The following is a 72,089-nucleotide window of genomic DNA, read 5'->3' on the forward strand; positions in this document are numbered from 1 at the left end:
TATAATAATGTATTCTAAGACATTTTTTGCTGAGCTTTGCTGGTTTTGTGAAGCATTTTCTTTTTAAGTTAAGCGTCATTTTCCATGTCAAATGATGCATTTATATCTGAATGATTAACGCCACTGCATCTGTACTGTTTTGACTCAGTTATGCGTATATAGCAGTGGCTGCACCCACACACAGTGATATAGGTTAATATTATACTTTATAGTGCAGCAAAGGCATTTAGGATCCATGGATTCATGCGGTTCATACCGAACTCTGAGTCGAGCACCATCTGCAGCCTCAGCAGAAATCCATATCCATCAGATCGGGCTGCATCCTTCCAGTTCTGTCCAAATACACAAGTCTCAGATTCCTCTTTCTTAGTGTATGTTGGGCCTCCTGCTGCTGAAGTCCATTCACATCAAGGTTTCAAATCAAATCAGAGCGCGTGGCTACACATTTAAACTTCTGCATGGCATAGATTTCCATACTTAAAGGTGCATTATGTAATAAATGTAAAGTAACTGGCCATAAAATCCTCCTTATATGTCACAGAGACTCAGGAATAATGTTCATATAACAAACTGAACTCACCAACAACAACAGTACAGACAAAATATTTGCATTAAAAATATATATTTTGCAGACTGCAAATCATGTTTATGTTTTGAAATCATGATTGAAATTATGTTATGGAAATCATGCTAGGTGGCGCCACATGCCAAAGTGGCGCCACCTAGCGCCGTCTACCAATCATTGCAGTCAGTAGAGTCTCAGCTGCCGAGCAACCACGGGTTGCCAGTTACGCCTGAAAACCAAACCTAAAAGACCTCGGTATTTTGAATTTGAATGTAGTAACCGTTTTTGGCCACATTCTTACATATGGCACCTTTAATGTTAAAAGGTCTGTATATGTTGGCTGTGACCTCAGAAAGAAAACGTACAAAACATGAGCCATCTTCCTTCCTCTGGCCGTAATGCCAGTCCCAGCCTGTAGGGCAACAACAAAGGCTCTCCGGCTCCTTCTGTATTGAGCTAATCTCCGAATGCTGTCCCATGTGTGCTTGGTGCTTTCCAGCTCTTTCCGCCACTGTTCTGCACCAGGTGATGTAGGACCTCCACCTTCTCTGTCAGTTGCTTCCCTTGGGCTTTGACCACTGGCGTTCATCCTGGTATCAGGTGATACCCTTGGACGCCCAACACGTCCAGTTCTTGTTGATGCCTTTGCTGCTGTTTCCGTGACAGGATGTTTTTTTTACGGGACCGGGTAGTCGACCCTGTGCCCAACCCCGAACCTGAAGGACCATCCATCCCATCCATTATCTACCGCTTTATCCTCCACCAGAGGGTCGCGGGGGGGTGCTGTGCCTATCTCAGCAGACATTGGGCGATAGGCGGGGTACTCCCTGGACAGTTCGCCAGTCCATCACAGGGTCACATATAGAGACAAACAACCATTCACTCACACTCTACCTGAAGGACCAGGTACAGCCTTTTGTCTGACCCCTTACCCATAACCTGCCCGTCATGGTTGGACCTGCCGGGGGCTTAAAAGCCTACGATAGGGTTCACCAACCTTTTTGAGACCGAGAGCTACCCGAAGTGTAAAGAATACATACATATACAAACATTTTATGCACCTTTTTTTTTATACCATTTAAAAATGATTCATATTATGCATTCAACTGCATACACATTCATTTCAGTGCTTACTCCTTATCAGGTTTTATAAACAATATCCAGTTACCAGGTGCCCGCGGGCACCACGTTGGTGACCCCTGGCCTACGGGATCCTCGAGGACCACAAGCCTCCCCACCACGACATGGTAGCAGCACGAGGGGAGGAAAAAAAAAACATGAGCTAACAATCATTTAACACATTTTCTTTTGGAAATATTATTTTATTGATATAACATATTAACCAACATTCTTTCCAGCCCATTCTTTGACAAAACCACTTAGCAGTGAAATCCTCTTTCTTATTTGATTTGAAATAAATGCAAATACGTGATTAAACCAGAAAATTAAAAAAAGAAAAAAACTAGATGCTATTGTGTGTGTGTGTGTGTTATCATGAAGTGTTGAATGTTAATGCATAAAATACAGAGTGGCTTTGTCACAAAGTCTTCGTGCATTTTATCGTACGATTTCACTCTTTCTACTTACTTTCAAATCTACTTTCTCTTTCTGTTATTTACATGGCGATGAACAAGCTCAAGGCTCGTCACGCCTCGACCAGTGTGTCATTGTAGCAGCCAAGAAAAACAAAGAAAAGAAAAGGGTTTTTTAGAGGGTTTTAACTTTCAAACAGCAAGCCATACATTCTTCCCCGCCTGCTGCTATCAGTGTGTTCAAACACGCCGTCAAAACATCAGCATCACTCAGCATCTTCATCATGAGGCCGAAGCCTCAGTCATCACAAAATATACAGTGGTGTCGTTTTCGGGCAGTAAATATATCATTATAAATGAGATTAGCAGCAGGTTGAAACCTTCAAACTGTAACCATGGGCCAGTTGTTCAAAGGTAATCTTCAAAGGTAATCGGATTTTTTTTCCAAATCTGGAAAATGGGTTGTTCAAAAGGGAAAGGATTCTGAAATTGGATCAGATCATGTAATCCAATCCTAGTTTGGAAATGGATCAAACCTTCAGTTCAGGATTACACTGATCCCAACGAGGGGTAGGATTTCAAGGTGGATTTCAGGAAGAAAATCGTATAAACTTTAAAATTGGTCAAATAATACATTTGTATCATTTACTGTATATACATTTATTCATATTTTGCACTTGACTTGTTTAACCGTTAAATAAAAATGACCATGTCCCCATGAAATAAACCCCCCAAACAGATTTCAATAACTTTTTGATTTGGAAACTGTCAAAAATAACGTACTCAGGTGCATCATGAAAGGGTCATAAAATAAATTAAAATGGAAGTGGATGTTTATGATTTGTGTTTCGTCTCAAAATAAACACTTAAAGTGACCCAATGTTGGCTCTTCTACTTGCTCTTTACATAGCTGGTAATCCGGATGTTCCAATCCAATGTTGCTTTGAAAAACCGACTTAAAAGTAAGACGGATTACCTGATCCTGGATAGCAAAAAAAAATCCGGATCCGGATTACATTTTTTGAACAACTGGCCCCAAATGATCACAGGTTTGATCTCCAGCCTCCAACAATCTCTGGGTAAAAGCACCAAAAGAAGAAAGCTCACACTTTTCCTTCAAGAAAAAAACAAAATATCAAGTCAAAAAATATATATATATATAATTTCTACTCCTGACTTTGGTGAATATGAAAATAAGTACATATTAAATGGAAAGGCTGCTACTCTAAAAGCATATTAAAAACTATATGTGTATTTACATCAATATTTGTCTGGCTTGTACTGTGGAGGAGGTTTAATATGAGTTATTTTCACCTCGCCATAAAATCATGGTCAAATCCACGACGCTGTAAATGAATCTTTCCAGCATATTATTTCGACATCACACAAACGACAATAAATAATGTCGACATTCAGAATCAAACTCTTAAAAACAAACACAATCTGATAAATATGAAGGTCTAAACTAGACACAGTAACAAAAACATTTAAAAGGAAAGAGGGAAGTACACATGACGCGTTTGCGATGATTGTGATGATATCGCTGGTCAATGATGTACCATTGCTGCTCATCATGTTCATACTTTAACTTACAGAGGCTTAGCTTACAAAAACACTGCAACCTCACCACAGGAAAACAAAGACGACACAACAGACATTATTACAGCATCCTCAGTATTTAGGCTCCGACACCTGCCGAGTTGTTGTTGTTGTGGTCGTCGAAGACTCCCCTGACCGTGTTTCTGTGGTAACCATGTGCTTGGTGATTCGGGTGGTCTTGGTCATAGCGGTGACGCTTCCCACCTCCGTAGCGGACTCCTCCGACGTCGCCAGCGCGGTGTAGTCGAGCCCCGAGCCGTGGAAGCAGAAGGATCCCGCGACATCGTCCACGCCCCCCACCTCCCCCACCCGCTGGGCCTGAGGAGAAGCCTCTGGGGTTATCTGGAGGAAGCCTGGGCGCAAAAGAAGAGGCAACAAGGACGGGCCAGTAAAGAAAAGGAAACACGAGAAGACAGGTGGAGGACTCGAGAGGAAAGAGTAAAAGTGAAGGAAAAGAAACTCAGTCTTGAGGAGCAGAGATAAAACAAGAGATGGTCTATTAATAATGTATGGATAAAACAATAAACATCATATTCATTGATACTTTCATTCATTTCATGGCAAAGCTTTCATAGAACTTAAAGGGATAGTTTGGAATTTTGGACATAAGACCTGAGATTTTCCAACTCAGCCGGTGTGATGGAGACGTCTGAGACGTTTCCAAGAAATTTAATTCAGCTCTTCTAGTTGCCGAGTTTGCTGGTGCTATGGCTAGCGCAAGTCAATGGTACAAGTTAGCGTGGCATTAAGCCCAATTTATACTCCTGCGTAAAGTGCTCTGCGTAGGTTACGCAGAGTCCTCTGCGTCGACGCAGAACCTGTTGTAGAGTCTCTGCGTCGTCTCCGGCTGCACAGAATATTTTTTAAGTGTCCGTCACTCCGTCAAGGGACAACCGAGACGGCAAGAGCTGCGATTGGTCCTCAGGACACGCCGAGCGAAGCTGCTCTGTGCCGGCTCACAGTGAGCACCGAGCGTCCACAGAGGGCAGAGCTGAACACCGCCGACTTCGTCGCTGCCAAACTATAAATACGTCATATCTTAACACACACAGCACATGTTTAGACTCTAAATGGCCAATTTCTCGCCTCAAATTATCATAAAACTGCGTTCCGGGACACAGAAAAGTGACAAACGGCCACTGTTTCAACAACAACAGTCTTTCTCCCTCGGACGCCATTGCTCACTGTAGCCAAAAGCACAACAACCTTGCGCAGCGACCCCTACTGATCTGGCGGGAAATTGCAGCGCCTATCCGTCACCACGACGCAGAAGTGTAAAGGCTCGAGTGGTCTACGTGGTGACGCAGACGGATAACGCATTACGCAGTCCGAGAAGTATAATGTGGCCTTTAGAAACACTCATACTGACTCCCGAGGCAAATCAAATGTAACGGCAGACTATCGATGTACATATCTGTGTTGATAGAATGTTTGAAATAACACCAACCTTGCAATTTGAAGGATTTATGTCTCAGCAGCAGCATAGAGAGAAAGTAGTCCCTCAAACATTAATGCGATGCAAGGTTAGTTTTGTTTCAAATATTATTCTATCAACACAGATATGTACATCGATAGTCTGCCGCTACAATTGATTTGCCTCGGGTGCACTGTGGAGTCAGTATGAATGTTTCTAATGCCATGCTAGCTTGTACGGGACCGTACCTATGTTCCCCGGGTCCTATGTTCCCCGCTTTGTATGTGACCGGGGAACATAGGACCCTTTCTCTAACCTTAATCCTAACCCTACCCTTTTTCAAAAAAAGGGTCCTATGTTCCCCTGTCACATACAAAGTGGACCTTTTTTGGGAAACACGGGGAACATAGGACCCAGGGAACATAGGTACGACCCTGCTTGTACCATTGACTTGCGGTAGCCATAGCACCAGCGAACTTGGCAACTAGAAGAACTGAATGAAATTTCTTGACATCACACCGGCTGAGTTGGAAAATAGGTCTTATGTCCAAAATTCCAAACTATCTCTTTAAAGCTAGTTTTATTACCGTGTCCCTTGAGTTAAAGGGGAATTTAAGCGTATTGTGACGTCCCAGTGAGTGCGAAAGTCAACATCACGTGTTTTATCTCCTGTACTTAGACTGAGGAGGACCACAAAAACAAACTTTTTTCACACTTTTCCGACTGACAGGGCCTCTAGAGTCCCAAATATAAGGATTTAAATGATTAAAAAGTTGATTTTGCATAATATGTCCCCTTTAAGATAGTTTACTCCATATAATGATAGTTACATAATGTCTAGTTAATGTCTAACATCCTATTAGTTATTAGAGAATGTTGTTTATGCGTACCTGTGGAGTGTGGCTTAAGGGTGAACTTTGGGGCCTTGAACCAGGAAGAAAACTCTCTACCTTCAGACTCGGTGGTCTCCATCTCACTCCAAACCCGGAAATCGGTTGACCTGAACTCCGTGGCAGAACCTTCAGGAGATTCAGAACTGTCCCTATCCAACATCTCTGTTCTGGCATGAGATGACACCACGACCTTCGAGGACTCGTTGGTTGAACCAGCAAAAGGTGTCTTGCCTGATTTTAATTGAAGCTCTTTTGCATCTCCTCCTGCTGTTGATGAACCCTTTTCTAGTTTTACTGTCATTTCAGTTTCCTCCTCCTCTTCAGCCATCTTGCCGTATGGACTGGTGAACGCCACCTTTGGGAGTTTCATTTTACCACTGAATGTCCCTTTATTGTCCCATGAGTCCTTGTGAGGAATTGCTTCTTTAAGTCTTGAATCTTCTCCCTTGAGACTGACATCAAGTGGCTTAGATTTGTCAGAATAAAATGACAACTTGGACATTTTTATGTTCCCTCCCTCCTTTCCTCCCCACTCTATCTCTGTGCTCACACCAGCTGACTTATCTTTAGCCTTCCCAAAGTCTGGCTTCATTTTTATTTTGGGCAACTTCGCTTTGACATCCTCTGAATCACAGCCAGCTGTTGTCTCCTCGTCTAAAAACCTTGTGTATGGAGAAGGTTCATCTGATTGTGACGGATTAACCAAGACAAAAACTGCTTTCTTTACTTTTGGCATTTTGGGACCCTCATACTGAACCTCTGGCCCAAACATTCTTCCTTCAGGTGAGGTAATGGAAGGTAATGGCACACCAAACTTGGGAATTTTGATTTTGTTGCCTTTTTCCGTTTTTCCATATTCTTCATCTTGTGATGGACCAATATCAAAGTCTATGTCTGGAATCCTGGGGACTTGGATATCAACACGAGGTGATGAGAAGTCAACTTCTCCTTCTGTTTCTAGGTGAGCTGACCTTTGTTTGGTTTTAACACTAACATGTGGTAACGTAACCTCTGGCACTACAATGTCAACATCTTTGTCCTCTTTCTGTCCATTGTGAGTTTTTACCTTGCATTCGTGTTTGACTTGACCTCCTAATTCCTCATTGCTCATTTTGGCTTCTGCTGATAGAGCTTTGCCCGTTTTCATTTTCGGCATTCCGATGTTGAATTTTGTTCCTTTGACTTTAGGCCCTTTCACTTTGCTATATGCTCCTGTTGTGTTGAGCGGCAGGTCGGGGAGTTCAACTTTTTTCTTGTCCTTTTTGTCATCACCCCTATAAAGTCCTAAATCAAGCTCAAAGTCTCCTCCTGGACCTTTGATATCTATTAATGGCATTTTAAATTTCAAACCTTTGTGCTCTCCCTTAACATGTAAATTAGCTTCCCTGTGAATGTCTAGTTCTTGTTCAGGCAAAGAGACATCAACATCTGATGTTTTCATATGAGGCATTTTGAATTTTCCTCCAGTGCCTCCTTCCATTTCAGCATCTGGACCTTCAATCTTCCCCTTTCCTTTTGGAATAGAAATACCAACAGAGGGCATGCTGAGATGGGGCATCTTAAATTTTCCACCCTCCCCTTTAAGCTCCACCTCTGGACCTTCAATCTTTCCTTTAGGCAGAGTGATATCCACATCGGGAGTTTTTATGTGAGGCATGTCAAATTCTGGACCTTCAATTTTCCCTTTGGGCAAAGAGAAGTCAACATTTGGCATTTTCATGTGAGGCATTTTGAATTTTCCTCCAGTACCTCCTTTCAGTTCAACTTCTGGACCTTCAATCTTTCCTTTAGGCAGAGTGATATCAACATCAGGAGTTTTTAAGTCAAATTCTGGACCCTTAATCTTTCCTTTGGGCAGAGATACATCAATATCTGGCATTTTCATGTGAGGCATTTTGAATTTTCCTCCAGTGCCTCCTTCCAGATCAACATCTGGACCTTCAATCTTTCCTTTGGGCAAAGAGATGTCAACATTTGGCATTTTCATGTGAGGCATTTTGAATTTTCCTCCAGTACCTCCTTCCAGATCAACATCTGGACCTTCAATCTTTCCTTTGGGCAAAGAGATGTCAACATTTGGCATTTTCATTTGAGGCATTTTAAATTTTCCTCCAGTACCTCCTTTCAGTTCAACATCTGGACCTTCAATCTTTCCTTTGGGCAGAGAGATGTCAACATCAGGAGTTTTTATGTCAAATTCTGGACCCTTAATCTTTCCTTTGGGCAGAGAGACATCAATATCTGGCATTTTCATGTGAGGCATTTTGAATTTCCCTCCAGTGCCTCCTTCCAGTTCTACTTCTGGACCTTCAATCTTTCCTTTTCCCTTTGGAAGAGAAATATCTACAGAGGGCATGCTGAGATGTGGCATCTTAAATTTTCCACCCTCCCCTTTAAGCCCCATCTCTGGTCCTTCAATCTTTCCTTTAGGCAGAGCGATGTCAACTTCAGGAGTTTTCACGTCAAATTCTGGACCCTCAAGTTTCCCTTTGGGCAAAGAGATGTCAACATTTGGCATTTTCATTTGTGGCATTTTGAATTTTCCTCCAGTGCCTCCTTTCAGTTCAAATTCTGGACCTTCAATCTTTCCTTTAGGCAGAGAGATGTCAACTTCAGGAGTTTTCACGTCAAATTCTGGACCCTCAAGTTTCCCTTTGGGCAAAGAGATGTCAATATTTGGCATTTTGACGTGAGGCATTTGGAATTTTCCTCCAGTACCTCCTCTCAGTTCAACATCTGGACCTTCAATCTTTCCTTTGGGCAGAGAGACATCAATATCTGGCATTTTCATGTGAGGCATTTTGAATTTCCCTCCAGTGCCTCCTTCCAGATCAACATCTGGACCTTCAATCTTTCCTTTTCCCTTTGGAAGAGAAATATCAACAGAGGGCATGCTGAGATTGGGCATCTTAAATTTTCCACCCTGCCCTTTAAGCCCCATCTCTGGACCTTCTATCTTTCCTTTAGGCAGAGAGATGTCAACATCAGGAGTTTTCACGTCAAATTCTGGACCCCTAATCTTTCCTTTGGGCAGAGATACATCAATATCTGGCATTTTCATGTGAGGCATTTTGAATTTTCCTCCAGTACCTCCTTCCAGATCAACATCTGGACCTTCAATCTTTCCTTTGGGCAAAGAGATGTCAACATTTGGCATTTTCATTTGAGGCATTTTAAATTTTCCTCCAGTACCTCCTTTCAGTTCAACATCTGGACCTTCAATCTTTCCTTTGGGCAGAGAGATGTCAACATCAGGAGTTTTTATGTCAAATTCTGGACCCTTAATCTTTCCTTTGGGCAGAGAGACATCAATATCTGGCATTTTCATGTGAGGCATTTTGAATTTCCCTCCAGTGCCTCCTTCCAGATCAATATCTGGACCTTCAATCTTTCCTTTTCCCTTTGGAAGAGAAATATCAACAGAGGGCATGCTGAGATGTGGCATCTTAAATTTTCCACCCTGCCCTTTAAGCCCCATCTCTGGACCTTCTATCTTTGCTTTAGGCAGAGATATGTCAACATCAGGAGTTTTCATGTCAAATTCTGGACCCTCAAGTTTCCCTTTGGGCAAAGATATGTCAATATTTGGCATTTTGATATGAGGCATTTTGAATTTTCCTCCAGTACCTCCTTCCAGATCAACATCTGGACCTTCAATCTTTCCTTTGGGCAAAGAGATGTCAACATTTGGCATTTTCATTTGAGGCATTTTAAATTTTCCTCCAGTACCTCCTTTCAGTTCAACATCTGGACCTTCAATCTTTCCTTTGGGCAGAGAGAGATCAACATCAGGAGTTTTTATGTCAAATTCTGGACCCTTAATCTTTCCTTTGGGCAGAGAGACATCAATATCTGGCATTTTCATGTGAGGCATTTTGAATTTCCCTCCAGTACCTCCTTCCAGATCAATATCTGGACCTTCAATCTTTCCTTTTCCCTTTGGAAGAGAAATATCAACAGAGGGCATGCTGAGATTGGGCATCTTAAATTTTCCACCCTGCCCTTTAAGCCCCACCTCTGGACCTTCTATATTTGCTTTAGGCAGAGATATGTCAACATCAGGAGTTTTCACGTCAAATTCTGGACCTTCAAGTTTCCCTTTGGGCAAAGAGATGTCAATATTTGGCATTTTGACATGAGGCATTTTGAATTTTCCTCCTGTACCTCCTTCCAGTTCAACATCTGGACCTTCAATCATTCCTTTAGGCAGAGAGATGTCAACATCAGGAGTTTTCATGTGCGGCATTTTGAATTTTCCTCCAGTTCCTCCTTCGAGATCAACATCTGGACCTTCAATCTTTCCTTTTCCCTTTGGAAGAGAAATATCAACAGAGGGCATGCTGAAATGAGGCATCTTAAATTTTCCACCCTCCCCTTTTAGCCCCATCTCTGGTCCTTCAATCTTTCCTTTAGGCAGAGAGATGTCAACATCAGGAGTTTTCATGTCAAATTCTGGACCCTCAAGTTTCCCTTTGGGCAAAGAGATGTCAATATCTGGCATTTTGATATGAGGCATTTTGAATTTTCCTCCAGTACCTCCTTCCATTTCAACTTCTGGACCTTCAATCTTTCCTTTTCCCTTTGGAAGAGAAATATCAACAGAGGGCATGCTGAAATGAGGCATCTTAAATTTTCCACCCTCCCCTTTAAGCCCCATCTCTGGAACATCTATCTTTCCTTTAGGCAGAGCAATGTCAACTTCAGGAGTTTTCACGTCAAATTCTGGACCCTTAATCTTTCCTTTGGGCAAAGAGACATCAATATCTGGCATTTTCATGTGAGGCATTTTGAATTTTCCTCCTGTGCCTCCTTCCAGATCAACATCTGGACCTTCAATCTTTCCTTTGGGCAAAGAGAAGTCAACATTTGGCATTTTCATGTGAGGCATTTTGAATTTTCCTCCAGTACCTCCTTTCAGTTCGACATCTGGACCTTCAATCTTTCCTTTAGGCAGAGAGATGTCAACATCAGGAGTTTTTATGTCAAATTCTGGACCCTTAATCTTTCCTTTGGGCAGAGAGACATCAATATCTGGCATTTTCATATGAGGCATTTTGAATTTTCCTCCAGTGCCTCCTTCCAGATCAACATCAGGACCTTCAATCTTTCCTTTTCCCTTTGGAAGAGAAATATCAACAGAGGGCATGCTGAGATGGGGCATCTTAAATTTTCCACCCTGTCCTTTAAGCTCCATCTCTGGACCTTCTATCTTTCCTTTAGGCAGAGTGATATCAACATCAGGAGTTTTCATGTCAAATTCTGGACCCTTAATCTTTCCTTTGGGCAGAGAGACATCAATATCTGGCATTTTCATGTGAGGCATTTTGAATTTTCCTCCAGTGCCTCCTTCCAGTTCAACTTCTGAACCTTCAATCTTTCCTTTTCCCTTTGGAAGAGAAATATCAACAGAGGGCATGCTGAGATGGGGCATCTTAAATTTTCCACCCTCGCCTTTTAGCCCCATCTCTGGACCTTCAATCTTCCCTTTGGGCAAAGACAAGTCAACATTTGGCATTTTGATATGAGGCATTTTGACTTTTCCTCCAGTACCTCCTTCCAGTTCAACATCTGGACCTTCAATCTTTCCTTTGGGCAAAGAGAAGTCAACATTTGGCATTTTCATGTGAGGCATTTTAAATTTTCCTCCAGTACCTCCTTCTAGTTCAACACCTGGACCTTCAATCTTTCCTTTAGGCAGAGATATATCAACATCAGGAGTTTTCACTTCAAATTCTGGACCTTCAAGTTTCCCTTTGGGCAGAGAGACATCAACTTTTGGCATTTTCATGTGTGGCATTTTGAATTTTCCTCCAGTGCCTCCTTCCAGATCAACTTCTGGACCTTCAATCTTTCCTTTTCCCTTTGGAAGAGAAATATCAACAGAGGGCATGCTGAGATGAGGCATCTTAAATTTTCCACCCTCCCCTTTGAGCCCCATCTCTGGACCTTCAATCTTTCCTTTAGGCAGAGTGATGTCAACATCAGGAGTTTTAATGTCAAATTCTGGACCCTTCATCTTTCCTTTGGGCAGAGAGACATCAATATCTGGCATTTTGATATGAGGCATTTTGAATTTTCCTCCAGTGCCTCCTTCCAGTTCAACTTCTGGACCTTCAATCTTTCCTTTTCCCTTTGGAAGAGACATATCAACAGAGGGCATGGTGAGATGGGGCATTTTAAATTTTCCACCCTCGCCTTTTAGCCCCATCTCTGGACCTTCAATCTTCCCTTTGGGCAAAGAGATGTCAAAATCTGGCATTTTCATGTGAGGCATTTTGAATTTTCCTCCAGTACCTCCTTCTAGTTCAACACCTGGACCTTCAATCTTTCCTTTAGGCAGAGAGATGTCAACATCAGGAGTTTTCACGTCAAATTCTGGACCTTCAAGTTTCCCTTTGAGCAAAGAGATGTCAATATTTGGCATTTTGACATGAGGCATTTTGAATTTTCCTCCAGCACCTCCTTCCAGTTCAACATCTGGACCTTCAATATTTCCTTTTCCCTTTGGAAGAGAAATATCAACAGAGGGCATGCTGAGATGGGGCATCTTAAATTTTCCACCCTCCCCTTTGAGCTCCATCTCTGGACCTTCTATCTTTCCTTTAGGCAGAGCGATGTCAACATCAGGAGTTTTCATGTCAAATTCTGGACCCTTAATCTTTCCTTTGGGCAGAGAGACATCAATATTTGGCATTTTGATATGAGGCATTTTGAATTTTCCTCCAGTACCTCCTTCCATATCAACATCTGGACCTTCAATCTTTCCTTTTCCCTTTGGAAGAGACATATCAACAGAGGGCATGCTGAGATGGGGCATCTTTAATTTTCCACCCTCGCCTTTTAGCCTGATCTCTGGACCTTCAATCTTCCCTTTGGGCAGAGACAAGTCAACATTTGGCATTTTGAATTTTCCTCCAGTACCTCCTTCCAGTTCAACATCTGGACCTTCAATCTTTCCTTTGGGCAAAGAGAAGTCAACATTTGGCATTTTCATGTGAGGCATTTTGAATGTTCCTCCAGTGCCTCCTTCTAGTTCAACACCTGGACCTTCTATCTTTCCTTTAGGCAGAGTGATGTCAACATCAGGAGTTTTCATGTCAAATTCTGGACCCTTAATCTTTCCTTTGGGCAGAGAGACATCAATATTTGGCATTTTGATATGAGGCATTTTGAATTTTCCTCCAGTACCTCCTTCCATATCAACATCTGGACCTTCAATCTTTCCTTTTCCCTTTGGAAGAGACATATCAACAGAGGGCATGCTGAGATGGGGCATCTTTAATTTTCCACCCTCGCCTTTTAGCCTGATCTCTGGACCTTCAATCTTCCCTTTGGGCAGAGACAAGTCAACATTTGGCATTTTGAATTTTCCTCCAGTACCTCCTTCCAGTTCAACATCTGGACCTTCAATCTTTCCTTTGGGCAAAGAGAAGTCAACATTTGGCATTTTCATGTGAGGCATTTTGAATGTTCCTCCAGTGCCTCCTTCTAGTTCAACACCTGGACCTTCAATCTTTCCTTTAGGTAGAGAGATGTCAACATCAGGAGTTTTAATGTCAAATTCTGGACCCTTAATCTTTCCTTTGGGCAAAGAGACATCAATATCTGGCATTTTGATATGAGGCATTTTGAATTTTCCTCCAGTACCTCCTTCTAGTTCAACACCTGGACCTTCAATCTTTCCTTTAGGCAGAGTGATATCAACATCAGGAGTTTTCATGTCAAATTCTGGACCCTTAATCTTTCCTTTGGGCAGAGAGACATCAATATCTGGCATTTTCATGTGAGGCATTTTGAATTTTCCTCCAGTGCCTCCTTCCAGTTCAACTTCTGAACCTTCAATCTTTCCTTTTCCCTTTGGAAGAGAAATATCAACAGAGGGCATGCTGAGATGGGGCATCTTAAATTTTCCACCCTCGCCTTTTAGCCCCATCTCTGGACCTTCAATCTTCCCTTTGGGCAAAGACAAGTCAACATTTGGCATTTTGATATGAGGCATTTTGACTTTTCCTCCAGTACCTCCTTCCAGTTCAACATCTGGACCTTCAATCTTTCCTTTGGGCAAAGAGAAGTCAACATTTGGCATTTTCATGTGAGGCATTTTAAATTTTCCTCCAGTACCTCCTTCTAGTTCAACACCTGGACCTTCAATCTTTCCTTTAGGCAGAGATATATCAACATCAGGAGTTTTCCCTTCAAATTCTGGACCTTCAAGTTTCCCTTTGGGCAGAGAGACATCAACTTTTGGCATTTTCATGTGTGGCATTTTGAATTTTCCTCCAGTGCCTCCTTCCAGATCAACTTCTGGACCTTCAATCTTTCCTTTTCCCTTTGGAAGAGAAATATCAACAGAGGGCATGCTGAGATGAGGCATCTTAAATTTTCCACCCTCCCCTTTGAGCCCCATCTCTGGACCTTCAATCTTTCCTTTAGGCAGAGTGATGTCAACATCAGGAGTTTTAATGTCAAATTCTGGACCCTTCATCTTTCCTTTGGGCAGAGAGACATCAATATCTGGCATTTTGATATGAGGCATTTTGAATTTTCCTCCAGTGCCTCCTTCCAGTTCAACTTCTGGACCTTCAATCTTTCCTTTTCCCTTTGGAAGAGACATATCAACAGAGGGCATGGTGAGATGGGGCATCTTAAATTTTCCACCCTCGCCTTTTAGCCCCATCTCTGGACCTTCAATCTTCCCTTTGGGCAAAGAGATGTCAATATCTGGCATTTTCATGTGAGGCATTTTGAATTTTCCTCCAGTACCTCCTTCTAGTTCAACACCTGGACCTTCAATCTTTCCTTTAGGCAGAGAGATGTCAACATCAGGAGTTTTCACGTCAAATTCTGGACCTTCAAGTTTCCCTTTGAGCAAAGAGATGTCAATATTTGGCATTTTGACATGAGGCATTTTGAATTTTCCTCCAGCACCTCCTTCCAGTTCAACATCTGGACCTTCAATATTTCCTTTTCCCTTTGGAAGAGAAATATCAACAGAGGGCATGCTGAGATGGGGCATCTTAAATTTTCCACCCTCCCCTTTGAGCTCCATCTCTGGACCTTCTATCTTTCCTTTAGGCAGAGTGATGTCAACATCAGGAGTTTTCATGTCAAATTCTGGACCCTTAATCTTTCCTTTGGGCAGAGAGACATCAATATTTGGCATTTTGATATGAGGCATTTTGAATTTTCCTCCAGTACCTCCTTCCATATCAACATCTGGACCTTCAATCTTTCCTTTTCCCTTTGGAAGAGACATATCAACAGAGGGCATGCTGAGATGGGGCATCTTTAATTTTCCACCCTCGCCTTTTAGCCCGATCTCTGGACCTTCAATCTTCCCTTTGGGCAGAGACAAGTCAACATTTGGCATTTTGAATTTTCCTCCAGTACCTCCTTCCAGTTCAACATCTGGACCTTCAATCTTTCCTTTGGGCAAAGAGAAGTCAACATTTGGCATTTTCATGTGAGGCATTTTGAATGTTCCTCCAGTGCCTCCTTCTAGTTCAACACCTGGACCTTCAATCTTTCCTTTAGGTAGAGAGATGTCAACATCAGGAGTTTTAATGTCAAATTCTGGACCCTTAATCTTTCCTTTGGGCAAAGAGACATCAATATCTGGCATTTTGATATGAGGCATTTTGAATTTTCCTCCAGTACCTCCTTCTAGTTCAACACCTGGACCTTCAATCTTTACTTTAGGCAGAGAGATATCAACATCAGGAGTTTTCACGTCAAATTCTGGACCTTCAAGTTCCCCTTTGGGCAGAGATACATCAATATTTGGCATTTTCATGTGTGGCATTTTGAATTTTCCTCCAGTGCCTCCTTCCAGATCAACTTCTGGACCTTCAATCTTTCCTTTTCCCTTTGGAAGAGAAAAATCAACAGAGGGCATGCTGAGATGGGGCATCTTAAATTTTCCACCCTCCCCTTTAAGCCCCATCTCTGGACCTTCTATCTTTCCTTTAGGCAGAGAGATATCAACATCAGGAGTTTTCATGTCAAATTCTGGACCCTTAATCTTTCCTTTGGGCAGAGAGACATCAATATCTGGCATTTTGATATGAGGCATTTTGAATTTTCCCCCAGTACCTCCTTCCAGTTCAACATCTGGACCTTCAATCTTTCCTTTGGGCAAAGAGAAGTCAACATTTGGCATTTTCATGTGAGGCATTTTGAATTTTCCTCCAGTACCTCCTTCCAGTTCAACATCTGGACCTTCAATCTTTCCTTTGGGCAAAGAGAAGTCAACATTTGGCATTTTCATGTGAGGCATTTTGAATTTTCCTCCAGTGCCTCCTTCTAGTTCAACACCTGGACCTTCAATCTTTCCTTTAGGTAGAGAGATGTCAACATCAGGAGTTTTAATGTCAAATTCTGGACCCTTCATCTTTCCTTTGGGCAGAGAGACATCAATATCTGGCATTTTGATATGAGGCATTTTGAATTTTCCTCCAGTACCTCCTTCCAGTTCAACATCTGGACCTTCAATCTTTCCTTTGGGCAAAGACAAGTCAACATTTGGCATTTTCATGTGAGGCATTTTGAATTTTCCTCCAGTGCCTCCTTCCAGATCAATATCTGGACCTTCAATCTTTCCTTTTCCCTTTGGAAGAGACATATCAACAGAGGGCATGGTGAGATGGGGCATCTTAAATTTTCCACCCTCGCCTTTTAGCCCCATCTCTGGACCTTCAATCTTCCCTTTGGGCAAAGAGATGTCAATATCTGGCATTTTCATGTGAGGCATTTTGAATTTTCCTCCAGTACCTCCTTCGAGTTCAACACCTGGACCTTCAATCTTTCCCTTAGGCAGAGAGATGTCAACATCAGGAGTTTTCATGTCAAATTCTGGACCTTCAAGTTTCCCTTTGGGCAAAGAGATGTCAATATTTGGCATTTTGACGTGAGGCATTTTGAATTTTCCTCCAGTGCCTCCTTCCAGTTCAACATCTGGACCTTCAATATTTCCTTTTCCCTTTGGAAGAGAAAAATCAACAGAGGGCATGCTGAGATGGGGCATCTTAAATTTTCCACCCTCCCCTTTGAGCTCCATCTCTGGACCTTCTATCTTTCCTTTAGGTAGAGAGATGTCAACATCTGGAGTTTTAATGTCAAATTCTGGACCCTTAATCTTTCCTTTGGGCAAAGAGACATCAATATCTGGCATTTTGATATGAGGCATTTTGAATTTTCCTCCAGTACCTCCTTCTAGTTCAACACCTGGACCTTCAATCTTTCCTTTAGGCAGAGAGATGTCAACATCAGGAGTTTTCACGTCAAATTCTGGACCTTCAAGTTTCCCTTTGGGCAGAGATACATCAATATTTGGCATTTTCATGTGTGGCATTTTGAATTTTCCTCCAGTGCCTCCTTCCAGATCAATATCTGGACCTTCAATCTTTCCTTTTCCCTTTGGAAGAGAAAAATCAACAGAGGGCATGCTGAGATGGGGCATCTTAAATTTTCCACCCTCCCCTTTAAGCCCCATCTCTGGACCTTCAATCTTTCCTTTAGGCAGAGAGATGTCAACTTCAGGAGTTTTCATGTCAAATTCTGGACCCTTAATCTTTCCTTTGGGCAGAGAGACATCAATATCTGGCATTTTGATATGAGGCATTTTGAATTTTCCTCCAGTGCCTCCTTCTAGTTCAACACCTGAACCTTCAATCTTTCCTTTAGGTAGAGAGATGTCAACATCAGGAGTTTTTGTGTCAAATTCTGGGCCTTTAATTTTCCCTTTGGGCAGCGAGACATCAATATCTGGCATTTTCATGTGAGGCATTTTGAATTTTCCTCCAGTGCCTCCTTCCAGATCAACTTCTGGACCTTCAATCTTTCCTTTTCCCTTTGGAAGAGAAAAATCAACAGAGGGCATGCTGAGATGGGGCATCTTAAATTTTCCACCCTGCCCTTTAAGCTCCATCTCTGGACCTTCTATCTTTCCTTTAGGCAGAGTGATATCAACATCAGGAGTTTTCATGTCAAATTCTGGACCCTTAATCTTTCCTTTGGGCAGAGAGACATCAATATCTGGCATTTTGATATGAGGCATTTTGAATTTTCCTCCAGTGCCTCCTTCCAGATCAACATCTGGAACTTCAATCTTTCCTTTTCCCTTTGGAAGAGACATATCAACAGAGGGCATGCTGAGATGGGGCATCTTAAATTTTCCACCCTCGCCTTTTAGCACGATCTCTGGACCTTCAATCTTCCCTTTGGGCAGAGACAAGTCAACATTTGGCATTTTGAATTTTCCTCCAGTACCTCCTTCCAGTTCAACATCTGGACCTTCAATCTTTCCTTTGGGCAAAGAGAAGTCAACATTTGGCATTTTCATGTGAGGCATTTTAAATTTTCCTCCAGTACCTCCTTCTAGTTCAACACCTGGACCTTCAATCTTTCCTTTAGGCAGAGAGATGTCAACATCAGGAGTTTTAATGTCAAATTCTGGACCTTCAAGTTTCCCTTTGGGCAGAGAGACATCAATATTTGGCATTTTCATGTGTGGCATTTTGAATTTTCCTCCAGTGCCTCCTTCTAGTTCAACACCTGGACCTTCAATCTTTCCTTTAGGTAGGGAGATGTCAACATCAGGAGTTTTTGTGTCAAATTCTGGGCCTTTAATTTTCCCTTTGGGCAGCGAGACATCAATATCTGGCATTTTCATGTGAGGCATTTTGAATTTTCCTCCAGTACCTCCTTCCAGATCAACATCTGGACCTTCAATCTTTCCTTTTCCCTTTGATAGAGAAATATCAACAGAGGGCATGCTGAGATGGGGCATCTTAAATTTTCCACCCTCCCCTTTGAGCTCCATCTCTGGACCTTCAATCTTTCCTTTAGGTAGAGAGATGTCAACATCAGGAGTTTTTATGTCAAATTCTGGGCCTTTAATCTTTCCTTTGGGCAGAGAGACATCAATATCTGGCATTTTCACGTGAGGCATTTTTAATTTTCCTCCAGTACCTCCTTCCAGTTCGACTTCTGGACCTTCGATCCTTCCTTTAGGTAGAGTGATATCAACATTGGGAGTTTTTATGTGAGGCATGTCAAATTCTGGACCTTCAACCTTGCCTTTGGGCAAAGAAACATCAATTTCCGGCATTTTCACCTGAGGCATTTTAAATTTTCCTCCAGTACCTCCTTTCAGTTCAACTTCTGGACCTTCAATCTTTCCTTTTCCCTTTGGATGGGAAATATCAACAGAAGGCATGCTGAGATGGGGCATCTCAAATTTTCCACCCTCCCCCTTGAGCTCCACCTCTGGGCCTTCAATCTTTCCTTTTGGAAGAGATCTTATTCCAAAAGAGGGCATTTTGATTTTTGTCTTGTTCACTTTGACCTTTTTGCCCCCGTCTAACTCTACGGATGGAGCGCTTACCTCTCCTTCTACATGTGGATGGCTGAGGGAAACGTGTCCTTTGGGGCACTGTCCTGATAACTTCAAGTCACCAGTCTTGGACTTTCCACCAATTCTGGGAAAAGTAAAACTGGGCATTTTCAGAGAGACGTCCGGTAAATCAAAGCTGCCTATGGAAGAAGGCCTGCCTCCCCCTGCTTTGAGAAGTCCAACCTCCACATCATCGCCTTTAGGTTTTGTGAGTCCTAATTCTAAATCCACCTTTGGAGCTGTGATGTCAACTGTCTGTAGTTTAATGGAGGGAAGTTTAAGGGATGCATCTGAAGCTCCAACATCTTTCTCAATGTCTGCACCTTTAACTTTTAACTTGGTGGATGGTGGTGAAATATCAATGTCTGGCATCTCAATCTTCTTTGCTTTGATTTCTGAGCCTTTCATTATAATATCACCCTCTGGCAAACTTACTTTTGGTAATGAGACATCAAATGATGGCATTTTAAATTTGCCCCCTTTTACCTCAGAACCTTCAACATGTATGTCACCCTTAACATTTCCCTCTGGCAGTGAAATGTCACCTTTTAGTTCAGGTCCTCCAATATCAAAATCAATTTTTCCTCCTGCTTTACTTTTGGGGAGTGAAATATCAATGTCTGGCATCTCAATCTTCTTTCCCTTGATTTCAGGGCCTTTAATTTTGATGTCCCCCTCTGGGAGACTCATTTTTGGCAATGAAGCATCGAATTTTGGCATTTTAATTTTCCCCCCTTTTACCTCAGGGTCCTTGATATCAAGGTCAACCTTTAATTTTCCTCTGGGTAGTGTAATGTCACCTTTAAGTTCAGGTCCTTCAATATCAACAATGCCTGCCCTTGTTTTCATTGTGGGGAGAGAGATATCACTGTCTGGCATCGCAATTGTTTTGCTTTTGATCTCCGGACCTTTAAAATTTAAATCACCCTCAGGAAAATTCACCTTTGGCATTGAAATATCAAATTGTGGCATTTTTATCTTGCCCCCTATGCCTTCAGAACCTTCAAAATGTACATCACCCTTGAATTTGCCCCCCTTTCCTTCAGATGTCGCCACCTTTGGTAGTTGGACATCTAGTGAGGGCATTTTCAAATTCCCTCCTTTTACAGATGGACCCTCAATGTCAATGTCACTCTCCATCTTCACTTTTGGCAAAGATAAATCCACAGACGGCATCTGGATCTCACCGCCACCCTCATACATGGGGCCCTCTATTTTTACATGACCCTCTGGTTGTTTCAGCTTGGGTAAAGAAACATCAAACGTCTGCATTTTGAATTTGCCTCCTTTCCCAGCATGCCCTTCTACTTCGAATCCTCCCTCAAATTGGCCTTTGGGCAGAGAAATGTCGGATGTGACCATTTCAAATTTGTGTCCTTTCACATCAGGACCCACAATGTTGACATCCATCTCCCCTGTTTTTGGGACAGATATGTCAAATGATGGTAACTTAAATTTTCCTTCCCCCTTAGTATCAGTTGTCCCTGCCTTGCCTTCTGGAAGGGTTAAATTAACTTTGGGCAACTTGATGCCTCCCTTCATCTCTTCTATTGTTATGGCTGTTTCTGCTGGCTTCATCTTTGGGATAGATATGTCGAAATTTGGCATTTTGAACTTCCCGTCACCACCAATATAATAATCCATGTCCACATCGCCACCCTCTGCTTTCACCTGTGGGAGTGAGATGTCAACAGGTAAACTGAACTTCCCTCCACCCTTTGGACATTCAATAGCCACATCCGATGATCCCATCTTGGGTAACGAGACGTCAACCTTTGGCATGGGAATTGTTGGCCCTTTGAGAGTGCCTTCCACCTCATCAGGCAGCCTTTGCCCAGTGTCCATTTTCAAATTAACTTCAGCCATTGAGATGTCAATTGTAGGCTTTTGGATGGTGGCCTTTCCAGCTCCTTTATACTCTGGGAGTGAGATGTCAGACTTTCCTTTCACTGAAGGTATTTCAAAAGATGCAGCATGCGCTGAGAGATTACCCTCCACTTTTGGTTTTTGTGATATTAGCTTCTTCCCTCCTTTGATTTCTACTTTTGGAGGTGTTACATCAACACTGGGCATTTTAACTCCTTCAGCTTTTGCCTTGATGTTAGCATCTATTTCGTCAGAATGATGTGAGCGTCTAACCTTGGGTAATTTCAATTTTGGCATTCTGAGCTTTGCATCTCCTTTGCCCATGTCTATATCTGCTTTTCCTGCACCTACCTCGCCTCCTCCTTTGATGTCAATTTTAGGAGCTTTAATTTGTGCCTTTCCCTTTCCAACAGCCATAGACGCCTCAGCTGAAGGTAACTGCAAATCAGGGGCATTTAACTTAATCCCCGCTTCCTCCACATCGATGCCTTTATTACCAGACAAACTAAACTCTGCTGATGGTGGCTGAATGTTCACACCGGGTGACTTCAGCTCCATAGATCCAGTTTCCAAAGCTGAGCCGGACTTTGTGTGTTTTGTCTTAGGATAGGTGATTCCAAACTTGTGTCCCTTTTCTTTAGTTTTCACTTTTGCTCCATTTATCTCAGTTGGAGAAATATTAATCTGTCCCTCAAGTTGTCCTGTTTCCACTTTTCCTCCTTTTGCTTTAATTTGGGGAAACCTGAAAGAATAGTTAGAGAAAATGACTAAAAGCCAGAAGAGGTCAAACGTGTTGAGTGCAATGTAAACAATTAGTGTACATATATATAGTTGAATATATAGTTGAAATACACCCATTATTTAGTGAATTTGAATCTGTAACAGTATTAAATGGTTTGTATTTATATATAGACAATTTAGAAGTTGATGATCATAATCCAAGCCAACCTGATCTTCCCCTTTGCCTTCCCCATGGCTGCTTCTCCTCCCTCTCCTTCTGCGTCAACCTTTACATTCCTCCTCTGTTTGAATTTGGGGAGAGCGAACTCCAAATCCACGTCGCTCTTCTCCAGCCTGGGAGGAGTTCCCTCTATCACCACCTCCTCCTTCTGCTTCTCTTTCAGCCTCTTCAGACCAAAACGTCCACCTCTTTTCTTCTTGGCTTTGAATGGCTTGGTTCCCTTTACACTCTATGACGCACACAACCACAGTAATGGAATTCAATAATGTTACCGTTTAATGTATGCATGTAAGCAAACTACAAATATATTTAATTCCATCCATCCATCCATTATCTACCGCTTCATCCTCCACCAGAGGGTCGCGGGGGGTGCTGTGCCTATCTCAGCAGACATTGGGCGATAGGCGGGGTACACCCTGGACAGTTCGCCAGTCCATCGCAGGGCCACATATAGAGACAAACAACCATTCACTCACACTCTCACACCTAAGGTCAATTTAGAGTGACCAATTCACCTAATCCCCATATCGCATGTTTTTGGACTGTGGGAGGAAGCCGGAGAACCCGGAGAAAACCCACGCACACACACGGGGAGAACATGCAAACTCCTTGCAGAAAGGCCCTTGTTCCGAAGTTGTTCCAAACGGGGCTCGAACCCAGGAACCCGGGTCTTCTTGCTGCAAAGGCAAGAGTGCTTTGCCTATATTTAAGTATATACAGTATTTAATTACCATTTTGGCCACCTTGGCTTTGGGACCTTTGACCTCCACACTGGGAACTCGAGGCCGCACGTTGACCTCTGAATTGGGGATGGTCCTCTTCACTAGGAAGCTGACTTTGTATGGCTCCGCACACTGCAGGATCTTCAGAGCGTCTTCATACCTCACATTGTCGAAGTAGACCTTCGCACTCAGCAGCTGGTCGCCTTCACACCACAAGAAACAACCAACATTAAGAATTACTAAGTCCAGCATTAGAACCTGTCAAAGTGTTGGTCTTTATGTTTGGTATCACAGTGCAATTTACACTGAATCTAAGAATATTTGTTTCAGGTGCATTTGATGATTTGTTCTTGAATATATCATATGTGATTGCAGGTACCTTGCTGGAGACTGAGATGTTTGGCAGCAGGAGAATCTTTGAGGACATCTTTAACAAAGATCCCTCTCTCTCCTCCACCAGTCACACTGTAGCCGCTGGCTCCAGCCTCTGCCTCCGTCTCCACCGTGATTTCCATGGACTTGTTGGCATCATCTGCACTCTGCAACACACACAGGCACCTTATCACCAGGGGATTTTAAAAAAATGAATTTCTGTGTTGATTTTGCATGTCCAATAAATGAGGTTAGTTAGGTCTTAAGGCCACATTATACTTCTCCGACTGCGTAATGCGTTATCCGTCTGCGTCACCACGGAGATGCCTCGAGCCTTTATACTTCTGCGTCGTGGTGACGAATACGCGCTGCAATTTTCCGCCCGATCAGTAGGGGTCGATGCGCAAGGTTGTTGTGCTTCTGGCTACAGTGAGCAATGGTGTCCGAGAGAGAAAGACTGTTGTTGTTGAAACAGTGGCCGTTTCTCACTTTTCTGTGTGACGGAACGCAGTTTTAAGATCATTTGAGGCGAGAAATTGGCCATTTAGAGTCTAAACATGTGCTGTGTGTGTTAAGATATGACGTATTTATAGTTTGGCAGCGGCGTTATCGGCGGGGATCAGCTCCGCCTCTGTGGACGCTCGGTGCTCACTGTGAGCCGGCACAGAGCAGCTTAGCTCGGCCTGTCCTGAGGACCAATCGCAGCCCACGATTACAAGATTTCAACACTAGATATTATAGAAAATATTAAGATATGCTGTAGATGTAAAACATTGTATATCATCAAAAGACCGGAAACAAGACCGGACTAAGGAATTAAACCTTATGCATCGTCTACCGCTTTACCCCCCACATGAAGGTCACAGGGCCATTGGGGCTAATCATCTTCATGTTCATGTTATAATTTTAAACTTCACATTTGAATCAGTTTTATCCATGAAACAGTCACTGGTCAAACAGATTTAGTAACTTGTACAAAGGAAGGTAAATGACTTTGGCCTAAAAAGTCACATTAACAGTGTTTTAATCAGCTTACTGTCTGTTCCTCTGTGGGATTGGAGTCCATCTCTGGTTGGGCCAGCTGGCAGGACAACTCTCTCAGGTGACTTCTCTTCTGACTCAACACCTGTTTCAGCTCAGCATGAAGCTTCTCCCTCTGCACCTGGAGACAGCACAGGTAACACAGTCTGCACTGTAAAGTCATATTATCACTAATTAAATTAATTTAATGATGCCAAATTGTGCTAGCCATGCAGATATGTTTATAATGTCAGTTTTGTGTGTTAGCATACTAACTTGAGGACAATGAGTTAGTCAAAATAATGTTGCTACGTGCATTTTCTATATTTACAATCTTAGTTTTGTGTGTGTGTGTTTGAACGCTAACTTGAGGACAATGAGGATGTTAAAATAATGTTGCTACGTGCATTTTCTACATTTACAATCTTAGTTTTCTTGTATGTGTGTGTTAGAACGCTAACTTGAGGACAACGAGGAAGTCAAAATAATGTTGCTACGTGCATCTTCTATATTTACAACATTTTTCTTAGTTTTGTGTGTGTGCGTGTTAGCATGCTAACTTACCAACAATGAGGATGTTAAAATTATGTTGCTACATGTATTTTCTACATTTACAATCTTAGTTTGTGTGTGTGTGTTAGCATGCTAACTTGCCAACAATGAGGATGTTGAAATTATGTTGCTAAATGTATTTTCTACATTTACAATCTTAGTTTGTGTGTGTGTGTTAGCATGTTAACTTACCAACAATGAGGATGTTAAAATCCTGTTGCTACATGTATTTTCTACATTTACAATCTTAGTTTGTGTGTGTTAACTTGCTGACAATGACAAAGTTAGCATATTACGAGTTTGTTAACTTTGTCATTGTAGCTACTGCTATATGTTAGCATGCTAACGTGCCAACAAAGTAACACACTGATGCTTTGCAGTTTACTATTTTCACACTGCTACTTTAATGTGTTAACATGCTAACCATTGCTAATGAATCACATAATTCAATTTTAGCTGTATACGAGTAGCTTGTTTAGCGTTCCTAAGACAAATTAAGAACACTTGCGACTGTATGTCACAAATTATAAACATTTTTAAGCACCGCTTGAGAGGAATGTGTGCAATTTCAAATGGCTTTAAGGGTGCGCAGTAGATTAAAGTGTTGTTTGAATGTGTCTCACCAGTCTCTCTGGACTCTCCTGTTCACCTGCGGAGCTGCTGTGGTGAGGGTTGCGTTGTGGGCAGGTGGGGAATCTATTAGAAGGGGGCCGCCACTTGTCTTTTACCTGTCCACAGAAGATTGTGTTAAAGCTCACATAGAGTGGTCCTGTTGCACATATATGTTAGTTATGGAGGTCTATTTACATACATTAACTTGTTTTTATGGTCAAAAACCTCCTAGTTGCTGTAAACGAGCCGATAGAAATCTGTCTTTTCTGACGCTGTGCTGAGCCGCGATATTTCAGACATAAATCTCACCCCGAGAAGACAGAGTGTGTTGTGATTGGCCAGTACCCGGAAGTGCCATATTCAGCACACCCGCTCTCAGAATCGCAGCTCCCCCCTCTGGAACGGTGGATGCACTGCTACTCATTATCAAAACATTGTTTTAACAGTGTTTAAAAATAGTTTCTTCACGACTCCCCGCCTCAGTCCCTTTGACGACCTTTGACCCGGAGTCAGACCCAGAGTCAGAAGACACTGTCGCTCGTGAAACACCTCCACAACGGACGTTATTCTTCTTCTGTGGTTCAATGTAGCCGGATGTGCCCGGACTAGTGCCCCGGAGCAGGAGGATCTGCTGTTCAGGAGAACCGCTGTTTACGTAACCGGACCGGGTTTTTTCAGAGATCTCGCTGAGCCCGAGATTACACGACTGGCAGGATTAACCAGGTACACGTCACGACCTTGAAAACCCATCCGTGCGCTAATCAGTTCCAGATTAGACTACTGCAATGCACTGTATGTTGGCATCTCCCAGACTTCTCTCAGTCGCCTTCAACTGGTGCAAAACGCTGCTGCCCGTCTTTTAACCAACACTAATAGAAGAGAGCACATCACCCCTGTTCTTCACTCTCTTCATTGGCTTCCAGTCTCTTTTAGAATCGATTTTAAACTTTTAATGTTTGCTTTTAAAGCTCTTCATGATCTTGCCCCATCTTATTTATCTGAGCTTTTAACTGTTCGTGATCCGGGTAGAGCTCTGAGGTCAAAAAAACAACTGTTGCTGGAAGTGCCCAGGTCAAAGGTCAAAGTATAAACACTGTTGCTGCTCCCAGGCTCTGGAATAAACTCCAGAGCCTTGAGATGCGTCTTATCTCTGACCTGGGCCTCTTCATATCAAGGCTAAAAACCTATTTATTTAGGATGGCATTTAATACCGAGTAGTATGGTGACACTTTTTATCTTTTATCTTCTTATCTTTTATCTGATTCTATCTTATTTTATTTTGCACTATTTTATTGTTTTTATTGTTTTTAATTACTTTTATTTGTTTCCTCTTTATTTATTTATTTCTTGTAAAGCACTTTGGATCACCGAAAGGATTGTTGTAAAGTGCTGTATAAATAAAGTACATTTACATTTACATTTGGCTGAACTGTTTGTTAAGAACCTTCAGGGCTTCGTAAACAAGGTAATGACGCAGATACACACTAAAAAAACAGCGTTAATTGGAACTTCGGTCTAGGTCCGCTTTAAGTCTCAGGCCATATCCGTACAACAATGTTCCCGTACACACGGCATCGTTTCAGGAAGTGATCCGTCCACACTAATGACGTCGTCGTCTTCCCAAAGTTAGTGTATTTGCTGTCTACACGAAAACGCAAGATTCAAGTTTTTTTCAAAAATAATTTTCGGGTCATTTCATGTCTCCTAAAACGCTGTCGCCGTGAGGATTTAGCCTTTAACTCGGTGAGATTGCCTTTCGCCACTGCAGCCTGTGGCAGAGTGCAGACTCTAAAAAGCATGAGGTTCACGGCGTGAATTGTCTCGGCCTGATTTAATAACCGCTGACATTCTTAGGATGTCAGAGATCCACTGCTCCAGTGAAGCTGCTCGGCAGGAGAAAACTGGTCGTACTGGGAAACTCCCAGCTCCACGGGTTTGAATGCAGTGTTTATTTTCTGCAGCAATAAAAAAAAAAGAAAAAGAAAAGGGAAATATGAGCTGTGGGGTTTGTTATCCTCTGGGCTGCTCTGTACGCTGATCACGTGTCGCTACATCCACTTTACTTGAGGGTGTGCTGATGAGAAATTTCAGTTGTCTGCTGATGACTGAGATTTCGCCACAGCACGGAGGCATTAACAAATTACACCACGGCTTTTTTCCCCCTCTGAAGAATGATGGTTACGGTCTAAGACAGGGGTCTGCAACCTTCAGGATGAAAAGAGCCATTTTAGTCGCCTCTCCACCCAAATAAAATTCATTTGGAGCCGCAAAAAATAAAGATAAAAAAAGATAATAACACGTGTAAAGGTTTTTATACAGACAAATTATATACAATAGTAATAGTAATAGTCTCACTCATTTATTACATTTAAGGGTAAGGACATGTACAACATCAGTTTATACCCAACCTTTTACAAAGTGGAGCAAAAACAAAACACATATTGACGTAGACCTGAAAAAATGAACCCACTTTGAAATAAATAAAGCAAATATTTGGATTGTATGTCGTTAATGCTCGAGAAAACGGTATGTGGATCCAAAGATGGACAGGACGCATCCAAACGTGTACTGAATATTGCATTTTACGTCGACGTTGGATGATGCACAAGATATTAAAAGACTTTTATTTGTCGCCTTGATCTCTAAAGCTACAAGGAGCCACTGCAGAGTGGCTGAAGAGCCACATGTGGCTCTAGAGCCGCAGGTTGCAGACCCCTGCTCTAAGATCTGTGATTTCATTTTTTTTTTCTGTTTTATTCTTCAGGAGAGAAGTAAAAACAATAATTTTTATCTCATGATGATTGAATATTGATTCCCACACAGTAATTCAAACTGATCTGGTGTCAGGTTCTTTTACCTGTTTACTGTTTTTCTGGAGGAAACATGTCAGGTCTCAGCCTCCCTTATCTCCTTCCTTTACCTCCTCCTTAAACTCTTGCATGGTTTAAACTCGTGTAAACATCCTGTTCTCACACTTCACCTTTTGTCAGACCACACTACGACCTCTGACGACCAAATATCCATTTCCAGGGCTGGCTGTGAGTGAAATTCCAAAACATAATAATGAACTGAAATCATGGCTGGGAGTGCAGGAATGTCATGTTTTTCAGCATAAACTTGATATTGAATGGTTCAGGTGGACAGAAATATTAAAGGATTATTACAAAACTATCGCTTTGATGAAGGTGACACCTGGTATATAACAGGCAATGGAATTTTTATATCACTGTATGATATAAAGTTTGAAGACTATCAAAGATTAGAAATTAAACTGACAAAAAAGGGAGAAAAATGTCATTCCAGATTTAGTGCCACAGATTTATTAATACTGCACAGTTTAATTGACATTTCAGTGTCATGGCCTATTATATATATATATATATATTCATCTTAAGAGAAAACCTCTGCACTTCCTCTTCTACTGGGTGAAGTTACCGATTTAAATTATTTCTGACAAGAGCATCTCTGTCTCTGTCTCTGTGCAGCTTTGATGATTTAGTTTCCTTTTTTTACGAGGTTCAGGTTTTACCGTTGGAAAGAAACCAACACAACTCTCCCCACAGAGCGTCATAATTCACTTCACATTAGATCACATTAGACCGTCATTAAAATGCATAAAAGAGTCTGACTCTGCTGTGTCAAACAGTTGTTACTGAATGTAGGACAAACGGTGCTTTCAAAAGCATGTTTTTGTGGCATTGATCAGGACGTCAGGACGACGCCGCCTGCACAACATCTCCATTTACTCAGCTTTACTACAACAGATGTGTGTTTACTTACTGCAGAGTCTGTGGCCTGACTGAAGACATGGCTTTCCTCTTCTCTCTCAGAGTCTGAAACAGACAAAAAAAAAAGATGATTTTAAATGCTTAATGCTTTAACTGTAATAAAAATGTGTGCATCGCACAGCTCTTCTTGTGTTCTTCTTGTGAGAGTCTACAAAATGAAGGAATTTGACATATTTTCTTACAGACACACACAAAAAATTATTTTTTAACAACCCCCAAGACCCTTAAACACGAAACAAATTGAATATGACAGAAATAAAGTTAACAAAAGCATGAATCATTTAATATGTTCTTTTCATTTATTTGTTTTCCTCTGCAGACTGTCAGTCCACATGTGTTGCCTGTAAAAAGCGACATATAGCGACTGAGGAGCCTTTGGCGAAGGTGAAGTAAATAGTTTATAGTGCCATCTAGGGGAGAGGCTGAAACAAAGAACTGCTCCTCTGCTCACCCCCTCCCTTCCCTGAGCGCTACGGTATCCTCAGAGGGTCAAATGTCGTCCTCGTCGTCTTTCTCCGTGTCAGCAGATGAGGTTCGTGAGGCGAGGGAGAGGGCGGAGCTACCGCGGCCGTAGCAGACGAAGCGGAGAGAGAGGAGGCGGGACTTCCTGCTACAAGTAAAGAGACGCTTGATTTGTTCTCTCGCGTTTGTCCTTACAGGCTCCAGTAGAAACATGGCGTCTCTCTGCTAACAGTGGCTATGCAACCGCGGCCCGCGACCATGTTATTTTACATGACTTTTTGAAACACTACGAAAATGAAACAAAAACTATTATACAGCGACTAGACAATGCAGGAGCACATAATATGTATAAAAAAGTGGATTTTGGGTTATATAAACCCATAAATACTACACAGTGTCCCTTTAAGTTAATTCTAACCCAAAGCATTGTCCATGTTAAGGCCTTGACATTCGGTCAGAACATGCCTTGTATCATATCATATAACAGTAAATCAGCCCCAGGCTTGTCCATGAGGAGTTTAAGAGTCTGATATAGTGACATGGCCGTAAGTCTGAGGCTTCTGCAGAGGACAGTCTTGAGATTCTTTCCATGGTCGTGGTCTGGCCTCTGGGGCGAATACCCGAGGCCAAACCACCTGCACGGCATCCACTAGAGGCTTAATACTCTAACCACATCCGTGACAGTGGTGTCTTACCACAAAAACTATCAATGTCTGTGAGTATTTAATGATTTTACTGCGTCTTTGTTCATGGGAAAATGTTAGTTTCACATCAAAAAAGGTAAAGAAACTGTGTGGAAAAAATGGAAATAGAAAGAGTGTAATTGGTAGACACTGAGCTACTCTAGATCAGGGGTCACCAACCTTTTTGAGACAGAGAGCTACCTGAAGGGTAAAGAATAATATGGAGGGCTACCACATTAACATTTTATGCACCATTTTTTTTGTTTACCATTTAAAGGGACACTGTGTAGTATTTATGGGTTTATATAACCCAAAATCCACTTTTTTATACATATTATGTGCTCCTGCATTGTCTAGTCGCTGTATAATAGTTTTTGTTTCATTTTCGTAGTGTTTCAAAAAGTCATGTAAAATAACATGGTCGCGGGCCGCGGTTGCATAGCCACTGTTAGCAGAGAGACGCCATGTTTCTACGGGAGCCTGTAAGGACAAACGCGAGAGAACAAATCAAGCGTCTCTTTACTTGTAGCGGAAGTCCCGCCTCCTCTCTCTCCACTTCGTCTGCTACGGCCGCGGTAGCTCCGCCCTCTCCCTCGCCTCACGAACCTCATGGAGGTGAGCAGAGGAGCAGTTCTTTGTTGTAAATTTAAGCCTCTCCTCTAGATGGCACTATAAACTACTTACTTCACCTTTAAATGATTAATATTATGCATTCAACTGCATACACATTCATTCCAGTGCTTACTCCTAACGATTACCAGTTTTTATAAACAATATCAAAGATATTTTACTGAGCGATCATATGGATACATGCAAGTGAGGTGAAGTGAAGTGAGCCCGCGGGCACCGTATTGGCTGCCTGCCTGCGGGCTACCAGGTGCCCGTGGGCACCACGTTGGTGACCCCTGCTCTAGATTCTGACGGCAGAAGGTGGATAAAAGTTGAAAAACAGAGATAACAACCAGATATTCTAGTTCACACGTTGATATCTGTGCTCAAACAAATCAGTGATCTAGACACACATATTTGAAGAGCAGTCATGTTGTTGACAAGAGTGAGTGATGCGTTACACGTGAGGCATATTAGTGAAACGTCAACGAGGAGAAACTACTGTAGATGAGATGTAAATTGCGTAAAAGACTCTGCAGTTGAATATGCAAAGGCAAAGGAAAAGCTGATCGACTGCCTCATTCACAGTTTCACCTGTCATGTTTGATTGGTGAAATCTGCTTCGTAATGTCTGTGTTAGAACGACCATTAAATGCGTCTGGATGTTATAGCGACAAATGATGAACGGCAAAGGTAAGAGAGGGATCCATTGACATTTTATTCCCAAAAAAATCAGCAACATAGTTCACAGGCAAAGAGCTTCGCTCTGACCAGTAACACAGACAGATGGAAAATGGCGCCTTTTATACTGTGTCCCTGATTGTGAGCCTTGGCACTACCATTTGCAGGTGAACTCTGCACATAATTAACAACAAACAATCAACAAACAATTTAATTTTTTAACTTCATATTTAACATGTTTTTTGACCAATTTTTAATAATGCTTTTTAAATTATTTTATTAAAAAATAAAGTCTGTATCACCGTTAAGAACCCCCCAACAACCTAACCATTGTCCACCAGTTCCCCCTCTCCTATTTTCCCACTTGGTCCGTCCCGGAACCATAAATAAGTTCTCGTTTCCTTTGGGACTCTTTTGCCCGAACACCATGCTGCAACACAGAAGAAAAGGTGAGTGTCTTGTTCAACTTTAACACCTGTTTACTAACTATAGCCCTCTTTACACAATTTCGCCACAGAAATGATTAACTTTAGTCATGTATTCAATCCTCAATATTCACAAATTTCTACACTTAATTCAAACATTCAATGCCAATTATTAAAACGTTTCATAGACAATGTGCAAATATGCAATGTGCAAATGTTCTGTGCAAAGCTGCAATAAAGTGCCCATTAATATTAAAGTGTCAGAGTGCTATTTTTATGTTCAATGTAAACGTTGTTATGAGAGATGTTAAAATGCAATAACTCAAACCCAAAATAGTGCAAAATTCCCAGTTATGAAGTTCCCTTCGTTACAGTCTGTCAACAGTAATGCAACACGCCTGCTTCAAATGTCCTGTTGCTGTCTTAAAAAGAAAAAGTTCTGCCTCTGTTCTTTCTCTCTGCTCTAATGCACTCCCTCCACCATCAGCACCAAGTTTTTGCTTTATCATCTCGTCCATTACTCTTCATCCTTCGTCAGTCTCATCGGGTCATTAACCACCATCACCACCAGTGTCTGGACTGGACAAGTGTCAAAAACTCTTTAAAGACTACCACCGCTTTAATCTAACAGATTATTTGTTGCTTCACCAGTCTCTCCTGATTGAAGGGTGTGTAAACTTGGGCAGTGCACAGCTCATTTAACCTAATAGTTCGCCAGGGTCGCTACAATTGAGGGTTGCAACATTGAGCCGGTCCGAGTTTGCTTTCACACTTTGGTGAAACTAACCAAACCTTTTTGAATAACGTATGCCCCTCCTGGCCTGTGGTGGCGCTGCATCAATAATTACCGGAGGGGAAGACGAGACAAACAGTGAACAAGAAAACTTGTTCATTTGTTATTTAATGCAGGTCTGTCTTGTTTTTTTTTAATGTTTTATGTGAACATACTGCACGTATACACTGCAACAGTGGGCTCAGCCATTCTACATGCGCGTATGTTTCGGTTGTGTTTACCCACAATGCCTTGCATTGTAGTCCACTTCCTGCATTTAGAAGCAAACCTATATTTATAGGCGCATTCACACCCATACCCAAACAAATCAGACTTTCTGAGCAAACAAACTAGGGTTTGATTAAGAAGGACTGGCGTGACCTAACCCTTAGACTATTCAATTAAATGTTTATTTGTATAGCGCTGCCAAATCACAACATACTTAAAGGTCCCATATTATACCCTATTAACCCAAGTTAAACTAGGTCCTGGTGCCCTAATGAACATGTCTGTGTCATGCTTAAGTCAAAATATCATAAGGATGAAGCACAATAGCAGTTCAATAACTCTGCCAAAACAGCCTTTTTCAGAACGCTCGGTTTTGTGCCTGATCATTTACATGTGAATGAGACCCAGGTAAACACACATCCACTGCTTCCAGGGGAGTGTTGATCTAACTGTCTCCACTTATCACCTATTGTCATGCAGCGTCGTCACAACCCCCGCTCCATATACCCCATAGTAATGTCCGTTTACCCGTTGTTACTGCGTTTCACCGTAATGCATAGTGACCACAATTTTGGCTTCTCGCGATCATAAAAACATTAAAATTGAAGAAAAACAATTAATGCGGCGCGGTGTGTGTGTGTAAATTCCCATGCTAGAAAAAGACCCTGAACGCACCAGTGTTACTGCGGCTCCAGCTGACGTGTGTGGATCAACAACACGAGGAGAGAACGTGGAAACACGACAGAAAGGCAGCCTTTGGTTGAGAAGAAATGTAGGACAACATCTACATCTTTCTGCAGTGCTTTCAAACGCGTGCTCCTCATATCACCGATCCACACACGCCACTCGCTAACCGCAGGCACGTAACTGGTGCGTTCAAGGTGTCCCTCCAGCATAGGAATTTACATACACGATCAACAACAAAGGGCTTGTGAAGCTTGTGAACATTTTTTTCATAAATAAAATATATCCACTGGACACAAAAATCCTCTGAGGCTGGAAGTTTGTGTAAAACACTGTGCTCCGCTGTGCAGCCACTCTTCCTCCTTGAAGTGAAGATGGTGAAGATGTGGAGGCTCCTCCCCCTTTGCCCTGAGTCCATCCACAGCACATCTCTGTAGCCTCTCTCTTGTCTGTGAATCCCTTGGCTCTCTGTCACTGTCGCTGCCATTCCTCACAGGCCTGCCTCCATGTGATCGCTTAAAAAATAACCTGTCTTATAACCAGCATAGCTGTTTGTGTGTGTCGCATGTTTATTTTGGTGTATGCAAAGAGGAAAGCCCATCTGTGTGTGTGTGTGTGTGTGTGTGTGTAGGATGTGTAGAGTGACAGCGTGGATGGCGTTCCTGTTTGGGTGTGTTGGACGTATCTGGTGTCCTCGCGGGTCATGGGGAACACATCACATGCATTCTCTGCTGTCCAGCCATCGCTGTGTTGGACTCAGAAGCAGGTTTTGAAGAGGTGGACACATTCTACATGAAGGGATATGTCACCAGAGCAAAGATGTTGAGCAACTTATTATGTTTTTACTCTAATGATCGGGATAACATGAGTTTGCCTTTAGACATGAGCAGAGCTAGATCTGAGTCTTAAAGGTGCCATATGTAAGAATGTGGCCAAAAACAGTTACTACATTCAAATTCAAAACACCGAGGTCTTTTAGGTTTCGTTTTCTGACGTAACTGGCAACCCGTGGTTGCTCTGCAGCTGAGACTCTACTGACTGCAATGATTGGTAGATGGCGGTAGGTGGCGCCACATGACGCCAAAACATGATTTCAAAACATAAACATGATTTGCAGTCTGCAAAAGATTTTTTTTAATGCAAATATTTTGTCTGTACTGTTGTTGTTGGTGAGTTCAGTTTGTTATATGAACATTATTCCTGAGTCTCTGTGACATATTAGGAGGATTTTATGATGTATTACCCTAATGCACCTTTAAAGGGCCACTTCACCGCCAAAATATACAGTTTTTTTTCTCATTTCCAGAGATAAATGTGTTATTTGATCTTCAGAGAGTGGATCTGAGATACGTGGCTCAAAAAGTCGACATCAAAGTCACTTCCTTCAAAGAAAATAAAAGCCCTACACTGCTCTTTACTGCCGTTTCTGTCAAGTTCTATGAGTAAAAGATCTGTGAAAATCTAATAAATTAAAAAAAGCTGGTCAAATTTAATCCGACTAATAGAATGTGATTTAAACACAGCAGCATCATAATGATTTTTAGTTTTCTTTAATGTTTCTTCTGCTATATTATAAAGGAAAACGTTTGTTTTAAAAAAAGCTGATAAAAACCTCATTCTCCAGGCTGTTTTACAGGCTCAGCCTTTCTAATGAATTTTTGTGCTGAGTGTTGTGCATTTCATCTGGTGCTTCAGCAACAACAGGTGCAGTCGATGCACTGCAGCAGTAACTGGGCGGCCGTCGCGGTAACCATGCGTTCGTCGCCGCTGTGCTTCCCTGACGTGCAGATCACAGACACATCGGTTGCATATGCAGGATTATCATGTTCATAAGATGTGAAACAACCGTCTACACTACTACACGTTTTAATATTTCCGTGTAATCGAGTCATTAAAAAAACATGTGCAGCTTTGCACTTGACAGCAGCTTTTAAAACGGCAGCTCCGTGTGACAGACGGAAAACAGACGGACGGCAGCAGGTGGAGGAGGTGGCACTCCCTGCAGAGAGAAGGAATGGTGGCATGGCAGAGGATGAGGAGGAGGAGGACGTGAAGATTTCAAATGCCTCGCAGCCCGATCTTATTATAGACCAGAGTCATGTCTGCAGGCCTGCACAGGCCTGAGCCGGTGCACACGGACCCTCAGCCTCCTGCACACGTAGCTGTAGAGTAGTTAGTAACTTTTTAAAGCAACGCCATGCGACTTCTGAACCCTTGATGGGTCACTGACTTGAATCGTCTCAGAAAATCTCTGCAGCCAAACCTCTGTCTGTGCACTACAGTATAAGGAGGGTTAGAACAGGGAGAGTGTAACTTCATGAGCATCAGAAATTCAAAGTGCCAGACTCAGCAAGTTCAAAGGTAATGCATAATGCATCAGTCAATTAAAAAAAAGTCATAAAATCCTTCTGCTTTTATGGTGGTGCCCTATTACCAGCTATCGCTGTGTTCACTTCCGCGGTAGCGTGTACGAGCCGTGGGGATACACTGGAACTAATCTGGTTGGGCGACCTCATCAACACACACACACATCAAGTTTCAACTCATTAAACCACTCAGCGATCCTTTGTGTCCCATCAGGATAGAAATGTTTCCACATGTGATCGACATGATCACTGAGAGAAACTTTGTTGGCGGTGACATTTGCCCTTTAAAGGGACACTGTGTAGTATTTATGGGTTTATATGACCCAAAATCCACTTTTTTATACATATTATGTGCTCCTTCATTGTCTAGTCGCTGTATAATAGTTTTTGTTTCATTTTCGTAGTGTTTCAAAAAGTCATGTAAAATAACGCGGGCCGCGGTTGCATAGCCACTGTTAGCAGAGAGACGCCATGTTTCTACCGGAGCCTGTAAGGACAAACGCGAGAGAACAAAACAAGCGTTGCTTTACTTGTAGCTGAAGTCCCGCCTCCTCTCTCTCCGCTTCGTCTGCTACGGCCGCGGTAGCTCCGCCCTCTCCCTCGCCTCACGAACCTCATCTGCTGACACGGAGAAAGACGACGAGGACGACATTTGACCGGCTGCGGACACCGTAGCGCTCAGGGAAGGGAGGGGGTGAGCAGAGGAGCAGTTCTTTGTTGTAAATTTCAGCCTCTCCTCTAGATGGCACTATAAACTACTTACTTCACCTTTAAGGCAGAGGGGTGGACTACAGTTCTGTTTAGTGATGGGATCGGCACTTCATTTGAGTGTACTGAATCACTAGAATCCGTTCATTAAAATGATTTGTTCAAAAGATTCGTTCACCGAATCATTCAGTGCTAAGCAGGAGCCCAGTGCCCTGCTACGTGACTCACGTCCTCCCTGAGTGCAGTATGTTCTCGCCACGGTTCATTGAGTGACAGCGCAAACAAGATTCATTTCCTCAGCCACAGTTCACTAGTTCTCTGTGTTTCAGTTCGTTCCTCAGCCACAGTTCACCAGTTCTCTCTGTGTCAGTTCGTTCCTCAGCCACAGTTCACCAGTTCTGTGTCAGTTCGTTCCTCAGCCACAGTTCACCAGTTCTCTGTGTGTCAGTTCGTTCCTCAGCCACAGTTCACCAGTTCTCTCTGTGTCAGTTCGTTCCTCAGCCACGGTTCACCAGTTCTGTGTCAGTTCGTTCCTCAGCCACAGTTCACCAGTTCTCTGTGTGTCAGTTCGTTCCTCAGCCACAGTTCACCAGTTCTCTGTGTGTCAGTTCGTTCCTCAGCCACAGTTGACCACTTCTCTGTGTGTCAGTTCGTTCCTCAGCCACAGTTCACCAGTTCTCTGTGTCAGTTCGTTCCTCAGCCACAGTTGACCAGTTCTCTGTGTGTCAGTTCGTTCCTCAGCCACAGTTCACCAGTTCTCTGTGTGTCAGTTCGTTCCTCAGCCACAGTTCACCAGTTCTCTGTGTGTCAGTTCGTTCCTCAGCCACAGTTCACCAGTTCTGTGTGTCAGTTCGTTCCTCAGCCACAGTTCACCAGTTCTCTGTGTGTCAGTTTGTTCCTCAACCACAGTTCACCAGTTCTCTGGGTGTCAGTTCGTTCCTCAGCCACAGTTCACCAGTTCTCTGTGTGTCAGTTCGTTCCTCAGCCACAGTTCACCAGTTCTCTGTGTGTCAGTTCGTTCCTCAGCCACAGTTCACCAGTTCTCTGTGTGTCAGTTCGTTCCTCAGCCACAGTTCACCAGTTTTCTGTGTCAGTTCGTTCCTCAGCCACAGTTCACCGGGTCTCTGTGTGTCAGTTCGTTCCTCAGCCACAGTTCACCAGTTCTCTGTGTGTCAGTTTGTTCCTCAGCCGCAGTTCACCAGTTCTCTGTGTGTCAGTTCGTTCCTCAGCCGCAGTTCACCAGTTCTCTGTGTGTCAGTTCGTTCCTCAGCCACAGTTCACCAGTTCTCTCTGTGTCAGTTCGTTCCTCAGCCACAGTTCACCAGTTCTCTGTGTGTCAGTTCGTTCCTCAGCCACAGTTCACCAGTTCTCTGTGTGTCAGTTCGTTCCTCAGCCACAGTTCACCAGTTTCCTGTGTGTCAGTTCGTTCCTCAGCCACAGTTCACCAGTTCTCTGTGTGTCAGTTCGTTCCTCAGCCACAGTTCACCAGTTCTCTGTGTCAGTTCGTTCCTCAGCCACAGTTCACCAGTTTCCTGTGTGTCAGTTCGTTCCTCAGCCACAGTTCACCAGTTTCCTGTGTCAGTTCATTCCTCAGCCACAGTTCACCAGTTCTCTGTGTGTCAGTTCGTTCCTCAGCCACAGTTCACCAGTTCTCTGTGTGTCAGTTCGTCCCTCAGCCACAGTTCACCAGTTCTCTGTGTCAGTTCGTTCCTCAGCCACAGTTCACCAGTTTCCTGTGTGTCAGTTCGTTCCTCAGCCACAGTTAACCAGTTTCCTGTGTCAGTTTGTTCCTCAGCCACAGTTCACCAGTTCTCTGTGTCAGTTCGTTCCTCAGCCACAGTTCACCAGTTCTCTGTGTGTCAGTTCGTTTGCGATGCGAACGAGATTCACGTCCACAGCCACAGTTCAATATGTGTCAGTACGTGCGCGGGTCAGTGAGTGAGTGACAGCACGAACGAGATTCACGTCCTCAGCCACAGTTCTTGGCTGGTCTAAAGACTTGGGTCATAGCTGAATCATAGAAAAACACAACATTTGCTTCGTGTCTGGAATGAGGTCATAATTGATTAGAAAGTTGATGTAACTTTTTTTGTATTACTAATATGTTCTATGTTTTCTCGGAAGTCTTTATTTGTGGAGTAAACTTCCATAACATAAAATTTATATTTCGGTAGAAGACGGCGGCCTCCATATCATTATATTCCTTGTAAGTTTAAGAAATTATTATTAGTATATTCAAATTATGCCAGTAAACCCTGCTAACTGTTCCACACTGGATCTTTGAAGCTCCCATAGAGTGGTCCTGTTGTACATATATGTGAGTTATGGAGGTCTACTAACATACATTAACTTGTTTTTATGGTCAAAAACCTCCTAGTTGCTGTAAATGAGCCGATAGAAATCTCTCCTTACTGAAGCTCTCCTCAGCCGCACTGTTTCAGACTGAAATCTCACCCCCAGAAGACAGACTGTGTTGTGATTGGCCAATACGTGGAAGTGACGTAATTAGCAAGTCAGCTCTCAGAAGCGCAGCTCCCCCCTCTGGAACGGTGGATGCACTGCTACTCATTATCAAAACATTGCTTCTTCTGCGGTACAATGTACGAAACCGGATGTGCCCGGACAGGAGGATCTGCTGTTCAGGAGAACCGCTGTTTACGTAACCGGACCGGGTTTTTTCAGAGATCTCGCTGAGCCTGAGATTACAATAAAACACAGCGTTCTCAGCAGTGGCTGAACTGTTTGTTTGGAAACTTCAGGGCTTCATAAACTAAATAATGTTGCAGATACACACTATAAAAACAGCGTTAATTGGAACTTTCGGTCTAGGTCCGCTTTAAATTCAAATATTTTGTGGCCTTGAAATCACAACGATGACTAGGGCGGCAACTAACGGTTATTTACAAAATCCATGACTATTTCCTCGATTAATCGAGTAGTCGCTCGGTCCATAATATGTCATCAAAATATTGATCAGTGTTTTTTTAAACCTGTAAATTACCTGTTAACCTGTCCATAAACTGATTAACTGATTAACCTATTATCAAAGTAGTTGACTATTCATTTTGTAATTGATTAATAATCGATGAAACAAGCACAGTGCAGAGGATGACTCTGTTACAGGTGAACATATTATAGAGTTGCAGCCGCCGACTGCGGTGGACACCTCCATTAATAACCAGTGACAGCACAACACAGTGAACCACATCAAGTGTTACACTATTATTGATGCTGTTATTGACTCAGTAATGACAGAAGTCAAGTGTTGTCTGATCCCACTGTCAAAGAAAAAGAGCTTTTGTCTTGATTTATAACTGCAGCTCTGATGCAGCACATGAAGACAGCTGAGAATGAGAGGTTGGGATTTACCCATCGGCTGAGGCCAAATATCAATACAAATAGGTATTCTACACACACGGAGTTACATAACACACACACACACACACACACACACACACACACACACACACACACACACACACACACTGAGAACACACAGTGACCCACTAATTTTAGGACAATCACAAGACCACCAGAGAGTTAGAGTCAGGAAAAGTGTTTCTATTCCAGACTCCAGGTTCATCAACAAACAACATCAGCCATTTTAAAGACATTGAAATGGCAACACCGAGGTACAGTGGCTAGCAGTATTGCCTCACAGCGAGAAGGTCACAAGTACATGGAGTTGGCACGATCTCCCCATACAAACACATATACACATGGGGATTAGTTTGAATTGAAATTGAAAAACGGATTTTTCCATCTCAGTTTTTATTATTCAAAGCGGACCTAGACCGGAAGTTCCAATTAACGTTGTTTTTTTTAGCGTGTATCTGCGTCATTACCTCGTTTACGAAGCCCTGAAGGTTCTAAACAAACAGTTCAGTCACTGCTGAGAACGTTGTCTTTTATTGTAATCTCAGGCTCAGTGAGATCTCTGAAAAAACCCGGTCCGGTTACATAAACAGCGGTTCTCCTGAACAGTGGATCCTCCTTCTCCGGGCACTAGTCCGGGCACATCCGATTGCGTACATTGAACCGCAGAAGAAGAATAACGTCCGTTGTGGAGGTGTTTCGCTTGCGAAAGTGTCTTCGGATTCTGGGTCTGACTCAGGGTCAAAGGTCGTCAAAGGGACTGCGGCGGGGAGTCGTGAAGAAGCTATTTTTAAACACTGTTAAAACAATGTTTTGATAATGAGTAGCAGTGCATCCACCGCTCCAGAGGGGGGAGCTGCGCTTCTGAGAGCTGGTGTGCTGAATATGTCACTTCGAGGTACTGGCCAATCACAAGACAGTTGGGAAGGCTCTCGTTGGCTGGCCAATCACAACACAGTCTGTCTTCTGGGGGTGAGATTTATGTCTGAAACACCACAGCTGATGAGAGCGTCAGTAAGGAGAGATTTCTATCGGCTCATTTCCAGCAATTAGGAGGTTTTTGACCATAAAAACGAAACAAAAAGTTAATAAAAGTAAGTAGACCTCCATAACTCACATATATGTGCGATAGGACCACTCTATGGGAGCTTTAACAGTTTATTACAAGCACATGCTTAATGCTCTAGGCTCCTGCTCTTATGTGATTGGCTGATTAGATATTGAACAGGTGTAAGTAAAGAAGCGAGTGTACATCTGTAGGTCATCTGAACACAGGTTGTTTTCAAATGAAAACACAGTCGTATGGCTGTAGCCAGAGACTGCGGCCACAGCGGGACATTTTAGGACATGTTGCTGCCGCGACCTTACGTCCAAACGTCCTTTAGATCAGTGAGATAGAGCCCAGCACGTCTTTGAGACATCAGATGGACAAAACCAGACACACCCTCAGGCGTGAGCCTTTGGACAGGAAACGGCCTCCATGTCAACAGGAAACACAGATGTGTAGGACAGATAAATAAAAAAAACACGACACACACACACATCTTGGGTAATTTCAGGATAATTATTAGTTACAGACCATTAAAGTGATAACATTTGATGAACTTAATCACTTCCATTAAACAAAAGCTGAAATAATAAAGGGTTTGAGAGATGATGTGATCCCCAGTCGTTTGTTTACATCCGTTTTCCTTCCTTTAAAATTCTATCTGCTCTCGGAGAGACGTGGCCCCTCGTGCTGAATGTCACGCATCGTTTCCTCGTGCGGCCGCACACGCCCCCACCCTCAACCACCCAATCCACTCTTGACCCTGCTTCCTGGTCTAAAATGAAACCCCACCCACAACGACAAACAAGCGCCACCCAAAACCTGTCGCCAGGAAACTGCTCTCATCGTCCATCATTTCAATTCTGACGTCATTTACTCTCAGCTTGAGGACACTCTCTCACTCTCACACACACATTCCTGCGTTGCATCCTTACTGAGGACACTTGTAGACATAATGCATTCCTTAGCCCCTTATCCTTACCTAAACCCAGTTCTAATCCTAACCCTTAAACCACGTCTTAACCCCAAAAAAGTACTTCAAAGTTGTCCAAAAAGTGCACACGTACAAGAGCACACTCACACACACTCTGGTTTCCATGACTTCAGAGGACATTGCATTGACTTAAATCCATTTCCTGGAGACTTACTCTCACCTTAACCATAACGACTACTGGCCTAATCCTAACCTTAACCTTCGTCTCCACCATTAAATGTAGTAATTATCATTATGCGAACTTGATTTTTGTCCCCCATAATATAACTGTGTAAACAGAGTTAGGTCCCCACAACATAAGGAATACCAGTACACACACACACGGACACCCGCCCATCTTCCAGGGCAACATATTGCCTTAAAATAACACCGATTATGATTTCTTACAGCGTCCACAATAACAAAATGCCAGGAGAGTTTGACACCTAAGACTTTATTTGTGGCATCAGATTTAGATCCTGTGATCCCAGTGACAGTTTGTCCTGATGGGAATTAAATAGAGTCCAGTTACTGGCCTGCGTGAAGTCAAGTCCAGCTGATGAATGAATTAAAACACGCTCATATAAACTTAGCAGCTGCTTCTTTGGGGATTCTGTGCAGCTAATAAAGTTCTTCTGCTGCTGTCTTCAAGGTTTGACGATGTTGTGTGTATTCAGAGATGTCTCGACTGGTTATTTGAGTCATTACTGTTGACTTTAGGGTTAGTCAGTGAAAATCACCTCTCTTTCACTTTCCGGTGCTTGATTTGAACGTCACAACAGGTCGTTTGGACCATTTCTGCGGGTTTAAAAGGTGACTGGTTGATTAGATATTTGCTCTAACGAGCAGTAGAGCAGGTGGATCAAACATATGCGACGAGCTCAGACAGCTTGTACTCACACTTAAGGCCACATTATACTTCTCCGACTGCGTAATGCGTGATCCGTCTGCGTCACCACGTAAACCACTCGAGCCTTTATACTTCTGCGTCGTGGTGACGGATAGGTGCTGCAATTTCCCGCCCGATCAGTAGGGGTCGCTGCGCAAGGTTGTTGTGCTTTTGGCTACAGTGAGCAATGGCGTCCGAGGGAGAAAGACTGTTGTTGTTGAAACAGTGGCCGTTTCTCACTTTTCTGTGTGACGGAACGCAGTTTTAAGATAATTTGAGGCGAGAAATTGTCCATTTAGAGTCTAAACATGTGCTGTGTGTGTTAAGATATGACGTATTTATAGTTTGGCAGCGACGAAGTCGGCGGTGTTCGGCTCCGCCTCTGTGGACGCTCGGTGCTCACTGTGAGCCGGCACAGAGCAGCTTCGCTCGGCCTGTCCTGAGGACCAATCGCAGCTCTTGCCGTCTCTGTTGTCCCTTGACGGAGTGACGGACACTTAAAAAATATTCCGTGCACCCGGAGACGACGCAGAGGCTCTACAACAGGTTCTGCGTCGACGCAGAGGACTCTGCGTAACCTACGCAGAGCACTTTACGCAGGAGTATAAATTGGGCTTAATGCCTGCCATACACCAGAGGATTTTCAAATCTGAACTTTGTAACCAAGTTTTAATCCTGAGAAATACTTATTTTCAAGACGCAGGACCATACACTTGTCGTTTAATCAAACTATTTCAGGGAGGAGATTCCAGGGATTCAGAATGCAGCAAGAACACATGCTTACTCAGAGCTGGTGAGGTGTCGCACCAGGAAATAATGGGTACATTTTACGTTTTTTGTGAAAACATAATTTTGAGGAATTTACGCAGTAAAATGAGGACTTAGGGCAAACTCACTCATGTCTGAGGTGGAGGCGTCAACTGAAAGACTTCACTTTGAACATGGCAGCTTCTGAACTGCACTGATGAGATCAAACCATGTTACGCAGATATTCCAAGATAGCAGATTGCCAATCAAATCATTTTTCTAGTTGCTGGACAGAGTACGTGGACAGCAGGAGTTGCAATCGAGTTGCTAGTTGCTAACATCTGTCAAACACATACTACACATGTGAGTTTACAGGTCGCCAATATCACCATTGTGTCATTTAAAGCAGTGCTTCACACCAGTGCTGTAATGTCACAAAGTACAAATACTGCGTCACTTTAGTACCAAAAAAAGAAGTATACTTTACTTTATCTGTATTTCTAGCAACTTTTACTTTTCCTCCAACTATCTTTGTTACTCGCTACTACAAAATTAAATCAGAAGAAGAAGAGTTGGTATAATGGTCTGTATTTATATATAGTCTGGCTGAGCTGCTTTACACTACAGTGTTGCCATTCACACGCTTCAACTTGGGGTTAAGTGTCTTTGCTCAAGGACACATATAGCCCAGCAGAGGCAGGAATTGAACCCACAGTCTTCCAGTTGAAAGACACCTCGCCACTACTACTGAGCTGACTGTACTTTGATACTTAAGTACAGTAAATGTCATGTACTTTAAGACTTTTACTCAAGTAACACAATAAAAAGTGACTTCAACTTCTACCAGAGTCGTTTTCTGCTGAAGATACTTCCACTTTTACTCAAGTATCCCTTTTACACCCTTAGAAATAAAAGTGTCCTCATAGGAGAACCCTTTTTGGCTCCAGGTAGAACCTTTTTATAAAGGTTCCACCAAGAACCCTTTTAAAACCCTTCATTCAGGAAAGAGGTTTTAAAGGGTTCTCTGGATCAAAATGGTTCTTACTGGAACCATTAGTGTTACCAAGAACCCTTGAACAACCCTTTCTTCTGGAAAAGGGTTTTTCAGAAGCAAATGTTTCCAGGTAGAACCTCAGCCCTTGTAGAAGAACCATTTCGGAACCCTTATTTCTAAGAGTGTAGGTACTTTATACAAGACTGTTGGTCCTCAGGGAGTTTGAGATGTTCCTCTGCGCCAACACACCTGACTCAAATGAAACGTTGCAGAGCTTCATGAAGATGTGATCATTTGAATCAGGTGCGTTGCGCCCACGCAGGACAGCGGCTTCACCCGAGGACCAGGATTTGCGAAAACGCTGATTCGGAGCTCGACGGAAAGCCTGATATCCACCAATATCAACACCAACGGTGGCCCCATAATTACCCAGAGCATTATGTAACGCAGTGGCCACACACACACACACACGAGTGGGTGATCCTCTCTCACAGTGATTATCAGCCTCCATAGTCGCTCTGGAGCAGCAAACATACCAGGCTCTGAACTGGAGGGCAAACAGATCCTATGACCATCACGCTGCAGCTGTCACTGGTGTGTGTTATACACTGAAGACATTCGAACTGATTGCGTACGACCACGGCGCATATCAAGACATCAGTACACCTGGTTGACTAGATCCCATGGCATGGAGTTGTTTAAAATAAGTCAGATTTATCATGATAATGAGAGGTGTGAGTTTATGACTTTTAAATAAATGTTATGAACAATGCTCAAGTGCCGTTCGAACCCACGTCTCGGCACAAAACTCTCTCCTCTCTAAACTCAGTCACGGTGACACGTCGCACTGCAAATAGTCACCGTAAACCTCTGAATGCTCGAGTGTTTGCGACAGGCTCGCTGATATAAACACGAGCGGCAGCTGCCCATAACTTAAAGCTGCCTTTGCGTTTAAACAGCGTGCTATTGTTACACTCTCCAAAGTCAGCAATGTGGAGTCAACAGGCTGCTCCTCGCTGCTCTGGGCTGCCCCTCAGTTAAAGGGATATTCCAGGAAATAAAAGTCATTTCAGGAGGAGATAATAATAATAATAATAATAATGTGTGAAAAACATACAACATTTAAAAGGCACTGTTGCAAACATACTATATAATGTGTTGAGGTAAAATTCCCTGTGAACACTCCTACTTCTCTCTCTCCATAAACTGTCACAGCAGAAAGCCTTGAGTGATCCACGCTCTGCTCAGAATTTAAGAGACTTTATTAAACCACATCCATCCTACCTTCAATTTCAGGCTCAGTGTGTCTCCTCCGGTGGTTCAAAGGTCTCACTCTCAGCCTCTCTGTGACTCTGTGACTCCCCCTATCACTGCCTGTCTCTCTCCTTCTTTTCCTGCACTTGTTGATTTGTTGTTGGTGGTAAACGTTAATCTGTTCCCCCTCTTTCTGCCACCAGCCAGCCTGTTGCTCCCCTCACTGACACCTTAGGCCTGGCTCAGGCCCATGGCATCTCCAGAAGGGACGGATCCAGCCACCGGATTGGCCAGAGGGGCGGACAGAATGCCCCATATTAGGGAAGCAGGGGGGCGGGGCTGCACGGCAATGATAAAGGAGGGAGGGAGGGAGAAGAAGATAACAAAGTTTGTGACAAATTGTCTGTCTTCCTGTCTGTCTGTCTGTCTGTCTGTGTCAGATTCCCGTAGACATATTCCAGACTTGTCTTGGATTTATCAGATGTTTGATTTGTAAATTCTGAAATAATGCAAGAATTATAATTTTTTTTTTTGCTCCGTTTGATTCATCTGATGCTTTTACATCCCAGCTGACCTTAAATGTGGAAACAAACAAACAAATAAAAACCTGCCTTTAAATATTTAAATATCCAGATGAATGTTACAGTGAGCTATTTTTATCCAAAATGTCTAAAAATACTTGGATCTTATTTTTTTTAAATAAGTGTGACTCTTCCTTTCAAGGGAGCAGCTGCTTTTGTGAGCTGAGCAATGTGTGTGTGTGTGTGTGTGTGCATTCATGTATATCAGTTAGCACTAGCAGCTCTCTGTATGTGTGTATATATTTTAAATACCTCCTCAATATCCTTATATATATTATTGATTTGTTGAGGTGAGTTCAGTTTTCTCTGACAGTGATGTCTGAGGTCACGCTGAGGTCACGCTGAGGTCACTCTGACGTCACCATGTTTTGTTTCTGGACAATATGACAGTTTTGATCCTCAGGTTTTTGAACTCACGCAGTTATTGTTTCCCGTATCCAGACTCAGCCCCTGTCACGCAGTGAAATACCTCACGGTGGCGCTCATGTGAAGAGAGCAGGACAGTCCAGTGTGCGCTTCAATGGAAGTAATTGTCCACTCAGTGTCCAGGGCCAATCAGACGTTTCTCAGTGAGTGAAACACTTTAAAAAACATTTTTTTGTCCTTTTTTTTTTAATATTTATTGAGCAAACGTATGATATGCATTATTTACATATAAAATGTCCTCGTAAATAATGAGGACCGTCATAGACATAATGCATTCCGTAGCCCTTTACCCTAACCTTAACGAGCACCAACTAAATGCCTAGCCCGACACTCTTAGAAATAAGGGTTCCAAAAGTGTCCTTCTACAAGGGCTGAGGTTCTACATGGAACCAGAAAGGGTTTTTCAAGGCTTCTTGGTAACACTAATGGTTCCAGTAAGAACAATTTTGATCCAGACAACCCTTTAAAACCCCTTTTGTGAATAAAGGGTTCTCGGTAACACTAAGGGTTCTCCTATGACGACAAGCCGAAGAACCTTATATGGTTCTACTTAGAACTTTTATGTCTGAGAGTGTTGCCTTTACCCTAAACCCAATTCTAAACCTAAAACCAGGTCTTCATCCCTAAAAAGATGTGAGGATCAGCCAATATGTCCTCACTCATTATTGGTTTATTTGCGGTCCTCACAAAGCCACAAATACAAGAACGCACACACACTCACACTCCTGATAAGTCTGTCAGGACAGGGCCTTGTCATCTTTATATTTTAAAAGTGTCTTCACATATTTTACGCACACGAGCAAACTACACAAACTACACTACCCCCCCCCTACCCCCCCCCCCCCCCCCACACACACACACAGTAAATCTCCATCCAGGACACAGTGCTGCAGATCAGAGCAGGACTGCAGTGTCCTCGGCCACTGAAGCAGGCAGAGCCTGTGAGCTGCGAGCGCAAAGATGCTGTCAGCGCAGATCAGGCAGCCAGTCACTGTGTCAGCTAACGTGGTCATTGTTGCATTCCAACTCTCGCACAAAGCCCGGATTTAGATATGAAGGGGAGGCCAGGGGCCGGGTCAGGCATGGGGAGGGACGGACGGACGGACGGTGAAAGAGGGGGAGGTTATCTGTTTTTTTTACCTGGAAGGAAGTGTTCTTCTACCCTTCTGAAAAACATGAGATGTGGTTGCAAAAATGAGGTTTTCACAAATCAGGAAAAGTGAAATGTTGGACACCATGACCATGGGATGAGTCTTCTTTAAACCTTAAAGTCTATATTTAGGGTTAAGACTTGATTTTACAGTCGGAATCAGCTTTTCTGCTACTTTTCTTAATAATAAATAAACTTTAACACGGTGGCTCATAATAGCTGTGGGTTTAATATACAGATTTTTGTGTTGGCTAAATTCAGTTACTTCATACAGACAGAAGAAACATAAAGGGGCGTGTCTGTATGTGCTGGGACATTTACAGAACTCATGAACTCTGTGTACATTTCCTGTAACGGTCCATGCCTATTTTTGCCTTGTTTCCAGGTTTGACTGCATGGCAGCTTTTCCTCCTCCCACCTCGTCAAGCCATTGGCTTCAGCTGTGGGAAGTCTATTTAAACCTGTAATGTCAGGAAGACGTGCTGTCGCTCCCTCCCTGCTCTCTCCTGGAGGGTTCTTCAGTTCTGCTCTGGCTGTTTAGTTTGTCAGTTACTTTAAGTGCCTTTAACCCTTTAAGGTTCTACTCAACCATTTGGTCGACCACACTTTAAGTCAGTGTTTCCCAACCGTGGTCCTCAGGGAACATGCCATGTTTTAGATGTTGCCCTGCTCCACAAAACACCTGATTCAGATGAAACATTCATTTAATTTTTTTTTTTTTTTTTTTTTTTGCAAAAGTTGAAACATTACAGAGCCCCCGAAGTGACATGGGACAAAATAAATGATAAAAAAAAAAAATTGAAATCTCGTGTTTCAAAGTCGAGATCTCGAGTTTCCAAAAGATTAGAGGAAAAAAATAAATACATTTTTTTTCGTCTTTTTTTTTTTGTTTTTTATCTCAACTTTGAAATACAAGATTTTTTTTACCTAATTTTGTGGAAACTCGAGATCTCAACTTTGAAACTCAGTATTTAAATTTTTTTAAAAGTTGAAATATAACATTAAAAAAAAATACAAAAGCTGAAAGTTGGTGTTTTTGGAGCAGGGCAACATGTAAAACATGGCAGGGCAGAGTTCCCTGAGGACCAGGGTTGGGAAACAACCCTTTAAGTCACTATTTCGCATTGAAAAATGCATCAAGCTGAACTCACTAACACTAAATTAATGTGACTTGTTCTGAATGTTGTACTTTATGAATTATGTAAACCAGGTTTATTATGAACAGACGTCTCAACCGTTTGGTAGAGGCCTGTATCTGAAATACTGTAGGGTCTAATAAAAAAATAAATTGATTGGCGTTATTTTTATCATAAGTAAATAAAATAATAAAATAATAAAAAATGCAAAGATATAATTTTTCCTTTGCTGCCCAAAAAGTGGAAAATTTTGAACTACATAGTATAGTATGACGTTTTTGTCAAATTTTGGACCAAATTTTTTTGGAAAAAAATTATCAAATTTTGGACAGCATATGTCATTTTTGTCAAAATTTGGACTACATTTTTTTTTGAAAAAAATTGTCAAATTTGGGACAGCATATCTCATTTTGTCAAAATTTGGACCAAATTTTTTTTAGAAAAAAATTGTCAAAATTGGGATGACGTACAACCTTTTCGTCAAATTTCTGACCAAAAACTTTTTCCCAAAAAATAGTCAAATTTTGAAAGACATAGTATAGTATGACGTTTTTGTCAAATTTTGGACCAAATTTGGGACGGCATATATAATTTTTGTCAAATTTTGGACCAAATTTTTTTTTGAAAATGTTTTTCTAATTTGGGACGACATAGTATTGTACAATGTTTTTGTCAAATTTTGGACCAAAAACTTTTTTCCCCAAAAATTGTAAAATTTTTAACGACATAGTATAGTATGACATTTTTGTCAAATTTTGGACCAAAATTTGTTTTTCAAAAAAATTGTCACATTTTGGACAACGTAGTATAGTATGTCGGTTTTGTCAAATTTTGGACGTTATAGTTATTACAAATGGGATTTCTTTCAGTTTTTTTCCTTTGGCGGCCCTCAGTCCAATGTTGGGTTCCTAAATTGGCCCTCAGGTATCACCACTTTGAGAACCCCTGCCTTAAAGGGTTACAATTTAAATCAGATGTCGCATGCACATGACACTCTCACACCTCACCACTGAGTGTTGACTTTGCCAATTTTGACTCGACAGTAAAGCCCAATTTATACTCCTGCGTAAAGTGCTCTACGTAGGTTACGCAGAGCCTGTCGAAGAGCCTCTGCGTCGTCTCCGACTGCACAAAATATTTTTTAATATTCGTCTCGTCTTTTCTGTGCTCTAACAAGCATCACGTGTGAACGATGATAGAACAATGACAGTGAGGGATACACACGCACACACACACGCACACACACACACAGATTAACTAAACAAGAAGTGAAAACACTCTCCAGTGACACAATGCTGGCTTCCTCCCTCGTCTTTGCGCTGACCTGCGGCTCAGTGACCTGCCCGTGTGCTGACCGGACCTCTGGATATTAATAGAGATGAATGTGAGGACTTCAGTGTTTCAAACCTCACAGTGAATATTGTTTATTCTCTTTAATTAAAACAAAACTATTTAACACAGAGTGGCTGTCATAAAGGCCTGTTTTACCTGCACTTCTGTAGATTTGCCTTGGTTAGTTTCCAGTCCGTGTTAACCACTTTTAGTCCAATTTGCAGATGAAATTTGGACAAAATTGGAAAATTGCTGTATATTTTCTTTCCCAGGACAATACATGATGGGTGTGGATGTCAACTCATGTTAGAAAAGGATATTAAAGTGTCACTCATTTCATTTTGAACTATCTATATCATTGGTTCTCAAAGTGCGGCCCGCGGGCCAATGGCGGCCCACAGAAACATTTCTGGCGGCCCGCAATAAATTATAGTTGATAGTTTTAATCCAGAAGTTGTTAAATGTTTATTGGACATTACTGGATACAGACCAATAAGTGTAAACAACAATTCTGGGTATTTACCTGGTTTCTATATGGTGAATTTTAGTGTATTATTGTGTTATAAGCTGGTAATAAGCAGGTAGCTACAGCCCCCAATTACTAGCTATTTACCCAGTAAATATATGGTAACAGAAATGTGTTACTTGGTATTAACCTGTAATTAGAAGGTAAGAACAATGGCCAAAATACTGGGTAATTACACAGTAAATTATAAAGCTTTATTATATTAATGCTTAAATTACTTTATATTAACGCTTATATTACTTAACGCTAAACTGTAGAACTGCAATCTGGTCATTAAAATTATTACAAATGGGATTTCTTTGTGGGTTTTTTTTGTATTTTTTTTTCTTTGGTGGCCCTCAGTCCAATGTTGGGTTCCTAAATTGGCCCTCAGGTATCAACACTTTGAGAACCCCTGATCTAAATTAAAAAGTAAAGCTGAGGCGTACAGTGGATAATCTCACCATGTGCCAATTTGTCGTCCAATCTAATGAATAAACACATCAAATATCTCTCACTCTCACGCCTGTCTTTTGCAGGTCGAGCAGCTCCACACACATAACACAAGTCGATCGTCCTGACCTGCATTGGAGGAAGGTGTCCAGGTAACTCTGAATATTCCACGTAGACACTCACACATGGTCAGCAGCAGCAGCGGCGGCGGCGGCGGCGGCAGCGGCAGCAGAAACAGCAGCAGCAGCAGTGACAGTGACAGTGACAGAGAGCTGATGAAGCAGAAGAAGCACTGAAGGATGAACCCACACCTGGGGAGAGCGCCGGGCGGCAGAGCTGGGACAGGCAGACAGGTGGTGGTTGTGGTTGTGGTGGTGGTCGTAGGCAATATGGGGGTCGGTTTGACCGATTGGGCCCATGGAGTCGGAGCTGCTCTGTCACTGTGGGGCTCACATGGAGAGAAAGTGAGAAAGAGAGAGAAAGAGAGGGTGGAGGTGGTCCAGGGTTAGGGGGAGAGAGAGAGAGAGAGAGAGAGAGAGGGATGGATGAATGGATGGATGTATGGTTGGATGGACAGAGAGACAAAAACAGAAGAAGAGAGTACTCTGTCGTCAGTGTGTGTACATTTATATTAAACAACTATTTTCTTTTTCTGTATGTTTACAGGGTTAGGGTCGCAGGGTCATGACCCCACATTTTGACCTCATAAGAACCTTTTGGCCGAAGGAAAGCTTATTTTTTTATGTGTTAGAGTTACGTGAATATGTGCTGGGGTGATGCATTTCGTTGGTTAAAGGTGCATTTTGGGATAAATCTAAAGCAACTGGCCATAAAATCCAAAGTCAAACTCTTTTTTTGTGTTGTGTTTTTATTTGCCTCGGTGGTTTTTGAAAAACATCAGCAGCAGCCTTCATGCCAACCCAGTCACATTCTTTTCAAGTTTCATCCCAACATCATTTCACTCACAACAAATGATTGGAAGTTACCAATTAGTCAGGAGTTGACTTTTAAACCCAACTTCCAGGATCATGTAGATTTATTTTGCCATTTAAATCAACAGATTTTGATGAACACAGCCTGTTTTGCTTTGGACATAACAGTTGCACTGGAGTATTGAGTCGTCTAGAATGTGAGCTACATTTAAAGGTGCATTATGTAATAAATCATAAAATCCTCCTAATATGTCACAGAGACTCAGGAATAATGTTCATATAACAAACTGAACTCACCAACAACAACAGTACAGACAAAATATTTGCATTAAAAAAAATATATTTTGCAGACTGCAAATCATGTTTATGTTTTGAAATCATGTTTTGGCGTCATGTGGCGCCACCTACCGCCATCTACCAATCATTGCAGTCAGTAGAGTCTCAGCTGCCGAGCAACCACGGGTTGCCAGTTACGTCAGAAAACGAAACCTGAAAGACCTCGGTGTTTTGAATTTGAATGTAGTAACAGTTTTTGGTCACATTCTTACATATGGCGCCTTTAAAGGGGAAGTAAGTAGTTTATAGTGCCATCTAGAGGAGAGGCTGAAATTTACAACAAAGAACTGCTCCTCTGCTCACCCCCCCCCCCTTCCCTGAGCGATACGGTGTCCTCAGCAGGTCAAATGTCGTCCTCGTCGTCTTTCTCCGTGTCAGCAGATGAGGTTCGTGAGGCGAGGGAGAGGGCGGAGCTACCGCGGCCGTAGTAGACGAAGCGGAGAGAGAGGAGGCGGGACTTCAGCTACAAGTAAAGAGACGCTTGATTTGTTCTCTCGCGTTTGTCCTTACAGGCTCCCGTAGAAACATGGCGTCTCGCTGCTAACAGTGTCTATGCAACCGCGGCCCGCGACCATGTTATTTTACATGACTTTTTGAAACACTACGAAAATGAAACAAAAACTATTATACAGCGACTAGACAATGCAGGAGCACATAATATGTATAAAAAAGCGGATTTTGGGTTATATAAACCCATAAATACTACATATTGTCCCTTTAAGGTTAAGGGGTTAGTGAATCCATCACGTGGTTATGCTTAATGTGTGAGAGACAGCAGCACAACAGCAGCAGCACACAGAAAAGGTGGTGGTGGTGGTGGTGGTGTAGGGGGGTGTATTAGCACGAGTGGACAGTCAGCAGTTTGCTGTAAAGCTCTGCTCCATTATTTCTGCTGCTGGAGGCTTTAGCTGTGGTCCAGCAGGGCCTTGTTACAGGGCTTAGAGAGAGACTGGAACGCTGGATGTGAGTCAGACACAAGCACCACACCTCACACGGGGCAACACATCCTCCGCTTGTGGCAGTTTATCAGAGACATTGGAGACTCACGGAAAGAGCAAACACAACGATTAACTTATTCTCCTATTTTATAGTCACACATAAATAGTTTCATTTCAATAAACCACTGTTTTTTTAGAAGACTGGTGATGACTTTTAAAAGGTTTAAAATGAGTCGTAGGTGGAAAACATCCTTCCATTCTCACTGAACAATGGATTTTTAGAAAGCATGTGCTATGATACCGTATGTTTTTAAAGTGAGTGTTTATCTCTGATCTAACACATTTGTGATTTGAACACCACATACACGCACACACACACACACTGGTTTCCATGGCTTCAGAGAACATTACATTGACTTACATTCATTTCTTGGAGACTTAGGGCCAATTCCAATTCCTATCTTAACCCTCAAACTCAACCCTTAATCTTAACTGGTCCTCAAAACCAAGTGTTGAGGGTTATTGTGTCACTTAGAAATGGGACACCCCTTAAATGCAGATACGTCTTCAGACTGTAGGGGGCAGAATAACGCCAAAGCTGCGTCCAGTCTGTCAACTCCAAAAAAGAAGAAGAAGAAGAAGAAGAACACATTTACGTCAAGATTATTTATTCTGATCCGCTTGTCAGTCAAGTTATTAGGTTGTCAGTTAGTTATAAGATGATACTCATACAAATATTCAGCTGACAGTTACCACACACCACGACTTATTGAAAAGTAAACCACACCGGCCGACTATTGACAAAAAATCGTAAAATAAAAATAAATGTTACGCAACAATGACGTCAGTAATCCATAATATGGGCCTAAACTAAGATAATACAATGGTTTTCATCATTTTTATATCTCTATTAACAAAGAAAATACTTAATTTGTAGCGTATTAGTTTCGCCGCTTTCAACGCCATCTTTGTTATATCAAAACACGCAAAGCATTCTGGGTAGCCCTTGCTCCCAAGGGTGGTCTTGGAAAATCTCAATATTGAGGGCGATACAGCCCTTAAACTTGCCCCTCAACTTAATTTTTCTCGAGTTTGACACATGCTCTCTAACATAACCATAATTAGAACTGGAATAATCCCAAACCTAACTTCATCCTAACATGTCTTCACATTAAAATGTAGTCATTTACATTATGAGGACTTGATATTTGTCCCCACATTATGACTGTGTCAACAGATTTAGGTCCCCACAACATAAGGAATACCAGGTACACACACAGAGGGAAAGAGAGAGAGAGAAAAAATGAGACAGTGTGATGGTTCATCTTTAGATGACAAATGTAGTTTGTGTTCTCGTTAGATGTGATGTTTGTCTAACACATGCCTCAGTAAATCCCGACAAAGTGCAGCGTAGATGAGAGCTGAGTCATCGAGGATGGAGCCAGGGAGCGCGCACAAGCACACACACACACACACACAAAGAACTACTGGTTGCAGTACCATAAAATGTTTTTTTTTGGTCCAAAATTTGACATAAACGTCATGATATACTATATGATAATAATAATGCATTATGTCGTCCAAAATTTGAAAAAAAAATTTGACCCAAATCTTTTGGTCCAAAATTTGAAAAACCGTCATACTATACTATGTCGACCAAAATTTTTTAAAAATCTGACCCAAAATGTTTTGTCCAAAATTTGACTCATTTGAAAAGAAAGATTTTTTAGAAAATATTTTTTGAAAAAAATTATTGAAAAAAAAAATTTGAAAAACATTTTTGAAAAAAAAAATTGAAAACATTTTTTTTTTAAATTAGAAAAAAAAAATTGAAAAATTTTTTTGAATTACTTTTCTGAAAAATAAATTTTGGTCCAAAATTTGAGAAAGTGAGGACCGGCCAAAATGTCCTCACTCAATTGACCTCACTTTGTTGGTTAAAAACCCTCACTGGTCCTCAGTATGCTGCAAGTACAAGAACACACACACACACACACACACACACACATGCACTGCTCAAATGCACTGATACAAATATCATACACATACATATTAAATAGAACACAATCATACATCAAACACATTTCTCTCTCTTCAATTGTTGTTTACTTGTGTTTTCTCAGCGTCATGTTTGTGTTGATGACTCATAATCAAATATATAAACAGTTTAAAACACTTTCCCCTCTTGCTCGGATACAAATACACACAAACCAAAACACTTCTGGTTATTGAAGTTACAGGGAACTGCATGTTCAGTCAATTTCAGGTCAAAAAATAAAAAATAAATAAAAATACCCTCAACATTTTTAACCGTTCAATATATCACTGCTGAAAATATACATTTCTCAACTATACAGCACAAAAACACTGTTTTTACACATATTTATCGATACACTGGTCTATTTATTAGTAAAGTTTTAGTCAAATCCAACTTTATTTAAATACAACAGCTGAAACAAAGTGCTGTACACCTGGGAGAAATAAAATTAATAAATTACAGAAACATACTATCTAAAAGATCTAAAAAAAACAATAAAAAACTGTAGAGTAACACTCTAACACAAATAAACATATCGTACAACAACAAGTCACAAGATAGTTAGATTGCTCTGTTTGCACTGAATGACTACATATAATTGTGTTGTACTTTTTGTATAACGACAAATAAATACTTCTGACTTCTGACTTTCAGCTCTCATCCAGGAAACGTCCTCAGTTCTGAACATCTTATAAAAACGACAAGGCAGTGAATCCACTGCTCCACGATATTTAGAGTCAGTTTTGTGATGTGAGATTACATATTATTCCTTCATTGTTTTTTCCTGAGACTAAGACTTAGCACCATGCAGATGCTGTTGTTTTAACTCCACAGAATTATAGGAGAGGAGATAAAAATAGCCCCGTTGGTATAATTGTGGTCTCACCCACACAGAGCTCGTCCCCTGGCAGCTCAGCCTCTCTCTCCATTACAGCATTACAGTAACTGGGTGGTGCAGTCGTGATAAGAGCAGAATGAATAAACACACACGGCTCTACGTACAAAAGAGATATCAAGGATCATCTCTCGTATAATCCCACTGGTTCATTTTAGGCAATTACATTTTCCTCTTCTCACCATTAGACACTCTTTCCCAGGTGATATTTTAAACCACTGATGCCTCAGTCAGTATGTTCACGTGTGAATTTTTTTTTACCTAAAATCTGATGGAAAAGCAACATATTTTTAAAACTTAAGCAGCTGTAAATTTGACACAGTTAAAGGTGCCATATGTAAGAATGTGGCCAAAAACAGTTAGTACATTCAAATTCAAAATAGCAGGGTCTTTTAGGTTTTGTTTTCTGACGTAACTGGCAACCCGTGGTTGCTCGGCAGCTGAGACTCTACTCACTGCAAAATATTTTTTTTAATGCAAATATTTTGTCTGTACTGTTGTTGTTGGTGAGTTCAGTTTGTTATATGAACATTATTCCTGAGTCTCTGTGACATATTAGGAGGATTTTATGGCCATTTGCTTTAGATTTATTACATAATGCACCTTTAAAATAGGATGACAATCTCTTATCCTGTTTTAACTGTATGTTGTTGTTATCACTTCCTATGTCTCCTTTTATGATTTCATTTTCACAAATTCATTATTATGGCCTGGAATAAAAACTTCTCAGGGTGCACTAACCGGAAACTCCCTCCTTAGCTCAGACCTGGAAGAAACCATCAACAACCCTGTAGTACATATCATATTCTTATATGTTTTTGCGTCGTGTGATTCGTCAACTGTCTCTGTGGCGCAATCGGTTAGCGCGTTCGGCTGTTAACCGAAAGGTTGGTGGTTCAAGCCCACCCAGGGACGGACCATTTTCTCTTTTCTGGGTCTCAGAGTAGTTGATTGAAACGGCTTCATACTTGTGGAATCTGGAATCGTTTGTGTTTTTAAATGTGTAACTGTCGAGTGTCTCGGCCTGGACGCCCTTGAAAAAGAGCGTCTTAATCTTCACGGAAATTTCCCTGGTTATATAAAGGTTAAATACAAAAATAAAATGAATCTGTATTATTTATTATGATATTTATCATGATGACATTTATGATCACCAGAGGATGTCTTTAAAAAATACCTCATTAAGTTGCGTGGCATTGTGAATATAGGATCAAATGGCGCCACCGTGTGGTTACCTGGAGAACATGAGGTTCTCCGCCCCCTCAAGCCTTGAAGACAGTTTTGGCCTGGTGGCCACTCTGGGTACTGCAACAAAAAATACTGATTTTGGGAAAAGAATACTAATTTTCCCATTGAACACAATAGTAAAATAGACGATGAATGTATCTATCTGTTCATAAATCCGCCATCTTAAATTGATCGACCATTTTTGGGGCGTTTTTGGCGAATTTGCACCAATGCTACGAAATCCATCTCGTTTTATTGTGGACTGTGGACCGTGTGATGATGTCCTCGTGACACTGATGACGGTGTGGACCATGGTTAAAATACAATTATTAACAATACCGGACGCGAGCTTTTATTTTGAAAATTATAAAAATCAGCGAGGTGGCACGAGACGAGAGGCTCCAGACTGCAGCCATACACTTTGGCCTTTACTGAGGCACATACAGGCAGGTTAACGTGTGGCGCGGAAATCTCACGTTGAACAATACATTTTATACAATTTTCCAGCGTCATTTTATGTTTATAGACGAGCGGTTCCCGACGCGAGTTTTTATTTTGACAATTGTTTTTCTTGGGGGCGTGGAATCAGGGGCCGTACACTCTTGGCCTGCTCTGCTGGCATCGGCTTTTATTGCCGTTGTTACTTTTTCTTCCAACAAATCAACATGTTATCACGTTATCATACTACGTCTCGAGACGTTAAAAAAGATTTTTACGACAAGCAATCCGCAACTGTCTCTGTGGCGCAATTGGTTAGCGCGTTCGGCTGTTAACCGAAAGGTTGGTGGTTCAAGCCCACCCAGGGACGGAACTACCTTTTTCTCGATGTAAGGCACAACATTGCTCTGTCGGTTATAGAAGGTCATAGAGCTCATTTAGTCCCGATAAAGGTTGTCATAATGTCCAGTTGTCTATTCTACACCAGGGTTTCTCACTCCTGGTCCCAGGGGAGCCACTGTTTCTGTGCTCCAGAACACCTGATTCAAATAAATGGGTCGACATCAGGCTTCAGCAGAGTTCACTGACGAGCTGACCATTTGAATCAGGTGTGTTTGAGCAGGGAAACACCTAAAGCTCCCCAGGACCAGGAGTGAGAAACCCTGATCTACAGCGAGAGCTCATAAAGACAAGTAAGAAATATACTGTTTGCAAATGATGCGCAAAAACATGTGTATCAACGACCGCGTGAACCATGTTTGAGGAATCAAAAAATCTTTATTCAGAGTAATTCATTTATTTATCAGGAGACAACAACCATCTCTTCGCTAATAATTCTAACATCACTCCACACAGTGGAAATTCAAACTGCTTAAAGGCGCCATATGTAAGAATGTGGCCAAAAACGGTTAATACATTCAAATTCAAAATACAGAGGTCTTTTAGGTTTCGTTTTCTGACGTAACTGGCAACCCGTGGTTGCTGGGGAGCTGAGACTCTACCGACTGCAATGATTGGTAGACAGCGGTAGGTGGCGCCACATGACGCCAAAACATGATTTGCAGTCTGCAAAAGATTTTTTTAATGTAAAAATGTTTTGTCTGTACTGTTGTTGTTGGTGAGTTCAGTTTGTTATATGAACATTATTCCTGAGTCTCTGTGACATATTAGGAAGGTTTTATGGCCAGTTGCTTTAGATTTATTACATAATGCACCATTAATGCTAAATGAATTGATTTTAAAACAGTCCTGAATAGACCAAGTATTAACAAAAGAAAAAAAAAAGCTTGTCTTATTCACAGCACAGGCACAGCCCAGCGCTGAGTCCAGCTAATTTAATAGATAGAGTCAGAAAACACACAATATTTACTCCCTGAGATGAGATTTGATTAAAATAATAATAAAAAAAAAGAAACATAGAGGATGGATTTCCACATAAGAAAATGAGTATAATAGATCTTTAACAAAAGGAAATGACCAGTTCTGTGATCTGATGATGGATCAGTGACACCTAAAGTGTTTTTGTTTTAAAGGTGACATTCGTCTTTCCTTGTGTTGGTGTTAATATGAAATTATTGCAAAGCAAATTAGCAAACAAATCTGGTTTATAAAAAGCACTTGTTTAGTCTGAATCAATAGCTGAGTTTTCCATCATATGTATTTGTGATGATTCAAGAAAATGTGTTAATTGTGTCCCGTTTCCCCATCAAATACTTTATGGAGGAGGTTGAATACTTCTGATGCGACGCCACGGCAGATCAGCGACCCAGTAACGTCTGGTGATGGTTTGTGTGGCTGTAAAGGTGCAACATGTCCTATTGGCTGCAGCCATTTTGAATTTTCCATTTTGGAAGCGTCATGTACTTCCAGTAAACCTCCCATTGAACCACAATCCTCAGTTCACCAACTCCATGAGTGGTGGGTCAAACATTTATTCACTTGGCCCTTGTTCTGACCGGGTCGCGAACCCCTGGGTCTTCAGCGACCACTACAGCAATGTAGTGTAACCATCAAGTGTTTTCATCCATTGGTTTCCTTTGTACAGATATAGATATTTGTGTAAATACTATTGGATGGCAATGATTGTGCGGCTACAGGCCCTGTCAAAATGTGTTGAACAGAAGAGCCAATCGGCTGTGCCGTTTAGCACAGTCGTGACTAACAGATGACTTTGAGGTTAGAGTGTTGCGTGAGCGGAGTGGCGTAGTCGGAGTACCAGTCCCGATCGAACACATCCTTCAGCTGCGATTGGACGGTCGGCTCTGCGGACTGTGACGCCGTCTGGTTGACGACCAGCGCTGAGCCTGCCGTGCTCACAAAGTAGTCACCGGACCAGTTAGACGTACCTGGAAACACAAACATAAATATCATAATAATAAAATGCGGGTGCTTTCAGACATATAGTTCGATTGCTTTGGTCTGCACCAGTCAGAAAAATGTTACAATGCAGCAAACAGACGTGGGTATGGCTTGCTTTCACATATGCATAGTTCTAAACGAACCAAAATAGACCACGAAGACCATCGGCACTGGAAACGGACTCATTTTCAGAAAAACGCGCCACTTTCATGCATTAAACTAGACCCTTTCATCCCATTTGGTTTGGTTGCTTTCACACCAGACGAACCGTACCAAAGTGGTCCGAGACCTGCCTGAAGGGGTGGTCTCAGGTGATTTGGTGCGCCCCAAAGTACCAAGATTACATTCACATCAAGGGACCAAACACGCTTGGTGCGCACCAAATGCTGTAGGTGTGAAAAGCACCCTTAGACCTATTACAAAAAAACAAAAATGGTCTATATCACCGAGCAAATAATACATAATGACCAGCTCTTTGTCTACAAATCCTCAGAGGACTGAGACGGAATCTTGTGTATGTTTCTGCGACGCCGACAATCAAATACTGTTTCTACCTTTCAGACAGTTCCTCCAATCATCATGCAGAAGCCCAGTGTCCACTGCTACATCGACTCCCAGAGAAGCTGAGCTTCCCTGGAAGTGGTGATTTTGCCGCAATTTGTCCAATCACTGTCAAGCTCACCGCCGTGGAAAAAAACTATTCTGTGCCGTCCCATAGAGAACAAGTGCTTCAAGTGGTTTTAAAGGTGAAGTTAGTAGTTTATAGTGCCATCTAGAGGAGAGGCTGACATTTACAACAAAGAACTGCTCCTCTGATCACCCCCTCCCTTCCCTGAGCGCTACGGTATCCTCAGCTGGTCAAATGTCGTCCTCGTCGTCTTTCTCCGTGTCAGCAGATGAGGTTCTAGTATTTATTCAGATGTACAAGTGTGTCTTTTGTATATCGTATTAGCTCCGTCAGTGGAGGCGGGACTTCTGCTACAAGTAAAGAGACGCTTGATTTGTTCTCTCGCGTTTGTCCTTACAGGCTCCGGTAGAAACATGGCGTCTCGCTGCTAACAGTGGCTATGCAACCGCGGCCCGCGACCATGTTATTTTACATGACTTTTTGAAACACTACCAAAATGAAACAAAAACTATTATACAGCGACTAGACAATGCAGGAGCACATAATATGTATAAAAAAGTGGATTTTGGGTTATATAAACCCATAAATACTACACGTTCTAGCGCACACAGCAAATCACCACTGAGTCTTACCTATGTAAGCGATCTTGTCGGTGACCATGTACTTGTTGTGGTTGACTCTGGCGTAGGGAATCTCCTTCTGCTCTGCGCTGGCAGGAACCACAAACAGCTTCTGGATAACGAAAATCCAAAAAGATCATCAGGAGATTGTTGGACACGTTGTGCATGATATCATTTACAGCTTCCCGTTTCACTTAGATGAAGCGACGAAGAGCTACTTACCACCTGGATGTCCAGTTTGCTCTTGGGTTCATACACCGAGGCCAGAGACTTGAGGAAGGAGAACATGACGGGCTGAGTGCTCGCCCAACAGCTGATCAGCAGGCGAACTTTAACACGCTTCTCATATGCGATTCTCCTCAGCTGAGTGTCGATGTCTGCCCAGTACCTGGACAGGAGTACGAGGACATGGTTTGATTCTATTAAAGATGCACGGATGAACTTAAGATTAAATTTTTGTTGACGTTGCATGAAGAGTTTTACCTTTTCGGTTGAGAGAACTCCATGGTGGGCAGGTAGTTCATGACTGCGATGTAGACGAAACTCTGAGCGTCCGCCATCACGCTGAGGATGGACTGAAGGTCTGAGGTTCTACCGGCTGCACAGAAGGACGGAGGGGAACTCTGGGAGGAGAGAGAACACAAAGATAGGATAAGATTTGTTGTAATTAATCCAATACTGAAATTATTAGTGCAGTTTGCTATAGGTTTACTGAAAGGAGAAAACTGATTAAGCAGAATAACTGTGCACATGTCTCACCGACAGGTAAACGCTGGCCGGCGTGTTGTTGAGTGGCAGCTGGAGGGGCGTGTCCTTGTTGTAGAGGGTGGAGAAGCTGGCGGGCCACGGTGATGGGATTGACTCACTGTCACCTAGAAACCAGTAGGCTTCAAAGATCTTACCCAAGTCTGCAGCCAGACAGCTGCAGTTGTACACCACTGCACCCAGCTCCTTCACCTGCACACCAATAATCACTGTTAACTTATGATCAATCAAAGTATAAACAGTTTGTATGTATATGTGTGTGTGTGTGTGTGCACCTGTGTGAGGGACCTCCAGTCCATGTTGGCGCTGCCGATGTAAATGTGCTTCTTGTCGACCACCCAGAACTTGGTGTGAAGGACGCCTGTGGTCAGTTCTCTCATGTTAACCGTCCTGATGTCGGCTCCTGGAAAACACACAGAGTGACATTTCAGTATCCAGCAGACAGAAAGTGCACAAACGTGTCCCACTGTGGGACTGATACAGTTCAAGAAGTCTAATCTCAGACATCATTACTGAATACACCACGATACTGTAGTAGGTGGTGAAGGCTTCAAGTGACTCTTTCAATAAGTGATTGGTGTCGTTACATAGAAAAACTAATAGCTGCTCTTCCATCAAAGTGGACAAACGCTGCCACCCAGTGGCTGGAGGAGACATGTCCCACAGTTTTTAGCCTCTCTGTGGCGCCTGAAGTCACAAATCTCCTATTTTGCTGCTTTTCTCTCCTTGTGGAAGCAAGGGAAAACATAAATATGGGCCCTTTTTGACCTCGGCCAGGACGTATACGTTTTTGCTGGAGTTTGCTTGTTTGTCTGTCTGTTAGCAACAAATTTTCAGGAAATGGAACAAGTGATTAACCCTAGAACACCATTGCCGGGTGGTTTTTACCCCGGGCAAATAAATGCATGTGATTTTCACGAAAACCAAGTTTTCATCTTCATTATTATTATTATTAATTATTTATTTTTGTTCCCAAATTCCTAATTTTCCAGTAATTTTGGAGCATTTGTTTATGGTCCCCCCGTGATGCTTTTCTTTAATTTTATCAGACATGTCAGTTTAAAATAAAAGAACACTACTCAAATCTGTCATGTATCGTCAAGTACTTTTTATTGGGTGTATTTATTATCTCGGGTAAAAATCACCTGGCGTTGGTGATGGTGTTTTGAATTTGAGCGATAGTGTTCTCGGGTTAAATGTTGGGCGCGATCCATAGATGCTATCACTATTTTTATTGCTATTTTGTGGGGGGCTGAGCTGCCCTGGCTGAGGTCTGCGCTCTCCGAGTGCTTCTAGTTTTGTTATTATTATTATTTGATGCACAAAAAGAAGTACGGCAGCTTTTAGGTGTCGTACCACCAGTTTATGTGTTTAAATTCAATCAGTAAACCACACACACTAGCTTCTTTGTCTTGCACCCAACAATGGTGGAGACTATGTCGCCATCAGTTTATAGCAACTCTTGCTACAAAGTTGCCCAAGACAGACACTAGTAAGATCAGAAAGGCAAAAAGTATGTGCATGTGGAAGATACCATTTGATTTATGTGTTTGTGTGTAAAATGGTTTAGCTTATGAGTATGTGTATTATTACAGTATTTAAAAAGCAGGAGATATGGTAACGAGAAAACATGATCAATAAAAGGAAGCTCTGGTTCGCATGCTTAGAATAAATGTCACTAACATTAAAAAAAAAAGGTGGTTTTAAGATTCACCTGAGTCATTGAGGAGCTGTAGGTCATACTGAGGTTGGCGATGCTGTGGCGTGTTGACTGCGATACGAACAGACAACTTCCCCGAGAGCTCGGCCAGCTTTTTCAGGATGGTCTCTCCCTGTGTAACAGCAACATTTTAGTTTATAGTTATTTATTCTGCAGAAGTAAAAAAAAAAAAAAAAACATTCACAGGAGCTCCCTCTGACCTGATGAGCTGTCGGCTCCTGGGTGCCGGTGTCCTTGTTGGTGAGCGTCCAGTAGAAGGAGGCGATGTCGACGCTGCTGCGAGCCTCGTCCATCAGATTGAGCCACGCCTGGAAGATGGAGGGGTGAGCTGTGGTGGAGTTGAACTCCAGCCCCTCAGGGATGCTCTCCAGCAAAACAAACCTGTCGGGGCAGGTGACAGGACATGAGTACAAACACCATACACCTTGTGTTTTTCTGTTAAGGTTAACAAGGTTGAGCTCTTCTCGCAATGCTTAGCTCCAGGGCAACTGAACTATTCTCTATATGATGATGAAGACCACGTAATAGTGAGTCAGTGCTGCATCTGTAAAGGACTGTGATCAGAAAGTCTCTTACTTGCAGGGGTCGGTGCAGGATTCGCCCTGAGGCAGACGGAGGCTGCCGCTCGGAGCGCGGTGGGACGAGACGACCCTCGGCGTCAGGAGGTTGTAGACGGCCATGGCGGTCAGCAGCATCGTCGCTAGAGTAGCCAGTGATAACAGACACCTGGAGTACTGGACAGAGGAGAGAAGGTGCCACACATTTTAGTTTCATTATCTGTGTTATCATTAATTTGCTTCTGTATAGAAAGCTTATTACTGTTCCAGAAAATGAAAGTAAGATTTTGGCTGCAACTAAAAAGAAAAAGAAAAAATCTGAAACCTTGTTTTATATATATATATATATATATTTTAGATCTAGTTATTGGTTAATGCATGATTTGATGCAGCAGTGTGTGTGTGTGTGTGTGTGTGTATGTGTGTGTGTGTGTGTGTTCCCTCATACCAGCAGTGCTCTCCTGTTGTCTTGTCTTCTCTGTTCCACACTCACCAGCTGCAGGATTTAGAGAAATTAGACATAAACATAATAGACATAAACACAGGAATAACAGGAACTGAAGATTCTCTCTCTAACATAAAACAATTGTTGCTATGAGAACAAAGTGATGAATGTCATTCAAAATAATGAAAACAATTATGACACAACATTTACAAACATGACAAGGATCTCAGTGATTGAATTGAACAGTTCTGATTTACGTTGTATATGTTACTTGACATCCTTGTGATTTTCCAAATTCTATGACTACCCTTTACTGCCATGTTTTCATCTGTGAATTCACAGGAAAAAGAAATGTATAAAATATATCTTTAAGTATACAAAATCCCTTCAAACTACACAATTGAATTTGCCTCGACCTGAATGATACTGCCTCTGTAAATCTAGCTTAGTCATTAATTTAATTGAACATAAATTACCCAATGAAGAATTTCAACAATATTGCTTTACTTATGGTATGACTTACTTCACCTATTGTCTATATCAGTGTTTCCCAACCCTGGTCCTCAGGGAACACTGCCGTGCCATGTTTTAGATGTTGCCCTGCTCCAAAAACACCTGATTCAAATAATAAATGGACATCAGAACTTTTGTCATTTGTTTTCAAATAATTTAATGTTTCAACATTTGTAATTAAAAAATTTTTTTTTTGACAATTTCTTTTCAAAAAATGTAATGTTTCGACTTTTGTTAAAAAAAAATTACATTTTCAACTTTTGTCAATTTTAATATATGTATATGTATATACATGTACATTTTTGTCAATTTGTTTTCAAAAATATAATGTTTCAACTTTTGTTTAAAAAGACCTTACATTTTTCAACTTTTGTCAATTTTAATATATGTATATGTGTGTGTGTATATATATATATTAACATTTTTGTAATTTCTTTTCAAAAAATTAATGTTTCGTCTGAATGAGGTGTTTTTGGAGCAGGGTAACATCTAAAACATGGCAGAGCAGTGTTCCCTGAGGACCAGGGTTGGGAAACACTGGTCTATATATTATGTTTTTAATAGATATACTGTACATAACTGCCATAAATATTGACAGGAATATTTTTTTTGAGCAAATAGTGTCACCTGATCAATTGAAAACTGATTAATTATCATACTTATCATTAAAAAACAACCTTACTAACTTACCTGATTGTAAGGGAGGTCCATTCTCACGCCCACAAACATCTGTGATGTCAGCCGTGTCAGGTGATGCTGCAGCTGTGAGACCAAACATGCAATATTACGTTATGTGTTCATGTTTCCATAGTTACGACCCAGTGACCTGATAGTGAAGCCATAAAAAATACAACAGCAAAAAGGTAAAATATTAAATATAGATGTTTGTTTTATAAATACAACAACTACTGTATTAATATTATAGAAGTATTGTAAACTTTCTGTTCTATTCCATAATAATAAACATATTCAGTTTATTTATTCCATCTCCTCATCATCATGTACACATGAAGTAGCTCTGCTTTCAGAGTGTATAGAGGATGTCAGTAAAGGGTTTTATGGAAGTACATTTAGCTGCAAAGCTATAAAACAACAAGGCAATCTCAAAGACCATTGTCTCTCCTTTACACACACACACACACACACACACACACACACACACACACACACACACACACTCTTGTACTTGCTGCATACTGAGGACCAGCATTTCCACTTTATAAATCAACACAATTACAAATATCTACTTCATGAATGACATCTTTAAAGGACTACTGGTTGCAGTACCATAAAATGTCTGCAGGTAGAGCCCCAGAGCAAAAAGGGCTGGAAAACGTTTAATTTTTTTGGTCCAAAATTTGACAAAATTGACATACTATACTATGTCGACCAAAATTAAAAAAAAATGTTGACCCAAAATTTCACGAAACATTTTTGGTCCAAAATTTGAGAAACACGTCATACCATACTATGTCATCCAAAAGTTGAAAAAAAAAATGTGAAAAAAAAATTTGGTCCAAAATTTGACAAAGAAAAGTCATACTATACTATGTCGTCCCAAATTTGATTTTTTTTTTTTTTTTTGAAAAATCCAGTATAGCATGTTCACAACCTAAGGAAGTGATTTCGGCCAAAATGCATTCACTCTGTAAAAATGACCTCACTCTGTTGGTTAAAAACCCTCACTTGTCCCCAGTATGCCACAAGTACAAGAACACACACACACACACACACTGACAGTCTGCCTCACCTTTATTGACTTTACAAAGAGAAGGTTCTAGAGCCACTGAGAGCTTTCACGCAGGTCAGCCGGAGCCAAGTCCAAAGCGCTTACTTTTAAATGTTGAAAGTAAAAGACAAGCAGGACAGTTTCCTGGTTCTCTGAAGTCTTGTGATTTGTGAGGTATGTATGATTGACGATACAGAGAGTGGGGAAGTACGAAAACGTAAGTGTTGACATCAGCATGGAGCTGCCAGTCACAGGATTTTTCGCCACTGCACAGAAACGTGACTCATCAGAGCTGCGGTTCAAGGCACGTGAATCATACTTATATAATACTTATTATAATCATAATCATCCCATTCAAGGGTGGGAATCACAGGGTACCACATGATAGGAGACACGATACCAATAATATCAAGATACAACGACTCTGTGTTAATCAATATAGCGATAAATCATATCTGTCTAACTGAAGAAGACAAAACGTCCGCGAAAAGTATATAAGTGCAGGATTTCTCTATTTATTCACAACATAGACAACAACGTACATAAAGTCTATGTATTTAACGTGGATGGGGCATCTCTTAACGTAGCTTTATCCACTATTTATCCCGCTGTAAACGCTCTCTTCTTCGTCCAGTTAACACCATGTACGTTTGCCTCATTCGTCTGAACTGACAGGGACTGTTTGCTGCTTAATTTGTTTGTTATATTAGTGATATTTGTCCGTGCAAATGGAGGAAACTGGTTCACCGACATGTCTGCGTTTACGTGACTGGCTTTGTTCCCACTTTGATTAAAATAAATACATTTCCTGCAACAGACAGAGATTTCTTCTGTGACACAGATGCTGCTTTTACAGTTTATTTTAAGAAGCTGATTTCCTGAATTCCAAAGGAGAAGAAACTCCCCACGCTGATATGTACACAAACTTCAGGAAGTGCACAATAGTATCAGCTCTTATTTATTTGGATTTCTTACCAACCTAATATCACAATTTACGTTGCAATTTGCACAATTAGCTGTGTGTTGTGATGGTTTATGTAGCTTGTGATGTGTTGATATCTGTTGCACTGTTTGCACCATTGTTTGGTGTGTTTCAAATGACCTTTTGTTCAGCTGTGTTCTTTGTTTGCTAAAGAAATGACAATAAATGTTAACAGGAACTAGTAAGAGAAGGTGGTTGTATATAATATGGTGCCGCCTCGTCCTTAACAGGGTTACTATTTCTCAAATTAGACCAAAAAGTGTTCATGTTTTTGTGTTATTTGGTGTTTTTATGTTTTTTTAGGCTTTCCATTTGTATTGCTTTTATTAGTATTGGTATTTGATGTCACTATGTACAGCACTTTGGTCAACCTTGGTTGTTTTTAAATGTGCTTAATAAATTAACCTTGACTTGACTCGATGTTTTGAGCCCAAACAAAGTTGTGTTATAACAGAATCTCAAATAAGGAAATGAAACATTTTAAATCTGATAAACTTTGATCCTGAAACAGGAACCACAGGGCTTCTGGTGGGGCCTGATGAGGAGTGAGTAACCACACCACTTTGATTAGAATAAAATAATTAAGGACATGGGCCTCAACTTTAAGCCTGACCTACAATTCAATTAAAGCTGCCGTCAGAGGATAAATAAGGTTTGTTTACATAATATATACTAAGGAACATCAGTAAATCTACACTGTTTAAACCTTGTTATCACTTCAGCAGCTATAACACAGTGTTAGTAAGGCTAGCATAAGGCTAATAGAAGGCTAACAACAAGGCTAATAACAGTGAATTAGCACGTGTTTAATGTCCTTATAACACGTTTTTTTGGGGAAAAACGATCGATCCACATTAATGTTGAGGATCACATGTTAACAAACCTCTTATTATAACGTTATATTAGGCGTCAGATGGTAACTTTAATAACGTGCCGTAACCAAATGTTGGTTTAAGTGAGCAGACAAAGAGTCGCTGACTGAGCAAAACAACAACAACAAAAAACAGCGTTAATATCTCACTTTAAAGCTGTAAACTCACCTGTTTCTAAGCGTCCGGGTTCATTAAAGTCTGTTCTTTCTCTCTATTCTCCACTCGGTCACGTTTAAAGAGGATTGTTTTAAACGTTAAATGTAAAACAAAACAAAAACAAAACACAAACTCATTCCCCGACCGAGAGAAAGTAGAAACAGGGACAGTGGAGATTAGATTTGATCACGTGACCCGAGCCGGGCGGCCAATCGGAGGCGGGGCTGGTGGCCACGTGACCTGGCACAGCAAGATACAGTTGTGTAGTGTTTAGTTTTGATCAACAGAGGGCGCTGTGCATCCATAAATAGCCATGCCGATGTTTGTTTTTTTAAATAATTATTTTTAGAGGTGTTGAGAGAAGAAATGTATAATATAAAAAAATAATACAACACATTCACTGTATTTCACTTAATTTAATTTAATTTAATTTAATTTAATTTAATTTAATTTAATTTAATTTAATTTAATTTAATTTATTTAATTTATTTTTTATTTTTTTGTTTTGTTTTGTTTTGTTTTGTTTTGTTTTGTTTTGTTTTGTTTTGTTTTATTTTATTTTATTTTATTTTATTTATATAATGTTATTTAATTTTGCATTTGTGGGCATGGTCAGTTTCACCTGACTGAAAGTGACCTCTGACCCGAGCCGACTTCCCGGAAGTAAGAGGCTGGATCACGTGGTCACGTGCGGCTCCTCCATGTCGGGACAGGTAAGAAGAGCAAATATTAATCTTCACGTTGTCCGTTGATGCCTGACAATGTAATTAAAACGGCATTAACGTATATGTAGCAGGGAGGTTTTTCGTGTATTAACAGCGTTAGCTACTGCTTTTTCACTTTTAACAATTAAAATTCACACATAAAGCATAAAATTAACGTGTTTTGACGTTAATATGTGTGTCAGTAACTTAGCAGCAGAGTCACTGTGTGTGGTTTTCAGACTCACAAGTAGCTCTGTCAATAACAACTGTGGAAATAACACAACAGAATCACATTTGGGCAATCAGCTGTTCCCCAATCAAAGGAAGTCACATTTGGAATTCAATTTCTAATGAAATAAAAACTGATAAACGAGTTAAGAACGTTCACTGCAAAAGTGAAGAACTGGCCGAAAACAAAACAACACTTAGATAGTCTCAATAAGGCAGGACTGTAAATAAGTAAATAGGTTTTATATTGGTGTTTATACTGTCTTATATATTATATTATATTATTGACATTTTTACTGTACATGTGATACTGTTTTTATATCTGAATATCCCAGCCAGGGACAGGAGTTGCTAACTAGCAAATTGCTATATACGTCCACTATGTCTCACTGCATTGTCCCTGATAAATGAAGATTAATTACGTTGAATTTAATTATTTTTGGTCTACCTGTCTGTCAAACATCCACTGTTTACTTCTCTGTTAAATGTCTATATTAATAGTTTTTATTTCTGTGTTTTTAAAAGTATCTACAGACTCACTTTTGTCACGTGAAATGACCTCTTTGCCTCTTTTCTTAAAGGTCGTACATGTAGGAGGGGTTTTCACGAGTACAAGGTTTAATTTGATGGAGAATCAGAATTGAGTTTTATTGACGTAGAACTTGATTCATCGTCTTAACACGTTTCTTCATAGGTGCAGACAACAACGAAGGGAAGTGTATTAATATTTGTTTGCGTGATAATTTCTCTCTCCTTTGCTTCTTCTCAGGCCTGCTCGGTTTCCACCGGCTGACATGAGAAGCTCCGACAAAGGCCCTGAAGATGTTTGCACAGCTACAGGAAAGGAGGTGAGTAATACTACTGGAAAAAAAATAAAATGGAAAACCTGTTTCAGGGAGCAGGTTTTTCTCCAAACTCTGAGCCTAATCTAGAGCTCATTAATCTGAGATAAATAACTTCTCAGAAGAGCTGATCCTGGGTCACTTTAGTTCAAAAAATGATCCAAAAGAGTCAATAAGTAACTCATAGTTTTTATTTACTGCATTATTGTTCTGTGAGGACTCTGGTGCAGGAGAGTAAATGAGTTGCCATGGTAACTGACTCCCAGTTTAAGTAATATCTGGATTAAAATGGAGTTCAAACTGAAGCCATTCTATGAGTGTGTGTATACAGCATGAAAGGCATGTATGTTATGTATGTCCGTATACCAGATAAGCTTCACTTACAGTGAATATTTG

General features: G+C 41.6%; 2 protein-coding genes across 9 annotated transcripts; both read right to left on the reverse strand.

Moving 5' to 3' along the window:
• Window positions 1-1,872: 1,872 nt before the first annotated feature.
• prx (periaxin) lies at window positions 1,873-46,395 on the reverse strand. 7 transcript variants are annotated; one of them, XM_083886257.1, is made up of 9 exons: window positions 46,218-46,395; window positions 29,282-29,334; window positions 25,513-25,617; window positions 24,354-24,479; window positions 23,325-23,484; window positions 22,955-23,148; window positions 22,211-22,452; window positions 6,001-22,004; window positions 1,873-4,049 (listed from the first exon to the last, which is right to left on the reverse strand). In XM_083886257.1, exons 4-9 carry the CDS (start codon window positions 24,381-24,383, stop codon window positions 3,769-3,771), a joined length of 16,911 nt encoding a protein of 5,636 aa, XP_083742383.1. In that variant the 5' UTR covers window positions 24,384-24,479; window positions 25,513-25,617; window positions 29,282-29,334; window positions 46,218-46,395; the 3' UTR covers window positions 1,873-3,768. The 7 variants fall into 7 exon arrangements, with proteins under 7 accessions (XP_083742383.1, XP_083742381.1, XP_083742382.1 ...); XM_083886255.1 differs by lacking the exons at window positions 29,282-29,334; window positions 46,218-46,395 and having other exon boundaries at window positions 6,001-19,062; window positions 19,171-22,004; window positions 25,513-25,611; XM_083886256.1 differs by lacking the exons at window positions 29,282-29,334; window positions 46,218-46,395 and having other exon boundaries at window positions 6,001-18,831; window positions 18,997-22,004; window positions 25,513-25,611.
• Window positions 46,396-59,422: 13,027 nt separating this feature from the next.
• pld3 (phospholipase D family member 3) lies at window positions 59,423-70,063 on the reverse strand. Of its 2 annotated transcripts, none has more exons than XM_083886264.1 (12): window positions 69,932-70,063; window positions 66,871-66,942; window positions 65,671-65,718; window positions 65,242-65,399; window positions 64,866-65,046; window positions 64,660-64,777; window positions 63,221-63,348; window positions 62,940-63,137; window positions 62,664-62,803; window positions 62,403-62,568; window positions 62,193-62,292; window positions 59,423-60,919 (listed from the first exon to the last, which is right to left on the reverse strand). In XM_083886264.1, the coding sequence occupies exons 2-12, from the start codon at window positions 66,907-66,909 to the stop codon at window positions 60,732-60,734; spliced, it is 1,464 nt and encodes a 487-aa protein (XP_083742390.1). In that variant the 5' UTR covers window positions 66,910-66,942; window positions 69,932-70,063; the 3' UTR covers window positions 59,423-60,731. The 2 variants fall into 2 exon arrangements, with proteins under 2 accessions (XP_083742390.1, XP_083742391.1); XM_083886265.1 differs by lacking the exon at window positions 69,932-70,063 and adding an exon at window positions 67,931-67,945.
• Between the last annotated feature and the right edge of the window lie 2,026 nt (window positions 70,064-72,089).

Source organism: Microchirus variegatus, assembly GCF_963457635.1.
Source record: "Microchirus variegatus genome assembly, chromosome: 3".
Classification (NCBI taxonomy): domain Eukaryota; kingdom Metazoa; phylum Chordata; class Actinopteri; order Pleuronectiformes; family Soleidae; genus Microchirus; species Microchirus variegatus.

Excerpts from the sequence above, each read along its gene's own strand:
- prx (XM_083886257.1), bottom strand. The coding sequence starts at position 24,383 with ATGGACTCCAATCCCACAGAGGAACAGACA. Across the intron at positions 23,485-24,353 it reads ATCCCACAGAGGAACAGACA|AGTGCAGATGATGCCAACAA; the intron begins GTAAGCTGATTA and ends TGTGTGTTGCAG. Across the intron at positions 23,149-23,324 it reads ACATCTCAGTCTCCAGCAAG|GCGACCAGCTGCTGAGTGCG; the intron begins GTACCTGCAATC and ends TGTGGTGTGAAG.
- pld3 (XM_083886264.1), bottom strand. The coding sequence starts at position 66,909 with ATGTTTGTGGGCGTGAGAATGGACCTCCCTTACAATCAG. Across the intron at positions 65,400-65,670 it reads ACAACAGGAGAGCACTGCTG|TACTCCAGGTGTCTGTTATC; the intron begins GTATGAGGGAAC and ends TCCTCTGTCCAG. Across the intron at positions 64,778-64,865 it reads AGGAGCCGACAGCTCATCAG|GGAGAGACCATCCTGAAAAA; the intron begins GTCAGAGGGAGC and ends GCTGTTACACAG.